The sequence below is a fragment of the Bombina bombina genome, chromosome 3 (assembly GCF_027579735.1).
Source record: "Bombina bombina isolate aBomBom1 chromosome 3, aBomBom1.pri, whole genome shotgun sequence".
Classification (NCBI taxonomy): Eukaryota; Metazoa; Chordata; class Amphibia; order Anura; family Bombinatoridae; genus Bombina; species Bombina bombina.
The window spans coordinates 79558785-79630873 of NC_069501.1; positions in this window are offsets into that span (position 1 = coordinate 79558785).

Below are 72089 nucleotides of genomic sequence, written 5' to 3' on the forward strand. Positions count from 1 at the left end.
AGATCCTACATAAATGATAGGATATCTTCCTTCCTCTACTTTTTGAAGTGCTTATTTTTATACCTTTTGGATTACTGTAATGTCTCCTGTTTTTTATCTCACTAGTCATTGGTATAATTTATTTCTACTAATTATTCTTATCGATATATATTGGGTGATTAGTTGGTTGATACTAAGGGGTTTCAATATGGGTACTTATTGTATCCTACCCTTAAAGAACCTTGCACACTGCTAAATTAGACTTGATTCCAGGTTACACAAATGCAGAAGCATTTGCTCATTTCATACAACATAACATATTCACTTCCAATGTTTAGATATTTAAAACAGTATTTCTTTCACTATAAACTAAATATTACTATTTTTTATACCAATCTAAATTTACTATCAGGGAAGTGAGAGACTAGTATTTAGTTCATCTTCATCTATATCTATTTTTATTTTGAGACTAGTAAGTGGTTGCTATATAAATAAGCTATTGTATTAGGAAGGTTTCATGGTAATGAATCCCTTAGTATAGTTTATTAAGTTCAATTTAATTTAAATTCAGGACAAGAGAGCATTATATATATATCTTGATTTATTAGTCTACTATCTCATAATCATTCTAACATTGACATGCATCTCTCATATTTTATTCGATTTTCATCTCACTTTGTTTGTTTTTTGTGTCTTACAATATGTTTGTAACTTGTATATACTGACTAGGTACTATCCCTTTAAAAATTTCTTGACAAGTAATTTTCACACCTGAGGACTCAGGTGTATATAAAGAGCTTTTGACACCTTTATCGTTAGTCAATGAATAAGGCAGGGGGCTGCCGAAACGTGTAGGACCTTTCTTTCACTTGTCAATAAGGGATTAAGCTTTTATGCTTTTTATTGTGTGTTTCCAATAAAGAACTTTACTTTACGCCTTGAGGCTTGCTGGTCATCTTTGCTGCTGCAGAATAAACTAGTGGCCACTAGAATGGAAAACACACGCTAATAGTGGATGCTGGAAAAAAAACATGATCATAGCTGGAAAAAAAAGTCACTCAAAAATCCTTGATAACCACTGGTAAACCAGGATGAGAGAGGTAAAAAGCTTGATAATAGTTCACTTTCTTAATGAAACATAGATTCATGTTAATCCTTTGGGGCTGATTTAACAATCTCCGTATCGGCCCCAATGCCTCTGTTTCCGTGCGAGCCTTCAGGATCACCAGAAACAGGAGTTACGAAGCAGCTGTCTTAAGACCGCTGCTCCTTAACTCGTCTGCTGCCTCTGAGGCTGCGGATATCAATCCGACCAATCGGGTTGATTGACACCCCTATTAGCCGCTGATTGGCCGCGAATCTGCAGGGGGCGGCATTGCACAAGCAGTTCACAACAACTGCTTGTGCATCAGCATTTAGTGATGCAGGGCGGACATGATTCGCTATATATTATAATTATAGTATATTATTATAATTATATAAAGGTATAGCTATATACTGATATATATATATATATATATACTGTATATATATATATATATATATACTGTATATATAGGAATATCTATTTATAAATACTTTGAACATATTCTGCTATGTGCAGAACATTGGAATGTAAAATATTTACAGTAAATACTTACAGCTAGATTATGAGTTTTGCGGTATGAGTGAAAAAGCAGCGTTAAGGCTCTTTTTGACTACCGCTGGTATTACGAGTTTTGCAGGTTTAGGTTTACCGCACACTTTTTGGGCCGTAACGCAACGTAACTACCGCAGCTTTTAAAAGTCCTTTTTCAATGAGACATCCTTTGCACCGATATTACGAGTTTGCCTGTCCGGCCATAAAGTGAGTGGTACAGCCTAAAACTACAAGATTCATACCGTAAACTGAAAGTCAGTAGTTATGAGTTTTACGCTACAAAGCCGTACCCTAAAACTCATAACTAAAGTGCTAAAAAGTACATTAACACCCATAAACTACCTATTAACCCCTAAACCAAGGCCCTCCCGCATCTCAAACACTAAAATAAAATTATTAACCAGTCTAATCTGCCGCTCCGGACATCGCCGGCACTATAATAAACATATTAACCCCTAAACCGCCACACTCCCGCATCGCAAACACTAGTTAAATTTATTAACCCATAATCTGCTGCCCCCGACCTCGCCGCTACCTACAGTATACTTATTAACCCCTAACCTGCCGCCCCCAATGTTGCCACCACCTACAGTATAGTTATTAACCCCTAATCTGCCGCCCCGCCACCGCCACCGCCACCACCTACATTATACATATTAACCCCTAATCTCCCGCCCCCAACATCGCCGCCACCTACCTAAATTTATTAACCCCTAATCTTCCTCCCAACGTCGTCGCCACTATACTTAAGTTATTAACCCCTAAGTCTAACCCTAACCCCCACTAACTTTGATGTAATCTTCCACCCCCACCGTCGCCGCCACTATACTTAAGTTATTAACCCCTAACCCTATGTCTAACCCCAACCCTAACCCCCACTAACTTTAATGTAATTAAAATAAATCTAAATAAAACCTACTATTAATAACTAAATAATTCCTATTTAAAACTAAATACTTACCTGTAAAATAAACCCTAAGCTAGCTACAATATAACTAATAGTTACATTGTATCTAGCTTAGGTTCTATTTTTATTTCACAGGCAAGTTTGTATTTATTTTAACTAGGTAGATTAGTTATTAAATAGTTATTAACTATTTACCAACTACCTAGCTAAAATAAATACAAATTTACCTGTAAAATAAAACCTAACCTCAGTTACACTAACACCTAACCTTACACTACAATTTAAAAAATGACATTTATTAAATACAATTAACTAAATTACAAACAAAAAAAAACGCGCGGAGCATCCTCTTCAATCAACGGCTAACGAAGAATGAAGGTTCCTTTAAGGGATGTCATCCAAGATGGCGTCCCTTGAATTCCGATTGGCTGATAGAATTCTATCAGTCAATCGGAATTAAAGGTGAAAAAATCCTATTGGCTGATGCAATTAGCCAATAGGATTGAGCTCACATTCTATTGGCTAGGTAGTTAGTAGCTTAGGGTTTATTTTACAGGTAAGTATTTAGTTTTAGGAATTATTTAGTTATTAATAGTAAGTTTTATTTAGATTTATTTTAATTACATTAAAGTTAGTGTGTGTTAGGGTTAGAATTAGGGTTAGGGTTTAATAAGTTTAGTATAGTGGCTGCGACGTTGGGGGCAGAAGATTAGGGGTTAATAAATGTAGGTAGGTGGTGGCGATGTTAGGGGCGGAAGATTAGGGGTTAATAAATGTAAGTAGGTGGCGGCGATGTTAGGGGCGGAAGATTAGGGGGTAGGTGTTGGCGACATTGGGGGCGGAAGATTAGGGGTTAATAAATATAGGTAGGTGGCGGCGATGTTAGGGGCGGAAGATTAGGGGTTAATAAATGTAGGTAGGTGGCGGCGATGTTAGGGGCGGCAGATTAGGGGTTAATAAGTGTAGGTAGGTGTCGGTGACATTGGGGGCAGCAGATTAGGGGTTAATAAGTGTAGGTAGGTGGCGGGGACGGCAGATTAGGGGTTAATAAGTGTAATGTAGGTGGCGGTGATGTCGGCGGCGGCAGATTAGGAGTGTTTAGACTTGAGGTCCATGTTAGGTGTAAACATAAATTTAGTTTCCCCATAGGAATCAATGGGGCTGCGTTACGGAGCTTTACGCTCCTTTATTGCAGGTGTTAGGCTTTTCTTCAGCCGGCTCTCCCCATTGATGTCTATGGGGAAATCGTGCACAAGCACGTAAAACCAGCTCACAGCAATGCTGGTATTGGAGTGCGGTAAGGAGATCAATTTGGCTTTATGCTGCAATATTGCCTGCTAACGCCGGCTTTTTGTAAACCTGTAATACCAGCGCTGTAGGGAGGTGAGCGGTGAAAATAACTTGCAAGTTAGTACCGAGCAGCTCTTACCACAAAACTCGTAATCTAGCCGATAGTTAATACATTTATTAAATATGAATATTGCATAAATATATTTTTACATGTTTCATCTATTTGACTGCAAAGGGCTCCAACACATCAATATATATGTCTATATGTGTGTACATACAGTATGTATTTATGTGTTTATATGTGTGTAAATATATATATATTTATATATATATATATATATATACACACATATAAATACATAAATACATACTGTATATACACACATATAAATACATAAATACATACTGTATGTACACACATATAAATACATAAATACATACTGTATGTACACACATATAAATACATAAATACATACTGTATATACACACATATAAATATATAAATACATACTGTATGTACACACATATAAATACATAAATACATACTGTATATACACACATATAAATATATAAATACATACTGTATGTACACACATATAAATACATAAATACATACTGTATATACACACATATAAATACATAAATACATATTGTATGTACACACATATAAATACATATATACATACATATAGATATTTAGACATTAATTTGTATGTCTCTCAATGTTAAAGCCCTTTACCTGCCTTTTTTGTTTGCAACACCTGAGACTTCATATCTTTGAGCCCTTATAACTTTTTTGTGCAATATTTTTTTTAAATAATTTTCATCAAATAGTGTTATTATGAGTGCAAATATACTTTGTAATGTATTTCTATGTGTTTTGTGACACTTTTTTGTTAACCAGAACTCTGAGGAAGCGCTAACCCAACGAGCGTTAACTTCAATTGCGCTCAAGCGATCACGTTTACTTTGAACTTTTAATACAAGCAAAAACCTCAATGTGCGCAAACAGCCACAATAAACCCCTTTTTGCTTGTGAGTAACTGTTAGTGATCGACTCATAATCTGGTCCTAAATCTTTCTCAAAGAAACATCTGTCATTTCTACTCCCAATTAGAGGGTCTTGCACAACTCAATTTTACAGTGGGAATTTCAAACCACTTTAATTTTGTTTGTTTGTTTTTGAGGTATTGGACGCTATTGTTGATGGTCTATCCCCCATAGTATCTGAAATAACTATATTTTATATGACTGGAGCAGAATAACTTGTTTGTGACAATTGCAACACCATTTCTTTTTAAAAAACAAATGTCTAGATTACGAGTTTTGCGCTATAGAAGGTGCGAAACGAACGCAACAAAAGTTGCGTTATTTCACCCTCCATAGCGCTGCCATTACAAGTTTCTGAAAAGCCACCTTGTATGTGCGATATGGTGGCGATAAGCTCCATACTGCACAAAATCCAAGGGCTGAGAATACGTGCTTGTGCACGCTTTCCCCATAGACATCAATGGAGTGAGAGTGTTAAAAAAAAAACTAACACCTGAAGTGCGGAATGAAAAACTCTGTAACGCAACCCCATTGATGTCTATGGGGGAAAAAAAAGTTACGTTTAAACCTAACACCCTGACATAAACCCCACGTCTAAACACCCCTCATCCCCCGCCGCCGACATCGTCAACACCGAAACAAAGTTATTAACCCCTATTCTGCCGCTGCCAACTTCGCCTAGACTAATAAAAGTAATTAACCCCTATTCCCCCGCACCCCAACATCGCCAACACTATAATAAAGCTATTAACCCCTATTCCACCGCTCCCTGACATCGCCTCCACTAAATAAACCTATTAACCCCTAAACTGCCAGCCCCCCACATTGCAAAAATCTAAATCAAACTATTAACCCCTAAACCTAACAACCCCCTAACGTTATATTAAAATTACAATATCCCTATCATAAAATAAATAAAAACTTACCTGTAAATTAAAAAACCTAAGTTTAAACTAACAATTAACCTAACATAACTATTATACTAAAATTAAAATAACTACCAATTAAAAAAACTAAATTACACCTTAAAAAAACCTACTACTTTTGTTTTTAAATTAGGGTCTGGGCTTTATGTAAAAGAGCTGAATGCCCTTTTAAGGGCAATGCCCATACAAATGCCCTTTTCGTGGCAATGGGTATCTTAAGTTTTTTTTAGAGTTATGTTTTTTATTTTGGGGTGTTGGTTGGATGGTGGATTTTACTGTTGGGGGGTCTTTGTATTTTCTAACAGGTAAAAGAGCTGATTTCTTTAGGGCAATGCCTACAAAGGGCCCTTTTACGGACTATTGGTAATTTATTGAAGGCTGGGGGGGTGGTTTTTTGTTTTTGTTTTTTATAGGACTATTAGATTAGGTGTAATTGTTTTTATTTTGGATAATTTTGTTTGCTATTTATCGTAATTTAGTGTTTGTTATTTTTTGTAATTTAGTATTTTTTATTTTTTGTCATTTTAGACTTACTTTTTTTAGTAGTGTTAGGTTTTTTTAATGTGTAATTTAGTTTTTTTAATTGGTAGTTATTTTAATTTTAGTATAATAGTTATGTTAGGTTAATTGTTAGTTTAAACTTAGGTTTTTTTAGCTTCACAGGTAAGTTTTTATTTATTTTAAGATAGAGGTATTGTAATTTTAATTTAAAGTAAGGGGGTAATTAATTTATTAGTGGCGATGTAGGGGGGGCTAGTGGTTTGGGGGTTAATCGGTTTATTTAGTAGTGGTGATGTGTGGGGCTGGCAGTTTAGGGGTTAATAGGTTTACTAGGTAATCTAGGTCTAATTGAAGCGCAATCATACACTCCCCACTGCAGACTGTAATTAATGTGATCATTGTTTTTGAGGTCCTCACGTGCCTTTTAGAGGGGCATGAGACCCCTAACGGTTGCATTAGGCCAAAGTGGAAGAACCATAGGGCAGCATGTTGGCAAATTCCACTCATGGGGGCCAATTTATCAAGCTCTGTATGGAGCTTGAAGGGCCGTGTTTCTGGCGAGCCTTCAGACTCGCCAGGAACACCGGGTATGAAGCAGCGGTCTAAAGACCGCTGCTCCATAACCTGTCTGCCTGCTCTGAGGAGGCGGACAGAGATCGCGTGAAATCAACCCAATCGAATATGATCGGGTTGATTGACACCCCCTGCTAGCAGCCGATTGGCCGCGAATCTGCAGGGGGCAGCATTGCACCAGCAGTTCACATGCGGAGAGCATATTGCTTTTCGCATTCAGCGAAGTCTGTCGGACATGATCCGCTGAGCGGATCATGTCGGACAGACATTTTATAAATAGGCCCCTTGATGTATACAAGTAATAATTAATCAAAAGCTGCACCTAACTGACTCTTAGCCAGCTAGTGAAAGGGTTTTGTGAACAACATCCTTTGCATCGGATCTGATTGAAGAACATCAGATCCTTTCTGTTCAAAAGTTTGTTAATAAAAAAAAAGTTAGATGATTCATTTTATATTTACAAATAACGCATAATTTGTTTAAAGGGACAGTCTAGCCCAAAAATAAACGTTCATGATTCAGATAGAGGGGCCTATCTATCAAGGTCCAAATGGAGCCCCGTGTTTCTGGCGAACCTGCAGGCACGCCAGAAACAGCAGTTATGAAGCAGCAGTCACAAGACCGCTGCTCCATAAACTGTCCGCCTGCTCTAAGCAGGCGGACAGACATCACCGGAAATCAACCCGATCTAGTACGATCGGGCTGATTGACACCCCCCTGCTGGTGGCCGATTGGCCACGAGTTAGCAGGGGCAGCGTTGCACCAGCAGCTCTTGTGAGCTGCTGGTGCAATGCTAAATACGGCGAGCATATTGACAGATATGCCCCAGAGAATGTAATTTTAAACAATTTTCCAATTTACTTTTATCACCAATTTTGCTTTGTTCTCTTGGTATTCTTAGTTGAAAACTAAACCTAGGAGGTTCATAGGCTAATTTCTAAGCCTTGGAAGGCCACCTCTTCTCTTTTGACAGTTTTTCACCACTAGAGGCTGTTAGTTCATGTGTGTCATATAGATAATACTGCTCACGCACGTGGAATTCCAGTGAGCCAGCTATCATTGGCTAAAATGGATGTCTGTCAAAAGAACTGTAATCACTGGTAATCACAGAGGTAAAAAGAGTATTTATATAACTGTGTTGGTTATACAAAACTAGGGAATGGGTAATAAAGGGATTATCTATCTTTTTAAACAATAACAATTCTGGTGTAGACTGCCCCTTTAAATATCACTGTTTTCCAGAGTATAAAGATATTGAATATATATATATATATATATATATATATATATATATATATACAGGGTGCCAGCAAAAACTATAATAATTATAAATGCAAAGGGCTCGCACTCTCTGGACTTTTAAATCACAAGTGTATTTTATTCAGTGACGTTTCAGGGACAACCAATTCCCCTTTCTGACACCAAATAAAATACACTTGTGATTTAAAAGTACAGATAGTGTGAGCCCTTTGCATTTACCTATATATATATATATATATATATATATATATATATATATATATATATATATATATATATGGGTAAAAAAAAACATTAGCAAAGCAAGAGGAATTCTTAATAGATGAATTCAATAACAAAATGTGAACACTAATATAAACTTGGCAACGTGGGAAGAGCCCATTCTTCATCCAAACACACTGTGGTTCTCTGGATAAAATGTTATGACAGAAAGACTCCCAGCAATGCAACACCGGGCTGACAATGGTCTGGAGCTGTATGAGGTTGGCATGTTAACATCTGGAATGCCAACAGCAGCTAAATGCAATGCTAGTGGTCTCATATGTCTGTGTGTTAATAAAAGAACACACATTTTTTATATAATTGATAGACAGACAGACCGACAGACAGATAGACATAATGAAAAATAAAAAACAGATGATAGATAGATAAATAGATAGATAGAAAGATAGATGGTAGATAGACAGAAACAAAGAAAAAGACAAACAGATATAGACAGATAGATAGATAGATAGATAGATAGATGATAGAAATATAGATAGACAGAAACAAAGAAAAAGACTAACAGATATAGATAGAAATATAGATAGATAGATAGATAGATAGATGATAGATAGATAGATAGATAGATAGATAGATAGATGATAGATAGATAGATAGATATATTTTACAGGATGACTAGTATAAATAAAAGGTTCTGTTTCACACAATCCATTAAATAAAATATAATTTACAAAACATATTAAAAATAAATAAATCACGTTTTCTATAGATATAATTTTTGCCCCTGTTTTACAGCTGCACTTTAGTAAGCAGTATCTAATGCTTGGCTGTGAGAGTGCTCATTGTCACACAGATAGCTGATAGCAGAGCCGTTTTCTTCAGCTTGATGCATTGGGACAGCAGATAAAGTCTGGTCTGGCAGCTCTTCCTATAATGGCCGGAGGCCAGCTGGTCTCTATTTTTAACATAAAAAATTAAGAAGGCATGGCGATCAGTGTTGTCATGTGAAAATGACCAGAAGGGCAGGGATTAGCGCCATACAAGAACCTTTCCTGACCTGAAACAAATGAATCATTTCTTACTGAAAATGTTCATCACTGTGCATTGCATATTTATAAACCAAATTTAAATTTATTTACATTTTATTATGAATGCATTATGGCCTAGATCAGTGCACCTTAAACTTGGCGTTGTGACCCTCTGGGGTCCCTTAAAATGTTTGGGGGTCCCCACATGATTTCATAAAGTAATGTTTTGTATGTATGAATGTGTGTGTATGTATGATTAACTGTAGTAGTGTGTGTGTATGTAATTACGAGTGTGTGTGTGTATGTATGAATTTGTGTGTGTATGAGTGTGTGTATGTATGAGTGTGTGTATGTATGAGCGTGTGTATGTATGAGTGTGTGTATGCATGTATAGGTGTGTGTCAATATGAGTGTATGTGAGTGTGTGTATGTATGAGTGTGTGTATGAATGATTAAGTGTAGTAGTGAGTATGTGTATGTATGAGTGTGTGTATGTATGAGTGTGTATGAGTGCGTATATGTATGAGTGTGTGTATGTATGAGTTTGTGTATATATGATTAAGTGTACTAGTGAGTGTGTGTGTATGTTTGAGTGTGTGTATGTATGATTAAGTATAGTAGTGAGTGTGTGCATGTATGTACGTATGTATGAGTGTATGTGTGTGTATGTATAATTTAGTGTAGTAGTGAGTGTGTGTATGTATGAGTGTGTATATGTATGAGTGTGTAAATGTATGAGTGTGTATATGTATGAGTGTGTGTATGTATGAGTTTGTGTATGTATGATTAAGTGTAGTAGTGTGTGTGTGTATTTATGAGTGTGTGTGAGTATGAGTATGTGTGTATGTATTATAAAGTGTAGTAGTGAGTGTATGTATGTATGAGTGTGTGTATGTATGAGTGTGTGTGTGTGTATATGTATGAGTGTGTGTATGTATGATTAAGTGTAGTAGTGAGTGTGTGTGTATGTATCATTAAATGTAGTAGTGAGTGTGTGTATGTATGAGTGTGTGTATGTATGATTAAAGTGATGGTAAATCCTAGCGTTTGGGAAACGCTAGGATTTACAATCATAACAAATAAAGGGGACTTTCATTCATGAAGTATAAAATACTTCATTCTGAAAGCCCCTTTATTTGTTAGCAGCGTTTGCTGCGCTGAGCTGCTAAAGGCAGCCCACGGCAGAACGCAATTTGGCTGAGAGGTGACGTTTCCACCTCTTAGCCAATAGCAGTGCGGGAAATACAGCTTGGCGCCAGGTTTTGTGGCGCCAAGCTGTATTTCCCGCACTGCTATTGGCTAAGAGGTGGAAACGTCACCTCTCAGCCAAACTGCGTTCTGCCGTGGGCTGCCTTTAGCAGCTCAGTGCAGCAAACGCTGCTAACAAATAAAGGGGCTTTCAGAATGAAGTATTTTATACTTCATGAATGAAAGTCCCCTTTATTTGTTACGATTGTAAATCCTAGCGTTTCCCAAACGCTAGGATTTACCATCACTTTAAGTGTATTAGTGAGAGTGTGTGTATGTATGATTAAGTCTAGTAGTGAGTGTGTGTGTATGTATGAGTGTGTGTATGTATTATTAAGTGTAGTAGTGAGTGTATGTTTATGTATGAGTGTGTGTATGTATGATTAAGTGTAGTAGTGAGTGTGTATGTATGAGTTTGTATATGTGTGAGTGTGTGTGTATGTTTGAGTGTGTGTATGTATGAGTGTGTGTGTATGTATGAGTGTGTGTATGTATAAGTGTGTGTATGTATGATTAAGTGTAGTAGTGAGTGTGTGTGTATGTATGAGTGTGTGTGTATGATTAAGTGTAGCAGTAAGTGTGTGTATGTATGAGTGTGTGTGTGTATGATTAAATGTAGTAGTGAGTGTGTGTGTATCTATGAGTGTGTATATGTATAAGTGTGTGTATATATGAGTGTGTGTGTATGTATGAGTGTGTGTATGTATGAGTGTGTGTGTATGTATGAGTGTGTGTATGTATGAGTGTGTGTATGTATGAGTGTGTGTGTATGTATGAGTGTGTGTATGTATGAGTGTGTGTATGTATGAGTGTGTGTATGTATGAGTGTGTGTGTGTATGATTAAATGTAGTAATGAGTGTGTGTGTGTATGTATGAGTGAGTGTGTGTATGTATGAGTGTGTGTTTGTGTATGATTAAATGTAGTAGTGAGTGTGTGTGTGTGTGTATGTATGAGTGTGTGCTTGTATGATTAAATGTAGTAGTGAGTGTGTGTGTGTGTGTATTATTAAATGTAGTAGTGAGTGTGTGTGTGTATGTATGTATGAGTGTGTGTATGTATAAGTTTGTGTATATATATGTGTGTGTGTATGATTAAATATAGTAGTGAGTGTGTGTGTGTATGTATGAGTGTGTGTATGTATAAGTTTGTGTATATATATGTGTGTGTGTAGGATTAAATGTAGTAGTGAGTGTGTGTGTATGTATGATTAAATGTAGTAGTGAGTGTGTGTGTATGTATGTATGAGTGTGTGTATATATGAGTGTGTGTGTGCATGATTAAGTGTAGTGGCAAGTGTATATATATGAGTGTGTGTATGTATGATTGAATGTAGTAGTGAGTGAGTGTATTTTGCTTAATGCGAGGTAGGCACATAATCAATAGTGTACCCAGGGGTGGAACTACCATTGGTGCAGCAGGTGCAGAGGCACGAGTGCCCAAGTGCTGTGAAAAAGAACAGAGGGCACTCTAATAGTGAAATATGTTCCCACAAACAAGCAATCCAGAGAACCAACAATGGTAATATACTCACAAACAAAAAGCACTCAATCGTGCAGTAGAGGCGGGCTCAAACACCAGCTAGCTCACATTCAGGCCTCCAGCAATCTCTAAAAGCCGCAATGTTGATGCAAGACAAACAGTAGGTTCCACACCTCTTGTGACAAGCTGTGTACAAGTCTGAGATCAGGGGTCTCTAAACAAAGCTAAGCTAGATTCCCAACAAAGCTGATAGAGAAAGGAAATACTTCCACCCCTAGAAAGAACAAATATACAAATAAAAGTGATAGTGTTTATTAAAAAACTTTAAAAACAAAACTTCACAATGCATTTCTCAGTCATAAAACTGTTTCTTAAGGTGATACAAAACAAATGCATAAGACTTACTTAAATACACACAAAGTCAGCGTGCACTTCATTCAACTGCGCATGTCTGTAATCATGCTTAGCCGTGATTGGTTAGATGTATCTTGCAATCGTAGCAACACTCACTAGGATTTACACCAAATGTATCCAATAGGTAAGTGTTATGCTACTGTCGCATAACACAATACTACTTAGCCATTATTGGTTTAATGTATCTTGCAATCGTAGCATTACTTACTAAGATTGACACTAATCGCTAAATGCAGAGAGCAATACGCTCTCTGCATTCAGCATTGCACCAGCATCTCTTGTGAACTGCTGGTGCAATGCCGCCCCCTGCAGATTCACTGCTAATCGACTGCTAGCAGGGGGATGTCAATCAACCCGATCGTGTTCGATCAGGTTGAATTGCGGCGATGTCTGTCCGCCTCCTCAGAGCCTGAAGGCTCGGCAGAAACACGGGTCCTCAAGCACCATACAGAGCTTGATAAATGAGCCCCCAAATGTATGCAATGGGTATGTGTTATATTACTATATTAATATACTATATTAATATATATAATGATGTGTCATAGTTATTCAAATTAGCCATGCAACATCTCATCCGTGATGCTCAATATAACTTATGTACAAACGGATGATCGCGATTACCAATTATATCTCCAACCATCACGGCTTAGAAAAAATCCAGACTCATGTAGGTACAAAAGTAGAAAAAATAATAATACCGCAGATTATACATAATATGATATTAAAAACTGATTAAAAGTGCAAACCATATTTATATATAGCGCAGTGCATTAAATCCCACACATAACCGACTACTATGGCGCAAACAGTAAAACTCATGTTGGGTAGTGAGTCTAGTGTACACTAACATCAGCATGACGTATAGCGCGGTGCATTAAATCCTGCACATAACTGACTACTATGGCGCAAACAGTAAAACTCATGTTGGGTAGTGAGTCTAGTGTACACTAACATCTGCATGACATATAGCGCGGTGCATTAAATCCCACACATAACCGACTACTATGGCGCAAACAGTAAAACTCATGTTGGGTAGTGAATCTAGTGTACACTAACATCTGCATGACGTATAGCGCAGTGCATTAAATCCCACACATAACCGACTACTATGGCGCAAACAGTAAAACTCATGTTGGGTAGTGAGTCTATTGTACACTAACATCTGCATGACGTATAGCGCTGTGAATTAAATCCTGCACATAACTGACTACTATGGCGCAAACAGTAAAACTCATGTTGGGTAGTGAGTCTATTGTACACTAACATCTGCATGACGTATAGCGCAGTGCATTAAATCCCACACATAACCGACTACTATGGCGCAAACAGTAAAACTCATGTTGGGTAGTGAGTCTAGTGTACACTAACATCTGCATGACGTATAGCGCGGTGCATTAAATCCCACACATAACCGACTACTATGGCGCAAACAGTAAAACTCATGTTGGGTAGTGAATCTAGTGTACCCTAACATCTGCATGACGTATAGCGCAGTGCATTAAATCCCACACATAACCGACTACTATGGCGCAAACAGTAAAACTCATGTTGGGTAGTGAATCTAGTGTACACTAACATCAGCATGACGTATAGCGCAGTGCATTAAATCCCACACATAACCGACTACTATGGCGCAAACAGTAAAACTCATGTTGGGTAGTGAATCTAGTGTACACTAACATCTGCATGACGTATAGCGCAGTGCATTAAATCCCACACATAACCGACTACTATGGCACAAACAGTAAAACTCATGTTGGGTAGTGAATCTAGTGTACACTAACATCAGCATGACGTATAGCGCAGTGCATTAAATCCCACACATAACCGACTACTATGGCGCAAACAGTAAAACTCATGTTGGGTAGTGAATCTAGTGTACACTAACATCTGCATGACGTATAGCGCAGTGCATTAAATCCCACACATAACCGACTACTATGGCGCAAACAGTAAAACTCATGTTGGGTAGTGAATCTAGTGTACACTAACATCTGCATGACGTATAGCGCGGTGCATTAAATCCCACACATAACCGACTACTATGGCGCAAACAGTAAAACTCATGTTGGGTAGTGAATCTAGTGTACACTAACATCTGCATGACGTATAGCGCGGTTCATTAAATCCTGCACATAACCGACTTCTATAGAACAAACAGTAAAAGTTATGTTGGGTAGTGAGTCTATTGTACACTAACATCTGAATGACGTACAGCGCAGTGCATTAAATCCTGCACATAACCGACTACTATGGCACAAACAGTAAAACTCATGTTGGGTAGTGAGTCTAGTGTACACTAACATCAGCATGACGTGTAGCGCGGTGCATTAAATCCTGCACATAACATACTTCTATAGGGCAAACAGTAAAACTCATGTTGGGTAGTGAGTCTAGTGTACACTAACATCTGCATGACGTATAGCGCGGTGCATTAAATCCTGCACATAACAGACTTCTATAGGGCAAACAGTAAAAGTTATGTTGGGTAGTGAGTCTAGTGTACACTAACAGCTGCATGACGTATATTGTGGTGCATTAAATCCATAACAGACTTCTATGGGGCTAACAGTAAAAGTCATGTTGGGTTTTGCTTGCTCGCTAACCTTTTACTTTCAACTTGTAATATGCTCGCTAACTCTTCCACGTTAAAATTTTACTTTAAGTGCATTTAGTGCTCAAGCAAAAAAATCAATTTCCACACCACTTGTATTCTGGCCCTTTATTTTTAAAAACCCCTTCTTCCTGCTTTACTCTTCTCTTTGCTCTGTTTAGAGCACTGAATATATTTAAGGTTTGGGAGTGCTATGATAATGAATGGAGTGGGCACAACAACACCCCAAACAAAGTCCTAGAACTACTACAGAGCAATGGTCTTCATCTAAGGAAATGGGGTCTGACCACAATACTACTTAGCCATTATTGGTTTAATGTATCTTGCAATCGTAGCATTACTTACTAAGATTGACACCAAATGTATCCAATGGGTATGTGTTATATTACTGTTGTGTAATGATGCATCATAGTTATTCAAATTAGCCATGCGGTTTTAAGGCAAAACAACATCTCAGCCGTGATGCTCAATATAACTTATGTACAAATGGATGATCGCGATTACTAATTATATCTCCAACCATCACGGCGTAGAAAAAATCCAGACTCATGTAGGTACAAAAGTAGAAAAAATAATAATACTGCAGATTATACATAATATGATATTAAAAACTAATTAAAAGTGCAAACCATATTTATATATAGCGCAGTGCATTAAATCCCACACATAACCGACTACTATGGCGCAAACAGTAAAACTTATGTTGGGTAGTGAATCTAGTGTACACTAACATCAGCATGACGTATAGCGCGGTGCATTAAATCCTGCACATAACTGACTACTATGGCGCAAACAGTAAAACTCATGTTGGGTAGTGAATCTAGTGTACACTAACATCAGCATGACGTATAGCGCGGTGCATTAAATCCCACACATAACCGACTACTATAGAGCAAACAGTAAAACTCATGTTGGGTAGTGAATCTAGTGTACACTAACATCAGCATGACGTATAGCGCAGTGCATTAAATCCCACACATAACCGACTACTATGGCGCAAACAGTAAAACTCATGTTGGGTAGTGAGTCTATTGTACACTAACATCTGCATGACGTATAGCGCTGTGAATTAAATCCTGCACATAACTGACTACTATGGCGCAAACAGTAAAACTCATGTTGGGTAGTGAGTCTATTGTACACTAACATCTGCATGACGTATAGCGCAGTGCATTAAATCCCACACATAACCGACTACTATGGCGCAAACAGTAAAACTCATGTTGGGTAGTGAGTCTAGTGTACACTAACATCTGCATGACGTATAGCGCGGTGCATTAAATCCCACACATAACCGACTACTATGGCGCAAACAGAAAAACTCATGTTGGGTAGTGAATCTAGTGTACACTAACATCTGCATGACGTATAGCGCAGTGCATTAAATCCCACACATAACCGACTACTATGGCGCAAACAGTAAAACTCATGTTGGGTAGTGAGTCTATTGTACAGTAACATCTGCATGACGTATAGCGCGGTGCATTAAATCCTGCACATAACTGACTACTATGGCGCAAACAGTAAAACTCATGTTGGGTAGTGAGTCTATTGTACACTAACATCTGCATGACGTATAGCGCAGTGCATTAAATCCCACACATAACCGACTACTATGGCGCAAACAGTAAAACTCATGTTGGGTAGTGAGTCTAGTGTACACTAACATCTGCATGACGTATAGCGCGGTGCATTAAATCCCACACATAACCGACTACTATGGCGCAAACAGTAAAACTCATGTTGGGTAGTGAATCTAGTGTACACTAACATCTGCATGACGTATAGCGCAGTGCATTAAATCCCACACATAACCGACTACTATGGCACAAACAGTAAAACTCATGTTGGGTAGTGAATCTAGTGTACACTAACATCTGCATGACGTATAGCGCGGTGCATTAAATCCCACACATAACCGACTACTATGGCGCAAACAGTAAAACTCATGTTGGGTAGTGAATCTAGTGTACACTAACATCTGCATGACGTATAGCGCAGTGCATTAAATCCCACACATAACCGACTACTATGGCGCAAACAGTAAAACTCATGTTGGGTAGTGAATCTAGTGTACACTAACATCAGCATGACGTATAGCGCGGTGCATTAAATCCTGCACATAACTGACTACTATGGCGCAAACAGTAAAACTCATGTTGGGTAGTGAATCTAGTGTACACTAACATCAGCATGACGTATAGCGCGGTGCATTAAATCCCACACATAACCGACTACTATGGCGCAAACAGTAAAACTCATGTTGGGTAGTGAATCTAGTGTACACTAACATCTGCATGACGTATAGCGCAGTGCATTAAATCCCACACATAACCGACTACTATGGCGCAAACAGTAAAACTCATGTTGGGTAGTGAATCTAGTGTACACTAACATCTGCATGACGTATAGCGCAGTGCATTAAATCCCACACATAACCGACTACTATGGCGCAAACAGTAAAACTCATGTTGGGTAGTGAATCTAGTGTACACTAACATCTGCATGACGTATAGCGCAGTGCATTAAATCCCACACATAACCGACTACTATGGCGCAAACAGTAAAACTCATGTTGGGTAGTGAATCTAGTGTACACTAACATCTGCATGACGTATAGCGCGGTGCATTAAATCCCACACATAACCGACTACTATGGCGCAAACAGTAAAACTCATGTTGGGTAGTGAATCTAGTGTACACTAACATCTGCATGACGTATAGCGCGGTTCATTAAATCCTGCACATAACCGACTTCTATAGAACAAACAGTAAAAGTTATGTTGGGTAGTGAGTCTATTGTACACTAACATCTGAATGACGTACAGCGCAGTGCATTAAATCCTGCACATAACCGACTACTATGGCACAAACAGTAAAACTCATGTTGGGTAGTGAGTCTAGTGTACACTAACATCAGCATGACGTATAGCGCGGTGCATTAAATCCTGCACATAACAGACTTCTATAGGGCAAACAGTAAAACTCATGTTGGGTAGTGAGTCTAGTGTACACTAACATCTGCATGACGTATAGCGCGGTGCATTAAATCCTGCACATAACAGACTTCTATAGGGCAAACAGTAAAAGTTATGTTGGGTAGTGAGTCTAGTGTACACTAACATCTGCATGACGTATATTGTGGTGCATTAAATCCATAACAGACTTCTATGGGGCTAACAGTAAAAGTCATGTTGGGTTTTGCTTGCTCGCTAACCTTTTACTTTCAACTTGTAATATGCTCGCTAACTCTTCCACGTTAAAATTTTACTTTAAGTGCATTTAGTGCTCAAGCAAAAAAATCAATTTCCACACCACTTGTATTCTGGCCCTTTATTTTTAAAAACCCCTTCTTCCTGCTTTACTCTTCTCTTTGCTCTGTTTAGAGCACTGAATATATTTAAGGTTTGGGAGTGCTATGATAATGAATGGAGTGGGCACAACAACACCCCAAACAAAGTCCTAGAACTACTACAGAGCAATGGTCTTCATCTAAGGAAATGGGGTCTGACCACAATACTACTTAGCCATTATTGGTTTAATGTATCTTGCAATCGTAGCATTACTTACTAAGATTGACACCAAATGTATCCAATGGGTATGTGTTATATTACTGTGTAATGATGCATCATAGTTATTCAAATTAGCCATGCGGTTTTAAGGCAAAACAACATCTCAGCCGTGATGCTCAATATAACTTATGTACAAATGGATGATCGCGATTACTAATTATATCTCCAACCATCACGGCGTAGAAAAAATCCAGACTCATGTAGGTACAAAAGTAGAAAAAATAATAATACTGCAGATTATACATAATATGATATTAAAAACTAATTAAAAGTGCAAACCATATTTATATATAGCGCAGTGCATTAAATCCCACACATAACCGACTACTATGGCGCAAACAGTAAAACTTATGTTGGGTAGTGAATCTAGTGTACACTAACATCAGCATGACGTATAGCGCGGTGCATTAAATCCCACACATAACCGACTACTATAGAGCAAACAGTAAAACTCATGTTGGGTAGTGAATCTAGTGTACACTAACATCAGCATGACGTATAGCGCAGTGCATTAAATCCCACACATAACCGACTACTATGGCGCAAACAGTAAAACTCATGTTGGGTAGTGAGTCTATTGTACACTAACATCTGCATGACGTATAGCGCTGTGAATTAAATCATGCACATAACTGACTACTATGGCGCAAACAGTAAAACTCATGTTGGGTAGTGAGTCTATTGTACACTAACATCTGCATGACGTATAGCGCAGTGCATTAAATCCCACACATAACCGACTACTATGGCGCAAACAGTAAAACTCATGTTGGGTAGTGAGTCTAGTGAACACTAACATCTGCATGACGTATAGCGCGGTGCATTAAATCCCACACATAACCGACTACTATGGCGCAAACAGTAAAACTCATGTTGGGTAGTGAATCTAGTGTACACTAACATCTGCATGACGTATAGCGCAGTGCATTAAATCCCACACATAACCGACTACTATGGCACAAACAGTAAAACTCATGTTGGGTAGTGAATCTAGTGTACACTAACATCTGCATGACGTATAGCGCGGTGCATTAAATCCCACACATAACCGACTACTATGGCGCAAACAGTAAAACTCATGTTGGGTAGTGAATCTAGTGTACACTAACATCTGCATGACGTATAGCGCAGTGCATTAAATCCCACACATAACCGACTACTATGGCGCAAACAGTAAAACTCATGTTGGGTAGTGAATCTAGTGTACACTAACATCAGCATGACGTATAGCGCGGTGCATTAAATCCTGCACATAACTGACTACTATGGCGCAAACAGTAAAACTCATGTTGGGTAGTGAATCTAGTGTACACTAACATCAGCATGACGTATAGCGCGGTGCATTAAATCCCACACATAACCGACTACTATGGCGCAAACAGTAAAACTCATGTTGGGTAGTGAATCTAGTGTACACTAACATCTGCATGACGTATAGCGCAGTGCATTAAATCCCACACATAACCGACTACTATGGCGCAAACAGTAAAACTCATGTTGGGTAGTGAATCTAGTGTACACTAACATCAGAATGACGTATAGCGCAGTGCATTAAATCCCACACATAACCGACTACTATGTCGCAAACAGTAAAACTCATGTTGGGTAGTGAATCTAGTGTACACTAACATCTGCATGACGTATAGCGCAGTGCATTAAATCCCACACATAACCGACTACTATGGCACAAACAGTAAAACTCATGTTGGGTAGTGAATCTAGTGTACACTAACATCAGCATGACGTATAGCGCAGTGCATTAAATCCCACACATAACCGACTACTATGGCGCAAACAGTAAAACTCATGTTGGGTAGTGAATCTAGTGTACACTAACATCTGCATGACGTATAGCGCAGTGCATTAAATCCCACACATAACCGACTACTATGGCGCAAACAGTAAAACTCATGTTGGGTAGTGAATCTAGTGTACACTAACATCTGCATGACGTATAGCGCGGTGCATTAAATCCCACACATAACCGACTACTATGGCGCAAACAGTAAAACTCATGTTGGGTAGTGAATCTAGTGTACACTAACATCTGCATGACGTATAGCGCGGTTCATTAAATCCTGCACATAACCGACTTCTATAGAACAAACAGTAAAAGTTATGTTGGGTAGTGAGTCTATTGTACACTAACATCTGAATGACGTACAGCGCAGTGCATTAAATCCTGCACATAACCGACTACTATGGCACAAACAGTAAAACTCATGTTGGGTAGTGAGTCTAGTGTACACTAACATCAGCATGACGTATAGCGCGGTGCATTAAATCCTGCACATAACAGACTTCTATAGGGCAAACAGTAAAACTCATGTTGGGTAGTGAGTCTAGTGTACACTAACATCTGCATGACGTATAGCGCGGTGCATTAAATCCTGCACATAACAGACTTCTATAGGGCAAACAGTAAAAGTTATGTTGGGTAGTGAGTCTAGTGTACACTAACATCTGCATGACGTATATTGTGGTGCATTAAATCCATAACAGACTTCTATGGGGCTAACAGTAAAAGTCATGTTGGGTTTTGCTTGCTCGCTAACCTTTTACTTTCAACTTGTAATATGCTCGCTAACTCTTCCACGTTAAAATTTTACTTTAAGTGCATTTAGTGCTCAAGCAAAAAAATCAATTTCCACACCACTTGTATTCTGGCCCTTTATTTTTAAAAACCCCTTCTTCCTGCTTTACTCTTCTCTTTGCTCTGTTTAGAGCACTGAATATATTTAAGGTTTGGGAGTGCTATGATAATGAATGGAGTGGGCACAACAACACCCCAAACAAAGTCCTAGAACTACTACAGAGCAATGGTCTTCATCTAAGGAAATGGGGTCTGACCACAATACTACTTAGCCATTATTGGTTTAATGTATCTTGCAATCGTAGCATTACTTACTAAGATTGACACCAAATGTATCCAATGGGTATGTGTTATATTACTGTGTAATGATGCATCATAGTTATTCAAATTAGCCATGCGGTTTTAAGGCAAAACAACATCTCAGCCGTGATGCTCAATATAACTTATGTACAAATGGATGATCGCGATTACTAATTATATCTCCAACCATCACGGCGTAGAAAAAATCCAGACTCATGTAGGTACAAAAGTAGAAAAAATAATAATACTGCAGATTATACATAATATGATATTAAAAACTAATTAAAAGTGCAAACCATATTTATATATAGCGCAGTGCATTAAATCCCACACATAACCGACTACTATGGCGCAAACAGTAAAACTTATGTTGGGTAGTGAATCTAGTGTACACTAACATCAGCATGACGTATAGCGCGGTGCATTAAATCCCACACATAACCGACTACTATAGAGCAAACAGTAAAACTCATGTTGGGTAGTGAATCTAGTGTACACTAACATCAGCATGACGTATAGCGCAGTGCATTAAATCCCACACATAACCGACTACTATGGCGCAAACAGTAAAACTCATGTTGGGTAGTGAGTCTATTGTACACTAACATCTGCATGACGTATAGCGCTGTGAATTAAATCCTGCACATAACTGACTACTATGGCGCAAACAGTAAAACTCATGTTGGGTAGTGAGTCTATTGTACACTAACATCTGCATGACGTATAGCGCAGTGCATTAAATCCCACACATAACCGACTACTATGGCGCAAACAGTAAAACTCATGTTGGGTAGTGAGTCTAGTGAACACTAACATCTGCATGACGTATAGCGCGGTGCATTAAATCCCACACATAACCGACTACTATGGCGCAAACAGTAAAACTCATGTTGGGTAGTGAATCTAGTGTACACTAACATCTGCATGACGTATAGCGCAGTGCATTAAATCCCACACATAACCGACTACTATGGCACAAACAGTAAAACTCATGTTGGGTAGTGAATCTAGTCTACACTAACATCTGCATGACGTATAGCGCGGTGCATTAAATCCCACACATAACCGACTACTATGGCGCAAACAGTAAAACTCATGTTGGGTAGTGAATCTAGTGTACACTAACATCTGCATGACGTATAGCGCAGTGCATTAAATCCCACACATAACCGACTACTATGGCGCAAACAGTAAAACTCATGTTGGGTAGTGAATCTAGTGTACACTAACATCAGCATGACGTATAGCGCGGTGCATTAAATCCTGCACATAACTGACTACTATGGCGCAAACAGTAAAACTCATGTTGGGTAGTGAATCTAGTGTACACTAACATCAGCATGACGTATAGCGCGGTGCATTAAATCCCACACATAACCGACTACTATGGCGCAAACAGTAAAACTCATGTTGGGTAGTGAATCTAGTGTACACTAACATCTGCATGACGTATAGCGCAGTGCATTAAATCCCACACATAACCGACTACTATGGCGCAAACAGTAAAACTCATGTTGGGTAGTGAATCTAGTGTACACTAACATCAGCATGACGTATAGCGCAGTGCATTAGTTCCCACACATAACCGACTACTATGGCGCAAACAGTAAAACTCATGTTGGGTAGTGAATCTAGTGTACCCTAACATCTGCATGACGTATAGCGCGGTGCATTAAATCCCACACATAACCGACTACTATGGCGCAAACAGTAAAACTCATGTTGGGTAGTGAATCTAGTGTACACTAACATCTGCATGACGTATAGCGCGGTTCATTAAATCCTGCACATAACAGACTTCTATAGAACAAACAGTAAAAGTTATGTTGGGTAGTGAGTCTATTGTACACTAACATCTGAATGACGTACAGCGCAGTGCATTAAATCCTGCACATAACCGACTACTATGGCGCAAACAGTAAAACTCATGTTGGGTAGTGAGTCTAGTGTACAATAACATCTGAATGACGTATAGCGCGGTTCATTAAATCCTGCACATAACAGACTTCTATAGGGCAAACAGTAAAACTCATGTTGGGTAGTGAGTCTAGTGTACACTAACATCTGCATGACGTATAGTGCGGTGCATTAAATCCTGCACATAACAGACTTCTATAGGGCAAACAGTAAAAGTTATGTTGGGTAGTGAGTCTAGTGTACACTAACAGCTGCATGACGTATATTGTGGTGCATTAAATCCATAACAGACTTCTATGGGGCTAACAGTAAAAGTCATGTTGGGTTTTGCTTGCTCGCTAACCTTTTACTTTCAACTTGTAATATGCGCGCTAACTCTTCCACGATAAATTTTACTTTAAGTGCATTTAGTGCTCAAGCAAAAAAAAACAATTTCCACACCACTTGTATTCTGGCCCTTTATTTTTAAATACCCCTTCTTCCTGCTTTACTCTTCTCTTTGCTCTGTTTAGAGCACTGAATATATTTAAGGTTTGGGAGTGCTATGATAATGAATGGAGTGGGCACAACAACACCCCAAACAAAGTCCTAGAACTACTACAGAGCAATGGTCTTCATCTAAGGAAATGGGGTCTGACCACAATACTACTTAGCCAATATTGGTTTAATGTATCTTGCAATCGTAGCATTACTTACTAAGATTGACACCAAATGTATCCAATGGGTATGTGTTATATTACTGTTGTGTAATGATGCGTCATAGTTATTCAAATTAGCCATGCGGTTTTAAGGCAAAACAACATCTCAGCCGTGATGCTCAATATAACTTATGTACAAATGGATGATCGCGATTACTAATTATATCTCCAACCATCACGGAGTAGAAAAAATCCAGACTCATGTAGGTACAAAAGTAGAAAAAATAATAATACTGCAGATTATACATAATATGATATTAAAAACTGATTAAAAGTGCAAACCATATTTATATATAGCGCAGTGCATTAAATCCCACACATAACCGACTACTATGGCGCAAACAGTAAAACTCATGTTGGGTAGTGAGTCTAGTGTACACTAACATCAGCATGACGTATAGCGCGGTGCATTAAATCCTGCACATAACTGACTACTATGGCGCAAACAGTAAAACTCATGTTGGGTAGTGAGTCTAGTGTACACTAACATCTGCATGACGTATAGCGCGGTGCATTAAATCCCACACATAACCGACTACTATGGCGCAAACAGTAAAACTCATGTTGGGTAGTGAATCTAGTGTACACTAACATCTGCATGACGTATAGCGCAGTGCATTAAATCCCACACATAACCGACTACTATGGCGCAAACAGTAAAACTCATGTTGGGTAGTGAGTCTATTGTACACTAACATCTGCATGACGTATAGCGCTGTGAATTAAATCCTGCACATAACTGACTACTATGGCACAAACAGTAAAACTCATGTTGGGTAGTGAGTCTATTGTACACTAACATCTGCATGACGTATAGCGCAGTGCATTAAATCCCACACATAACCGACAACTATGGCGCAAACAGTAAAACTCATGTTGGGTAGTGAGTCTAGTGTACACTAACATCTGCATGACGTATAGCGCGGTGCATTAAATCCCACACATAACCGACTACTATGGCGCAAACAGTAAAACTCATGTTGGGTAGTGAATCTAGTGTACACTAACATCTGCATGACGTATAGCGCAGTGCATTAAATCCCACACATAACCGACTACTATGGCGCAAACAGTAAAACTCATGTTGGGTAGTGAATCTAGTGTACACTAACATCAGCATGACGTATAGCGCGGTGCATTAAATCCCACACATAACCGACTACTATAGAGCAAACAGTAAAACTCATGTTGGGTAGTGAATCTAGTGTACACTAACATCAGCATGACATATAGCGCGGTGCATTAAATCCTGCACATAACTGACTACTATGGCGCAAACAGTAAAACTCATGTTGGGTAGTGAATCTAGTGTACACTAACATCAGCATGACGTATAGCGCGGTGCATTAAATCCTGCACATAACTGACTACTATGGCGCAAACAGTAAAACTCATGTTGGGTAGTGAATCTAGTGTACACTAACATCAGCATGACGTATAGCGCGGTGCATTAAATCCTGCACATAACTGACTACTATGGCGCAAACAGAAAAACTCATGTTGGGTAGTGAATCTAGTGTACACTAACATCAGCATGACGTATAGCGCGGTGCATTAAATCCTGCACATAACTGACTACTATGGCGCAAACAGAAAAACTCATGTTGGGTAGTGAATCTAGTGTACACTAACATCAGCATGACGTATAGCGCGGTGCATTAAATCCCACACATAACCGACTACTATGGCGCAAACAGTAAAACTCATGTTGGGTAGTGAATCTAGTGTACACTAACATCAGCATGACGTATAGCGCGGTGCATTAAATCCCGCACATAACTGACTACTATGGCGCAAACAGTAAAACTCATGTTGGGTAGTGAATCTAGTGTACACTAACATCTGCATGACGTATAGCGCAGTGCATTAAATCCCACACATAACCGACTACTATGGCGCAAACAGTAAAACTCATGTTGGGTAGTGAGTCTAGTGTACACTAACATCTGCATGACGTATAGCGCGGTGCATTAAATCCCACACATAACCGACTACTATGGCGCAAACAGAAAAACTCATGTTGGGTAGTGAATCTAGTGTACACTAACATCTGCATGACGTATAGCGCAGTGCATTAAATCCCACACATAACCGACTACTATGGCGCAAACAGTAAAACTCATGTTGGGTAGTGAGTCTATTGTACAGTAACATCTGCATGACGTATAGCGCGGTGCATTAAATCCTGCACATAACTGACTACTATGGCGCAAACAGTAAAACTCATGTTGGGTAGTGAGTCTATTGTACACTAACATCTGCATGACGTATAGCGCAGTGCATTAAATCCCACACATAACCGACTACTATGGCGCAAACAGTAAAACTCATGTTGGGTAGTGAGTCTAGTGTACACTAACATCTGCATGACGTATAGCGCGGTGCATTAAATCCCACACATAACCGACTACTATGGCACAAACAGTAAAACTCATGTTGGGTAGTGAATCTAGTGTACACTAACATCAGCATGACGTATAGCGCAGTGCATTAAATCCCACACATAACCGACTACTATGGCGCAAACAGTAAAACTCATGTTGGGTAGTGAATCTAGTGTACACTAACATCTGCATGACGTATAGCGCAGTGCATTAAATCCCACACATAACCGACTACTATGGCGCAAACAGTAAAACTCATGTTGGGTAGTGAATCTAGTGTACACTAAAATCTGCATGACGTATAGCGCGGTGCATTAAATCCCACACATAACCGACTACTATGGCGCAAACAGTAAAACTCATGTTGGGTAGTGAATCTAGTGTACACTAACATCTGCATGACGTATAGCGCGGTTCATTAAATCCTGCACATAACAGACTTCTATAGAACAAACAGTAAAAGTTATGTTGGGTAGTGAGTCTATTGTACACTAACATCTGAATGACGTACAGCGCAGTGCATTAAATCCTGCACATAACCGACTACTATGGCGCAAACAGTAAAACTCATGTTGGGTAGTGAGTCTAGTGTACAATAACATCTGAATGACGTATAGCGCGGTTCATTAAATCCTGCACATAACAGACTTCTATAGGGCAAACAGTAAAACTCATGTTGGGTAGTGAGTCTAGTGTACACTAACATCTGCATGACGTATAGTGCGGTGCATTAAATCCTGCACATAACAGACTTCTATAGGGCAAACAGTAAAAGTTATGTTGGGTAGTGAGTCTAGTGTACACTAACAGCTGCATGACGTATATTGTGGTGCATTAAATCCATAACAGACTTCTATGGGGCTAACAGTAAAAGTCATGTTGGGTTTTGCTTGCTCGCTAACCTTTTACTTTCAACTTGTAATATGCGCGCTAACTCTTCCACGATAAATTTTACTTTAAGTGCATTTAGTGCTCAAGCAAAAAAAAAAACAATTTCCACACCACTTGTATTCTGGCCCTTTATTTTTAAATACCCCTTCTTCCTGCTTTACTCTTCTCTTTGCTCTGTTCAGAGCACTGAATATATTTAAGGTTTGGGAGTGCTATGATAATGAATGGAGTGGGCACAACAACACCCCAAACAAAGTCCTAGAACTACTACAGAGCAATGGTCTTCATCTAAGGAAATGGGGTCTGACCACAATACTACTTAGCCAATATTGGTTTAATGTATCTTGCAATCGTAGCATTACTTACTAAGATTGACACCAAATGTATCCAATGGGTATGTGTTATATTACTGTTGTGTAATGATGCGTCATAGTTATTCAAATTAGCCATGCGGTTTTAAGGCAAAACAACATCTCAGCCGTGATGCTCAATATAACTTATGTACAAATGGATGATCGCGATTACTAATTATATCTCCAACCATCACGGAGTAGAAAAAATCCAGACTCATGTAGGTACAAAAGTAGAAAAAATAATAATACTGCAGATTATACATAATATGATATTAAAAACTGATTAAAAGTGCAAACCATATTTATATATAGCGCAGTGCATTAAATCCCACACATAACCGACTACTATGGCGCAAACAGTAAAACTTATGTTGGGTAGTGAATCTAGTGTACACTAACATCTGCATGACGTATAGCGCGGTGCATTAAATCCCACACATAACCGACTACTATAGAGCAAACAGTAAAACTCATGTTGGGTAGTGAATCTAGTGTACACTAACATCAGCATGACGTATAGCGCGGTGCATTAAATCCTGCACATAGCTGACTACTATGGCGCAAACAGTAAAACTCATGTTGGGTAGTGAATCTAGTGTACACTAACATCAGCATGACGTATAGCGCGGTGCATTAAATCCTGCACATAACTGACTACTATGGCGCAAACAGTAAAACTCATGTTGGGTAGTGAATCTAGTGTGCACTAACATCAGCATGACGTATAGCGCGGTGCATTAAATCCTGCACATAACTGACTACTATGGCGCAAACAGTAAAACTCATGTTGGGTAGTGAATCTAGTGTACACTAACATCAGCATGACGTATAGCGCGGTGCATTAAATCCTGCACATAACTGACTACTATGGCGCAAACAGTAAAACTCATGTTGGGTAGTGAATCTAGTGTACACTAACATCAGCATGACGTATAGCGCGGTGCATTAAATCCTGCACATAACCGACTACTATAGAGCAAACAGTAAAACTCATGTTGGGTAGTGAGTCTAGTGTACACTAACATCTGCATGACGTATAGCGCGGTGCATTAAATCCTGCACATAACAGACTACTATGGCGCAAACAGTAAAAGTCATGTTGTGTAGTGAGTCTAGTGTACACTAACAGCTGCATGACGTTTATTGTCGTGCATTAAATCCTGCACATAACAAACTTCTATGGCGCAAACAGTAAAAGTCATGTTGGGTTTTGCTTGCTCGCTAACTTTTTACTTTCAACTTGTAATATGCGCGCTAACTCTTCCACGTTAAAATTTTAATTTATACGTATTTAGTGCTGGCCCTTTATTTTTAAATACCCCTTCTTCCTGCTTTACTCTACTCTTTGCTCTGTTTAGAGCACTGAATAAAATTAAGGTTTGGGAGTGCTATGATAATGAGTGGGCACAACAAAACCCCAAACAAAATCCTAGGACTACTACAAAGCAATGGTCCTCATCTAAGAAAATGGGGTCTGACCTTACCATGAGGGAATATGGTTGTCAGGAGCTGCAGGGCCATGTGATCTAATCTATAGAGCTCCTGCATCTTGAAGAATTGTCATAGGTTGGGTGCTCTGCCCTATTATCCCCCTGCAGCTCTCTCAACCTTATAAAACTTCCGGTTCTTGAAAATGAAACCAGGTACTACATAGTCCCACCACGTCTTGCACTAGTCCCACCAACTAAAAACGTGTAGCTCCACCCATACATCTCTCTAAATCACCCAGTTTGGGATATGGATATAAATCTGATCAAAGCCCTACCTATCCATTTCCCAAAAGTGACCACTTGTTGCCAGTATGTTGTAGAGGTCAACTGGCAGCCATGTATTAAAATCTAGGATTTTTTTTAATAGATTGTGGAAAGTCCTATAATAGGATTGTAGCACCCTAAGGGTTAAGGCTGGAAGGGAGTGGGATAAGAGAAGGGGAGTAGCTGGTGAGTAGCAACAATGTTGCACATGGAAGGGAGTGTCCTACCTTTAATATTCTGCTGCAACTGTTCCTGATTTATCTCTCCTCCTGGAAACAAAGCTGAGAAGTTTATTCCACTGCTCCTGCATTCACTATAAATCATAGCAGACACTCTTCTGTTCATCCATCTACTAGTTTGCCACAACCTGCAATTTCTACAGAAATGCAGGAAATATTGTGGCCATGTAGGAGCTTTCTCTTCCCTATTATCCTCATTGGCGGCTGCGATTGGTGCAGGCATTGAAAAGCCTACTACTGTGCCACCGGTACATAACGATCCTTCCCTGGGTGCATCTGCTAATCTTGCGGTTGATCTACCACTTTAAAATTCCTGTGGCACCTATCTTAGTCGTCATCCGATCTCTTTCTTACCCCCCAGGCACCAGTAGGCCCGGCTCCTGAGCCTCCAGTCCTCCCCATGCCTTCGCCCCCTATTCAACCACCTTCTACGCTTGGCGTGGATCAGCCCCTTCTACCATCCTCTTCATTGGCACGGCCTGCTCCGGCACTGGTAGTATCCCCTCAGGTAGTACACCCAATCATTTCTGTGGTCCCTTCACCTTCTTGCACGCTGCTCCATCTCCTGCAGTAGGCCTTCTGGACTTGCAGTCCTCAACTTCCCCTGATGTCATTGGCGCTCATCTTAGTTCCAAGCAAGGCAGGTCTGTGGTGCGTCTTGGTACTCCTGCATCGCCAGGTGAGCACCACATGCACCCAGCAGGTCCCTAGGGCAGCATTACAACTAATAATATGATTCAGAATTTAGGAGAAAGATTGCCAGGAATCTTATTCTAAATTTTGGATCTCAAGATATGTAATTATGGTCCAGTCTTGGCCCCAAGCGATCTCCTTCCCCTACCCCTTTGGAGACTAGAGCAGCGGTTCAAATTTTAGATTCCCTGCAAGGAATAAAAGAAAGGTAGAGAATACTGGGCTTTACAGGAGAATAGGTGTAAAAAGGGTAAGTGGTTGCTTATTTTGCCATGTCTGTAAATTCTGTGGAGGTTTTCACTCAATGTATCAAAAAAAAGAATTAAATCAATAAAAGCACCTGCTACAGCTAAGGGTTCCCACCCCAGTGAGCGTGGATGCACTTGAACTATGGTTAAGGGCGTACCTTGACGGATTTCAGGATGGGTTTGTGATCCCAGTGGAGAAAGTGATTACTGGATCACACACTCACTGAAATCTTATATATGTGTATCAGCATCTTGAAGCAGTTAGGGAAAAGCTGGACAAAGAGTTGAGCTTGGGTAGGATGGTGGGCGCCTTTCATGAGTCACCTCTTACTAATCTGAGAGTATCTGCTTTGTGAGTAATGCCAAAAAAGGAAGTTGGTAAATTTTGCCTAATACCGCACTTCTCTTACCCCAAAGGGCATTTGGGCAATGATGCTTTTGACCCAGAGTTGGCCTCTGAGTATTATAAGTAATTTGATAAGGCTCTTGACTTTGTTCTAGGGTGCGGAAATGTGCTTTATTGACGAAGCTGAATATAGAATCTGATTTTCGCTTGCTGCTCTTAAATCTTACTTACTTTCTCTTGATGGGTTGTAAGTTTGAAGGTAGTTTCTATGTGGCAGGGATTGCATAGCTCACTATTTAGATGTCAGATAGGTGTGCTCAGCTGATGGTAGAGATGTGTCGACTAATGACTCACTTTGGGGTCCTTTTGGCATACACAAAGCCCAGGGACTGTGTACAAGTTTAACTTTCCTTGGTATAGAAATTAACACTTTAGCGGTTTGCTGGATTCAGCCCAAGTGGCTGTTTCTAAAAAATACTTATCTTTGAAGGAGTTCTTTCTCTACTGGGATTGGTAAATTTCACTTGCCAGTTAATTTCCATGGGTAGGGTATTCAACAGAAGCATGGAAAGGCAACTGTGTGGCAAGTTTTGAGGGTCTGACCGAATATCTGTTTCCTGGGACATGACAGAGGACTTGAAGGTGTGGGAAACATTACCGCTTAATTTCAATGGGGTTCGCTTTTGGCGCTCTATCTCGGTATCCAGTCAGCTCCTGTGTTTGTTTACTGACGCTGCAGGTTCTCCGGGTTTTGGTGCTTATTTTCAGGGTGAGTGGTGTGCAGGTCCTTGGCAGGAGGAGTGGGGGCAAAATGTCTCAATAGGGATCTCACCTTACTTTAATTATTCCAAATTGTGATGGCAGTGGGACTTTGGGGTCAAAGGTTTCAGAATCAGTTTGTAGTTTTTTGGACTGACAACCTTAGTGTTGTCCATGGCATTCACAGGTTATTTGCTACTTCTGTCACTGTTATTCAACTCCATCTGGTGTTGCAGTGTTTCCAGCTTAATATTCAATTTCAGGTTCAACATAGTCTATTTTATAGAATCTGTCAGTTTAAGAGATAAACCATGCTGCCTTGTTGACCTAGCTCAAAATTCACTCCTGATTGTACATATTTAGTTTTCAAAAAATCACTATGTCCCCTGTCATGGAAAAGCCTTTGTTTTTGTTAACTTTAACACGGGGGGGGGGGGGTCAAATATGTTGCTCCTTATCTTCCCATCATCCTTAAACTGACTTGTGCACAGTTATTAATAGCTGTTAGGTTTCTGTTAGTGGATAAACAAATTATATTTAGAAATATCTGATATAATAAACAATGACATTTGATTAGTGGCTTCTTTTTTGGTCTTGTTCAGAAATAAATAATGATAATGAAAGTTAAATAAAAGAAACTCACACATTATTATTATCAGGTATTTGTAGAGCGCCAACAGGTTCCGCAGCGTAATATATCTCCTGGGAAGTATTTGCTTGGTGAAAATCATTGCAAAGGGACATTACAATTGTATTCTAATATAAAATGTTTAATTGTGTATAGTAAGAAAACTCTGCAATATCCTTTCATTATTAAGCAGAGAACTAAAACATAGGCGCACCCACTGGTTTATGGAGACTAATGGTTCCATTTATCAATTGTTGAGTGGACAATAGCTAATAGCTGTAGCTGTCTGCATTTAACATTGCACAAGCATTTCACAAGAAATGCTTGTGCAATGCCGCCTCCTGCTCACTGGCTGCTGCTTCTTAACCTAAAACAACGAGCAACCGCTGCTTGGTAAAAAGAGCCCTAAAACTGTACACTTATTCTATCACTATTTAAACAACTAAAATAAACACTGCATATTATTCTCATGCTAATTATTGCAGTAAATACATAATTCTAACTAGCATTTATTTACGGCTAGATTTAGAGTTTTGTCGGTAAGGACCCGAAAAGCTAACGCCGGCCGCACCATAAAAATAACTCTGGTATTGAGAGTCCACATAAAGGCTGCGTTAGGCTCCAAAAAAGGAGCGTAGAGCATATTTAATGCAGCTTCAACTCTCGATACCAGAGTTGCTTACGCAAGCGGCCAGCCTCAAAAACGTGCTCGTGCACGATTCCCCCATAGAAAACAATGGGGCTGTTTGAGCTGAAAAAAAACCTAACACCTGCAAAAAAGCCGCGTTCAGCTCCTAACGCAGCCCCATTGTTTGCTATGGGGAAACACTTCCTACGTCTGCACCTAACACTTTAACATGTACCCCGAGTCTAAACACCCCTAACCTTACACTTATTAACCCCTAATCTGCCGCCCCCTCTATCACTGACCCCTGCATATTATTATTAACCCCTAATCTGCCGCTCCGTAAACCGCCGCTACTTACATTATCCCTATGTACCCCTAATCTGCTGCCCTAACATCGCCGACCCCTATATTATATTTATTAACCCCTAATCTGCCCCCCACAACGTCGCCTCCACCTGCCTACACTTATTGACCCCTAATCTGCTGAGCGGACCGCACCGCTATTATTATAAAGTTATTAACCCCTAATCCGCCTCACTAACCCTATAATAAATAGTATTAACCCCTAATCTGCCCTCCCTAACATCGCCGACACCTAACTTCAAGTATTAACCCCTAATCTGCCGACTGGAGCTCACCGCTATTCTAATAAATGTATTAACCCCTAAAGCTAAGTCTAACCCTAACACTAACACCCCCCTAAATTAAATATAATTTTAATCTAACAAAATTAATTAACTTTGTATTTATTTTAACCAGGTACAATAGCTATTAAATAGTTAAGAACTATTTCATAGCTAAAATAGTTAAAATAATTACAAATTTACCTGTAAAATAAATCCTAACCTAAGTTACAATTAAACCTAACACTACACTATCAATAAATTAATTAAATAAAATACCTACAATTACCTACAATTAAACCTAACACTACACTATCAATAAATTAATTAAATATAATACCTACAAATAACTACAATGAAATAAACTAACTAAAGTACAAAAAATAAAAAAGAACTAAGTTACAAAAAATAAAAAAATATTTACAAACATAAGAAAAATATTACAACAATTTTAAACTAATTACAACTACTCTAAGCCCCCTAATAAAATAACAAAGCCCCCCAAAATAAAAAAAATGCCCTACCCTATTCTAGATTACTAAAGTTCAAAGCTCTTTTACCTTACCAGCCCTGAACAGGGCCCTTTGCGGGGCATGCCCCAAGAAGTTCAGCTCTTTTGCCTGTAAAAAAAAACATACAATACCCCCCACAACATTACAACCCACCACCCACATACCCCTAATCTAACCCAAACCCCTCTTAAATAAACCTAACACTAAGCCCCTGAAGATCTCCCTACCTTGTCTTCACCTCACCGGGTTCAGCGATCGGTCCAGAAGAGGGTCCGAAGTCTTGATCCAAGCGGAGCAAGAAGAGGTCCTCCATCTGGTAGAAGTCTTCATCCAAGCGGGGCAGAAGAGGTCTTCCATCCGATTGAAGTCTTCATCCAAGCGGGATCTTCTATAGTCATCCATCCGGAGCGGAGCGGCAGCATCCTGAAGACCTCCGATGCGGAACATCCATCCTGGCCGACGACTGAACGACGAATGACGGTTCCTTTAAATGACGTCATCCAAGATGGCGTCCCTCGAATTCCGATTGGCTGATAGGATTCTATCAGCCAATCGGAATTAAGGTAGGAATATTCTGATTGGCTGATGGAATCAGCCAATCAGAATCAAGTTCAATCCGATTGGCCGCTCCGCTCCGGATGGATGACTATAGAAGATCCCGCTTGGATGAAGACTTCAATCGGATGGAAGACCTCTTCTGCCCTGCTTGGATGAAGACTTCTACCGGATGGAGGACCTCTTCTTGCTCCGCTTGGATCAAGACTTCGGACCCTCTTCTGGACCGATCGCTGAACCCGGTGAGGTGAAGACAAGGTAGGGAGATCTTCAGGGGCTTAGTGTTAGGTTTATTTAAGGGGGGTTTGGGTTAGATTAGGGGTATGTGGGTGGTGGGTTGTAATGTTGGGGGGGGGTATTGTATGTTTTTTTTTACAGGCAAAAGAGCTGAACTTCTTGGGGCATGCCCCACAAAGGGCCCTGTTCAGGGCTGGTAATGTAAAAGAGCTTTGAACTTTAGTAATCTAGAATAGGGTAGGGCATTTTTTTTATTTTGGGGGGCTTTGTTATTTTATTAGGGGGCTTAGAGTAGGTGTAATTAGTTTAAAATTGTTGTAATATTTTTCTTATGTTTGTAAATATTTTTTTATTTTTTGTAACTTAGTTCTTTTTTATTTTTTGTACTTTAGTTAGTTTATTTCATTGTAGTTATTTGTAGGTATTGTATTTAATTTATTTATTGATAGTGTAGTGTTAGGTTTAATTGTAGGTAATTGTAGGTATTTTATTTAATTAATTTATTGATAGTGTAGTGTTAGGTTTAATTGTAACTTAGGTTAGGATTTATTTTACAGGTAAATTTGTAATTATTTTAACTATTTTAGCTATTAAATAGTTCTTAACTATTTAATAGCTATTGTACCTGGTTAAAATAAATACAAAGTTACCTGTAAAATAAATATTAATCCTAAAATAGCTATAATATAATTATAATTTATGTTGTAGCTATATTAGGATTTATTTTACAGGTAAGTATTTAGCTTTAAATAGGAATAATTTATTTAATAAGAGTTAATTAATTTCGTTAGATGTAAATTATATTTAACTTAGGGGGGTGTTAGTGTTAGGGTTAGACTTAGCTTTAGGGGTTAATACATTTATTAGAATAGCGGCGAGATTCGGTCGGCAGATTAGGGGTTAATAATTGAAGTTAGGTGTCGGCGATGTTAGGGGGGGCAGGTTAGGGGTTAATAAATATAATATAGGGGTCGGCGATGTTAGGGCAGCAGATTAGGGGTACATAGGGATAATGTAGCTGGCGGCGGCGTGCGGACAGCAGATTAGGGGTTAATAAGTGTAGGTAGCTGGCGGCGACGTTGTGGGGGGCAGATTAGGGGTTAATAAATATAATATAGGGGTCGGCGGTGTTAGGGGCAGCAGATTAGGGGTACATAAGGATAACGTAGGTGGCGGTCGGCAGATTAGGGGTTAAAAAAATTTAATCGAGTTGCAGCGATGTGGGGGGACCTCGGTTTAGGGGTACATAGGTAGTTTATGGGTGTTAGTGTACTTTAGAGTACAGTAGTTAAGAGCTTTATGAACCGGCGTTAGCCCAGAAAGCTCTTAACTACTGACTTTGTTCTGCGGCTGGAGTTTTGTCTTTAGAATTCTAACGCTCACTTCAGACACAACTCTAAGTACCGGAGTTAGAAAAATCCCATTGAAAAGATAGGATACGCAATTTACGTAAGGGGATCTGCGGTATGGAAAAGTCGCGGCTGAAAAGTGAGCGTTAGACCCTTTTTTGAGTGACTCCAAATACCGGAGGTAGCCTAAAACCAGCGTTAGGAACCTCTAACGCTGGTTTTCACGGCTACCGCCAAACTCCAAATCTAGGCCTTAGTGTTTAATGTACCTTTAAAATACCCACCACCTTAAATGGCAATTACAGCTAAAAAAGAATATTTAAAAATTCATCTTTAAATAATATAATACCTATCTAGTCCACCAATGGAGATATGGGAGGTGGCATTGTCACTAGAGTTAAAGGGATATGAATGTTTATAGTGCATTTAAGATCGATGCAATTTATAAAAATCAGCAAATACTATTAGCAATTCTGAATAGTTTTAGTACAATTTCTATTAGTAAAAATTATCCATTTCCAAATCCACCATGGGACTCATTTTTCGAGTCCTATCACAGTGGGCTACCTAGGTAGGGACTGGGTGCACATACCCATCAATCTGTATGTGCAATTGTATCCTGTGGTGCAGTAGGCAATGTTACACAGACCTACAGAGGAACAAAATAGCATTATCAGCACAAGGGACTTGAATCAGAGCTCCAGGAACCTAGGTAAATATCTCGCATACATAACAGCGATCCCATCTGCAGTAACGAGCAAACTAATACATAATGCAAATATTTTATGTCTATTTTTCTTAAAATAAAGCATAATTTGAGTTTCCATCTTCCTTAAGATAACTATCTGTAACTTCAGATACTATGGGGCCTATTTATCAACCCTCTCTCGAACATGATCCAATCAGCGGATCATGTCCGACAGACATCGCTGGATGTGGAGAGCAATACGCTCTCTGCATTCAGCATTGCACCAGCAGCTCTTGTGCAACACCACCCACTGCAGATTTGTGGCCAATCGGCCGCTAGCAGGGGGTGTCAATCAACCCGATCGTATTCGATCGGGTTGATTTCCCTCGATGTCTGTCCGCCTCCTCAGAGCAGGCGGACAGGTTATGGAGCAGCGGTCTTTAGATAACTGGTGTTTCTGGTGATCCTGAAGGCTCGCCAGAAACACGGCCTTCAAACTCCATACAGAGCTTGATAGATAGGCCCCTATGAGTATTACCCACAGAATTTTACAAAGGTTTAACAAATATTTAATAATTATATAGATCTAGTGATGTTTGAAATGTTTTTTTCATTGATCTCAACATTATTAATAATGTAAAGTGTATCATTAGCAAACAAGGCCGGCATATTGAAGGAGGGCAGCACTTTTTGAGTCTCTTTTGGGAGCAGCAGGTGACTTAACTAACGCTAGCCGTCTGGTATGGATTGAACATAGGGGAAAACTGTGGATCATTTAAAATTCATGGTGCTGACTTAAGAAACTGTATGACTAGTCTGCTGAGCACTCCCTCCCTCAGGTAGGACCTGCAGCTGCAGTTCCTACCTGGGTTGGCACCAGCGGAACACTTGTTTTGAGTCAACTATCACTTTAGAGTCTGAACTCATAGCGCTGGATGTGGAGGAACTGCCTCCCTTCTTTAAGGTAGGACCTAGAGACTGCAGCTGCAATTCCTACCAGCTCCAACAGAACACTTGTCTTGACTTACACTGTAAGCATGGGTGATGGGCCTTTTTTTGCCTACTCACTGGTAATGTGTATCCCTTCACAACCATGAGACGCCACACTACCCACCACCTAGTCCTCCCTCGCAGGACAAACTGAAGTAGCTTAGCCGTACCTGTCTAATATTTTTTATTATACCTGCCTGCACTCTGTCTGGCTCTGTATGCAAGATTGCTAGTGGTTATATCTGTAAGAAGCTTACAGTTACTTTAGAGGTATATAATGGGAGATTTTACCCAAGGAGCTTACATTCTAGGAGGTATAATAAGAGACTCCCCATGGAGTCATTTATTTAGCTATTGCCTTTAGTTTTGTTACACCCTGACCAAAAAAATATTAAGGCCAAAAAAAAGACCTAAAACTTGTGTGTTTTAGCAGAAGTTTGAGCTTCTAGGGCAGAACAAAACCTAAATACGCCATTGGATCCTGCATATATATATATCATCCTATTCTAATGAGCTATACAAAATAACATTGTCTGATGAGAACATACATGTATAATATAATTGACAGCCACAATCATCAGAAGTGGGGCATCACTGCGCGAAATTACACTCTCTGCCGGCGCTTATCCAGCACTACCTTCTGGACTTGTTGTCTTTAACATGTTTGGCGCACATGCGATTACATATTTACCCCAATGCGCATGCAAACTGCAAAGAGCACAAGGATCATTAGCATGCAGATTAGCATGGTGTTCAAACAGGATTGGCCGCTGTGATTTTGGCTGGAACAGCCTACTTTGGAGGGCTGTCGTTTGTCATGATTTCTCTACAAACACAATATTTACTTTTATATGTTGAAAAGCTTTGTTTATGAAAAACAGTAAGTGCATTATAATTGTAATAACATGACACAAGAAATAAAGTTGTGGTTGTTTAAAATGATTCTTTATTGTACTGTTTTATAATCCTTTAAGATGTGCGCAGACATGCATATCCTGTTAGGTTCATAATCAGTTACAACTCATTTAACTATGAACTTTTTCTTTTTTTTCATGCAATAAATATTTTATATGTGTATACTTATACATATATACACACAGCGACTTAATATAAATCTCTTAAAGACACAGTCACAGGCTTTTTTAAAGGTGCCACACAATTTTATAGATGTTTCAGGGAAACAATATTCACCTTCCTCAGAACCACACATATACACACATATAGACACAAACACATACACACACATACACACATATAGACACAAACACATACACAGACATACACACATATAGACACAAACACATACACACACATATAGACACAAACACATACACACACATACACACATATAGACACAAACACATACACAGACATACACACATATAGACACAAACACATACACACACATACACACATATAGACACAAACACATACACAGACATACACACATATAGACACAAACACCTACACACACATATAGACACAAACACATACACACACATACACACATATAGACACAAACACATACACAGACATACACACATATAGACACAAACACATACACACACATACACACATATAGACACAAACACATACACAGACATACACACATATAGACACAAACACATACACACACATATAGACACAAACACATACACACACATATAGACACAAACACATACACACATATAGACACAAACACATACACACATATAGACACAAACACATACACAAGCACATACATATGTTTGGATGAAACTGTTGGCTCTCTACAAACAAATGATAATTATAATAATAATACACACACAAACACACATACATACAAACACACACATATATACATACGGGTTGCGGAATCTGTTGGCGCTCTACAAATAACTGATGATAATAATAATAATACAAACACACACATATATATATATATACACACACACATATATATATAGAGACATTCTGTGGAATCTGTTGGCACTTTACAAATAACTGATAATAATACTCTCATGTTCTACAGCTATATGCGGGACATTAGGGTACTGGTGAGGAGTCCTAGGAGCTCCTGTGTTTTAGCTTGCTTTAGGCTATATGGCTATTATGTAGTATAACTTCAATTTCATTGAAGTGTTTGACCGCCAATATATCTGCACTGTAACTATTTTGAGTATTCGCTGGAATACAGTTAAACCCCCAATGCCGTAGGCACTGACATTTATCGCCTAACTTATCAGTGTTGGGGTAATGGGGTACTTTTGCTAGTCCATTGATAATAAGACCAGAGTTAACATAATTCAACAGTTGAATATGGGATTAGTAAATTGAGATGAATGTTTCTGAAAGCCGCTTTAATGTATTAAGAATAAACTGTATCTTTGCAAACAACGCTCATATTGAAGTCACAAACCATGTGATAGCTTCCTCTTACTACAGCTATCGCATTTAACAGAGCTTACTAACAGTCGATCATTGTGGTATACGTGCACATACATATGAGCTGAGAGATATATATTTTTTTGTAGCCCAGCTATGCCTTTAAAGAAATATTCTCTTATTGCACAGCTACAATAAAAACTAGTTGTAGCTCAGTGAATACTTGTAGTGCTAATTTTACTAAAATTAAGTAATTCCCTCTACCTATTATGCTCAATATAACCACTTCAGAAACCTAAGTGTGATTTTAATTTACACTTTCCTATTTTAATTGTGTGTGTATTTTGATTTAATAAAAGTTATGTTTTGAACTTAGTAGAATCCCTCTAAACATCAATTGCTATCAATTCTTCCCTATTTTGGGTTCACCTTTACAAGTTACATGTGGTTTTCTTAACCAGTTTCAGAACTGCCATATTCAAATTAACCCTTTGGGGCCGATTTATCAAAGTGTCAATCGCAGTGCATTCGCTGGAGTCAATAGGCTCGCCAGACATCGCTCCCACAAATCCACAGATGATGCCCTTATTTATTAAAAAGTCTGTCAAAAAACACGCCCGTCAAGTAAGGAGCGATGAGCATCAGACTGTTGATAAATAAGAGTCATCAATGTCGCGGATATTTTTATTTATATAATTTCATTACTGTCCATGAACAATCACATTTCTCTAAAGCTAATCTTTTATTTTGCATCTGTTAATGCTCAAGAAATAGCTTGATTTATACCCGAACAAACAATAATATCTCATTGTTTTATTTATTTGTTTTACAAAAAATATGATATATGATATTTTCACATAAACTAATGTGTATTTGTATTTCTAGAAATCATGATATGACTATCTCATGTTTTTTTTTCTTTTTTTAAAATGATTATTAATGCTAGAATTTGTATATATATCTTTGTGTTATGTCAGAAATCTTTTCCAGAAAATATAAAAGAGTTATTTAGGAGCTCCCTTTAGTGTGCTTGTTTGCCTACCGTGCCCCTTAAGTAATAATGTATGTATTAGGTAGAATAAATTAGGGGTACTTGCCCTAGGGACACACAACTCTGGTGGAGGGGATGCAAATGTGCTCACTTACACTGAAAAAGACTGACCGGCATTATAACAAAACAGTCTTAATCCTGGTCCTCAAGATAAGATTACACAAATGGTGCACAATGTATAGCCCACTGTTATGCCTTAGTCAGATTTCAGTAAGATATAGCATGCGTAAAAGGAATGCATAATACAGAATAAAACACAGTTCATTCAATGTGTACAACTCTCACAGCTCCACTGCCCTTATTCGGTAGAAGGTAAAAAATACAATCAGCTGTAATACTTCTTTTTCCGAAAGTACATAGGTAAGTAATAAGCGGTACTCACAAGAGTTAATCCTTAATGGGGCCAGGCTGGTTTATTTGTAGATCCGTTTTCGGAGGGGAGGCATATACGGCGGTCCTGGGCAAACCCTTACTTCTCAAGTATCCAAGGGGTATCCGTGTGCCTGTTCGTCCGTTTGCCTTTACTCCCTGCGGCTTGCTGCTGTCTGCTTCCATGTTCCCGATCACATGACACGCACACCTGCACTCACTCCTCCACCTCCTATTGGCAGTTGGGTCCCTATGGGTAAATGCTCCAGCACTGAACGAATACCAAAAAATAGAGAACCGGCAAAATGTAGAAAAAAGATTACAGGAATCCAGTGCTAAAGTTTAAAAGCGAAAAACTTTAATAATCCAAAAATTTTAAAAAGCGCCAAAAGGCAACAATATTACTGTATGTTTTTGGTCTAACTATCTTCCATGTTATCCCCATTGTTGCCTTTTGGCGCTTTTTAAATTTTTTGGATTATTAAAGTTTTTCGCTTTTAAACTTTAGCACTGGATTCCTGTAATCTTTTTTCAGAAATCTTTTCCAAACATATTTACATGTCCCTAAATTTTATTTTGCTCTAAACAATGTTGTCTTTCATATATCTGTGTTTATTTATACCACTATATGAATATAGTGTAAATATACAGTATTATTATTCTGAGCAAGAATAATATGCGAATATAACATGTAATCAGGGTATCATAGGTATTTATTTGCAATCAATGGATATTTTAAGAGCTGGGCCAATTTTCTCTCTGCACCTGTGTAACCCTTCCTGATTGCAGTCTAGTTTTAAACACCACCCTTACACAGGTGTTATAAAATGGGCTGGTATATAAGATGACATTTCTTAATGAAAACAAAATTCAATAGAAGGAAGAAAAACACTGAAAATATCATGACAGTAAAGAGGTGATTTTAATTTCTGCTGTATCTTATTTATCACAGTTTAATGTTAGGTGGACTATCCCTTTGAGCTATCATTTTAAGATTATGTTGAATCAAACATTGATCGATTTTTAAAATCATTGTCAAAAATATTACACTGTGTGTCCTAATGTCATCATCAATGTTTAACTTTAATACTAATTTCACATTACATACTTTCAAAGTATAATACACAATGTAACAAATGGCACTTACAAGTTCTTATGAGTGATCAATGACACAAATATCAAGCAATTTGATTAGTTAGTGATAGTATAAAATGTATATTTAAATCAGATTGGCTAATGTCATAAATCATGTAATTATGCATTTCCCAATCAAAAGTGGTGGAAAATTTCACTAGTTTGTGAGTTGTTTAGGAGTTTGAGTATTGCGTCCAATTTGGTGCAAGGTATTACGTCAAATTTGGTGCAAAATGCAGTGGGACTTGTATTACATGCGTTAAACATGGTGAAATTAGATTAATCAAAAAAAGGAAGTTAGCTATAGTATGTAATGTATTAATTTCATTGTTATCCCTATATCTACTAGTCCTGCTGTCAATCGGCATTCAGTCAGAAGGCTGAAACGATCGTCAGGGGTTGTTGTTTCTCTTGTTCAGAGAGGAACTGCCTGGTATTTCGGTGCTGGACTGTCTTTGGGCAGGGTCAGACTGATATGCTGCAGGATATTTTTTCTCTGTGAAGGGGCATAGTGTGCTAAAAGAGTATGCACCCTGAGTGGCACCCAAAAATGAACAGGCTCAGAAGTTTTTCTAGCTCTTGTTCTGTCTCAGCTGAGTGCATTTCTCTCTCTTTTTATATTAATGCAAATTGCTCTTGGGTCTCCCTAAGAGTAAAAGGGGAAACCAGACGTGGACTCCTTGCACACATGTCCTTAGAGAGATGCAACTGCACCTCACTGACGAGGCCCACAGAAGGCCGAAACTATCGTCTGGGGTTGTTGTTGTTTCTCTTGTTCAGAGAGGAATTGCCTGGTAATTCGGTGCTGGACTGTCATTGGGCAGGGTCAGACTGATATGCTACAGAATATTTTTTCTCTGTGAAGGGGCATAGTGTGCTAAAAGAGTATGCACCCTGAGTGGCACCCAAAAATGAACAGGCACAGAAGTTTTTCTAGCTTTTGTTCTGTCTCAGCTGAGTGCATCTCTCTCTTTTTATATTTATGCAAATTGCTCTTGGGTCTCCCTAAGAGTAAAAGGGGAAACCAGACGTGGACTCCTTGCACACATGCCCTTAGAGAGATGCGACTGCATCTCATTGACGAGGCCCACAGAAGGCCGAAACGATCGTCTGGGGTTGTTGTTCCTCTTGTTCAGAGAGGAATTGCCTGGTATTTTGGTGCTGGACTGTCATTGGGCAGGGTCAGACTGATATGCTACAGGATATTTTTTCTCTGTGAAGGGGCATAGTGGGCTAAAAGAGTATGCACCCTGAGTGGCAGCCAAAAATGAACAGGCACAGAAGTTTTTCTAGCTTTTGTTCTGTCTCAGCTGAGTGCATCTCTCTCTCTTTTTATATTTATGCAAATTGCTCTTGGGTCTCCCTAAGAGTAAAAGGGGAAACCAGACGTGGACTCCTTGCACACATGCCCTTAGAGAGATACGACTGCACCTCACTGACAAGGCCCACAGAAGGCCAAAACGATCTTCTGGGGTTGTTGTTTCTCTTCTTCAGAGAAGAATTGCCTGGTATTTCGGTGCTGGACTGTCATTGGGCAGGTCAGACTGATATGCTACAGGATATTTTTCTCTGTGAAGGGGCATAGTGGGCTAAAAGAGTATGCACCCTGAGTGGCACTGAAAATGAACAGGCACAGAAGTTTTTCTAGCTTTTGTTCTGTCTCAGCTGAGTGCATCTCTCTCTCTTTTTATATTTATGCAAATTGCTCTTGGGTCTCCCTAAGAGTAAAAGGGGAAACCAGACGTGGACTCCTTGCATACATGCCCTTAGAGAGATGCGACTGCACCTTACTGACGAGGCCCACAGAAGGCTGAAACAATTGTCTGGGGTTGTTGTTTCTCTTGTTCAGAGAAGAATTGCCTGGTATTTTGGTGCTGGACTGTCATTGGGCAGATCAGACTGATATGCTACAGGATATTTTTTCTCTGTGAAGGGGCATAGTGTGCTAAAAGAGTATGCACCCTGAGTGGCACCCAAAAATGAACAGGCACAGACGTTTTTCTAGCTTTTGGTTCTGTCTCAGCTGAGTGCATCTCTCTCTCTTTTTATATGTATGCAAATTGCTCTTGGGTTTCCCTAAGAGTAAAAGGGGAAACCAGACATGGACTCCTTGCACACATGCCCTTAGAGAGATGCGACTGCACCTTACTGACGAGGCCCACAGAAGGCTGAAACAATTGTCTGGGGTTGTTGTTTCTCTTGTTCAGAGAAGAATTGCCTGGTATTTTGGTGCTGGACTGTCATTGGGCAGATCAGACTGATATGCTACAGGATATTTTTTCTCTGTGATGGGGCATAGTGTGCTAAAAGAGTATGCACCCTGAGTGGCACCCAAAAATGAACAGGCACAGACGTTTTTCTAGCTTTTGGTTCTGTCTCAGCTGAGTGCATCTCTCTCTTTTTTTATATGTATGCAAATTGCTCATGGGTTTCCCTAAGAGTAAAAGGGGAAACCAGACATGGACTCCTTGCACACATGCCCTTAGAGAGATGCGACTGCACCTCACTGACGAGGCCCACAGAAGGCCAAAACGATCGTCTGGGGTTGTTGTTTCTCTTGTTCAGAGAGGAATTGCCTGGTATTTCGGTGCTGGACTATCATTGGGCAGGGTCAGACTGATATGCTACAGGATATTTTTTCTCTGTGAAGAGGCATAGGGGCCTAGTTAAGGTAGGAAAATCTGATTGGCTGATGGAATCAGCCAATCAGATTCAAGTTCAATCCGATTGGCTGATCCAATCAGCCAATCAGATTGAGCTCGCATTCTATTGGCTGATCGGAACAGCCAATAGAATGCGAGCTCAATCTGATTGGCTGATTCCATCAGCCAATCAGATTTTTCCTACCTTAATTCCGATTGGCTGATAGAATCCTATCAGCCAATCGGAATTGAGGGGACGCCATCTTGGATGACGTCCCTTAAAGGAGCCGTCATTCGTCGTAGTCCGTCGGTGAAGAAGGTGGTTCCGCGTCGGCGGAAGGAAGATTCAAGACCCGGCTTGGAAGATGACTTCACCCGGATAGAAGACCTCTTCAGCGCCTCTTGGAAGATGACATCGGCCGGATCAAAGACTTCTTCAGCGCCGCCTGGATGATGACTTCATCGGATGGAAGATTTCTTCAGCGCCGCTTGGAGGATTAACTTCTTCCGCTCCGGATGTCCTCTTCAGTTCCATCGGTGGCTCGGCTGAGTGAAGACGACTCAAGGTAGGATGATCTTCAGGGGATTAGTGTTAGGTTTTTGTAAGGGGGGTTTGGGTTAGATTAGGGGTATGTGGGTGGTGGGTTTTAATGTTGGGGGGGGTTGTATTTTTCTTTTACAGGCAAAAGAGCTGAACTTTTTGGGGCATGCCCCCACAAATGGCCCTTTTAAGGGCTGGTAAGGTAAAAGAGCTTTGAAATTTATTTAATTTAGAATAGGGTAGGGATTTTTCTTATTTTGGGGGGTTTGTTATTTTATTAGGGGGCTTAGATTAGGTGTAAGTAGCTTAAAATTGTTGTAATATTTTTAACATGTTTGTAACTTAATTTTTTATTTTTTGTAACTTAGCTTTTTTTATTTTTTGTACTTTAGTTAGTTTATGTAATTGTATTTAATTGTAGTTATTTGTAGGTAGTTTATTTAGTTAATTTAATGATAGTGTAGTATTAGGTTTAATTGTAACTTAGGTTAGGATTTATTTTACAGGTAATTTTGTATTTCTTTTAGCTAGGTAGTTATTAAATAGTTAATAACTATTTAATAACTATTCTAACTAGCTAAAATAAATACAAAGTTACCTGTAAAATAAATATAAATCCTAAGATAGCTATAATATAATTATTAATTACATTGTAGCTATCTTAGGGTTTATTTTACAGGTAAGTATTTAGTTTTAAATAGGAATAATTTATTAAAGTATAGTGTAGTGTTAGGTGTAATTGTAACTTAGGTTAGGATTTATTTTACAGGTAATTTTGTATTTCTTTTAGCTAGGTAGTTATTAAAAAGTTAATAACTATTTAATAACTATTCTAACTAGCTAAAATAAATACAAAGTTACCTGTAAAATAAATATAAATCCTAAGATAGCTATAATATAATTATTAATTATATTGTAGCTATCTTAGGGTTTATTTTACAGGTAAGTATTTAGTTTTAAATAGTAATAATTTATTAAAGTATAGTGTAGTGTTAGGTGTAATTGTAACTTAGGTTAGGATTTATTTCACAGGTACATTTCTCTTTATTTTAGCTAGGTAAGCTATTAAATAGTTAATAACTATTTAGTAGTTATTGTACATGGTTAAAATAAATTGAAAGTTACCTGTCAAATAAATATAAATCCTAAGATAGCTAGAATATAATTCTTATTTATATTGTAGCTATATTAGGGTTTATTTTAAAGGTAAGTATTTAGTTTTAAATAGGATTCATTTAGTTAATAAGAGTTAATTTATTTAGATTTATTTAATTAATATTTAAGTTAGGGGGGCGTTAGGGTTAGACTTAGGTTTAGGGGTTAATAATTTTATTACAGTGGCGGCGGCGTAGTGGGGGGCAGGATAGGGGTTAATAGGTTTAATATAGGTTGCGGCGGGTTCATGGAGCGGCGGTTTAGGGGTTAAACTATTTATTTAGTTGCGGAGAGGTGCGGGATCAGCAGGATAGGGGTTAATAATTTTATAATAGAGGGCGACGGTGTAGGGGGGGCAGGATAGGGGTTACTAGGTATACTGTAGGTGGCAGCGGTGTCCGGGAGCGGCGGTTTAGGGGTTAATACATTTATAAGAGTTGCGGCGGGGTCTAGGAGCGGCGGTTTAGGGGTTAGTAATTTTATTTAGTTGCGGGGGGCTCCGGGGGCTCCGGGGGCGCCGGTATAGGGGGTAGAACAGTGCAGTTTAGTGTGAGTGCTTAGTGACAGGCTAGCAATAAAGCTGGGAAAAAGCCGAAGGGCAGCGAGATCGGATGAGTGATAACTGTCACAGTCCGCTGCTCATCGCCCCGCGGCTTTTTGACAGCTTTATTTGATAACTTAGGCGAACGTATTCAAGGTCCGCGGCGGCGAAGGTAGGCGAGCTTAGGCGGGCGTATTGGGCCGGCGAAGCCAGAAAAGTAGACGGCTTGATAACTACCCCCCATAGTGTGCTAAAAGAGTATGCACCCTAAGTGGCACCCAAAAATGAACAGGCACAGAAGTTTTTCTAGCTTTTGTTCTGTTTCAGCTGAGTGCATCTCTCTCTCTTTTTATATTTAGACAGACATTATCTGTCATTAAAACTACTTTTGAAATGAATCTGTCCCTTGAAATTACATGTGATTATAATATTATTATTTAACATATTATTTATATACGGAAAATGCGTCTTTGCTGTCTGTGTGATTTAGAAAGAGAATACAATTGTAATCAACTTTTTAATTTACATAAATATGTAATAAGCTTCATTCTCTTGCAGTATCTAACATAACCTTTCTGGGTTTTCAGACTCCAATTGATTTCTATGGCATTTGCGGCCTTTAAGGGTGGCGGTTTGAACGATAGGTATGCTGCAGAGGAAAAGACGCGAGCGTACCTGTTGAATATTTGATAAATTGGGAAGAGGTTCAAATAGAGTTGAATGTGAATTCAAAACATCTGGAATGACGCAAGCATCGATCTGCGTTGGATTGAGATTGCGGGAGCATACATTACGGCACACATTTCAACATTTGACGTTGTTGATGCTTTGATAATTACGGCGGATTCAATTTGCATTGAATATGACGCAAGATTCAAACTGATTCCATCTTATTATCAGTTGAAACTTTGATAAATCGACCCCTTTGAGTGCTATAGTTGTACTCTTCTTTAAGAGTAGGTTTCTCCACCTCTTTTTAAATTTTTCTATAGGTTTGCAAAACTACATAGCACCTACATCCTCACTACAGACTACCCACTATTTGCTGTATAAAAAGGATAGAATGAGTTATTCACAGAACACAAGTAGTGCCATTGGTCTCTCTATATTTTATACACATACATACAAGCACACACATATATACAAGCGGGTTGCGGAATCTGTTGGCGCTCTACAAATAACTGATAATAATAATACAAACAAACACACACACACACACACATATATATATATATATATATATATATATATATATGTATATATATATATATATATAGAGAGAGAGAGAGAGAGAGAGAGAGAGAGAGAGACGTTCTGTGGAATCTGTTGGCCCTACAAATAACTGATAATAAGAATTATAATATAAATAATTCACAGACACAGACATACAAACAGACACACACACACACACACATACATACACTCACATCCATCCATACATACACACACATACACACACACACATACACACACACACACAAACACATATACATACACACACATACATACATACATACACACATATACATACACACACACACACATACATACACACACACACACACAAACACATATACATACACACACACATCCATACATACACACACACATACACATACACACACACACACATATACATATACATACATACACACACACATACATACACACATATACACACATATACATACACACACACACATCCATACATACACACACACACATACACACACACACATACACATACACACACACACACATACACACAGATACATGCGCACACACACACACACACACACACACAGAGACACGCACACACATTATTTAGTGTATTTTAAATATCATATTTTGCAATATAATAACTAAGTAGTATTATGTCTACAGCTGTAAAAAGCGCTGTCTTCTCCTGGGCTCTTGCCACAGGATCCTTGCCAGGTCTCCCAGCATGCCATGCTTGTAGACTCTCATGTTCTACAGCACTATGCGGGATGCAAAGAGGGGAGATTACACAAAAGGAAGGTATTTTATCTCAGCCACTATGAAGCGAGAGAAGATGAGATATGGAAGTGTTAAAAGTCAAGGAGGTGCCTTTGACAAGTAGACTAGTTGTACTCACAGCAGAGGATTGTGTTCGGATGGGGACAGTCATCATGTCAGTGACATCTGCTTCAGCACTAAAGGTAAAATCAATCCCTATATTCCTATGTTTTATCATTCAATTATTTAACTCTGCACATGTCTAGGGAACAAAATATTTAACATGATTTTACACGTTATATTCAGTTGTCAGCAAACAGGACAAACATTCTAAAATCCTGAGAAGAGCATAATAGGTTGTAAGAGAAATATAAAAAAGAGTCTTACCATGATTCTCATTGGCTTGTGCAGAGTGCTTATACAGCAGATGCAGCAAGGTATAAAGGAGAAATGGAATTTTATAGAGACTCTTAATGTTGCAGTAAAAATAATTGTACATATTTATGGCTATATTAAAAGTGGAGCGCTAATTTATCGTGCAACAGTAAACGGGCATAATCGCCGGTTTGCTGGTGCACAAAAAATAACCAGCAATTACAAGTGGACCTCTGGTCAATTTTCAAAATAACTTCCAATTGCCCCCAAAATAAAGTATATATATTTTTTTATTAAAAAAAATAGTTGTTTTTTTTTAAATAAAAAAAACAGCAAAAAGCAGTTTTTAGTGGTTAAAGTTGGCGGGTCTGGGGTGTTAGTAAAAAAAAAACGCACTGAAAAGTGCCTTAACATTGCGGTCTATGGGAACTGTGTGTTCCCAGTAAATATATATGCTTATATACATATATATTTATGTGTTTATATGTGTATATACACATATTAACATATAAATATATACATATATATTCATATACATACTGTATATATTTAAAAATTGCTGCACGACTTAACCCCTGCGCTAGTTCTCATGCCGTGTCTCTGGTCGCGTTCGCATTGTGGGCCACTTAAAATACCAGCTCACAATTGTGTGCACTGGTATTACGAGTGGAGTGCAAATATCGCACTCGCTAAAGCATAATTTTTGGCTTCTCTTGTAATCTGGCCCTTTGAATTCTGTATTAACCAGGTAAAAAATATTTGCACGCAAACAATATCAGATTTTTTAGATTTTTGCGCGTCCAAAATAGCGTTAATATTACAAGTTGAAAGTAAGTGTGTCGTGATTTGTGCTTGTCGGGTTAGCGAGACTGAAGAACTTGAGTAAAGTATAGTGAGTTTAAAAAAAGTTGCATAAAGCACAACATAAATACATTTTTAAAAAACTATCAGCTAAATTACGAGTTTGGCGCTATGAGTAAAAAAGCATTGTTATGCTTTTTCCCTAACGCTGCTATTACAAGTCTTGCAGGTATAGCTGTACCGCACACCTTTTTGGCCATCACGCAATGTCAGTACCGCACTTTTAAAAAAGTCATTTTTCAATGGGACTTTCATAGTGCCGGTATTACGAGTTTGTCTGGGAGGCCAAAAAGTGAGCGTACACTCTATACTGACAAGATCCGTACCGCCATCTAAAGTCAGTAGTTATGAGTTTTACACTAAAGTGTTAAAAAGTACACTAACACCCATAAACTACCTATTAACCCCTAAACCGAGGCCTAACTTAACCCCTAACCCTAAGCCTAACCCTATTGTAACCCTAACCCTAACACCCCCTAACTTAAATATAATTAAAATAAATCTAAATAAAACTTACAATTATTACCTAAATAACCTATTTAAAACTAAATACATACTTACCTGTAAAATAGAACCTAAGCTAGCTACAATATAACTAATAGTTACATTGTAGCTAGCTTAGGTTTTATTTTTATTTTCACAGGTAAGTTTGTATTTATTTTAACTAGGTAGACTAGTTAGTAAATATTTATTAACTATTTACTAACTATATACTATCTAACTAGTTAAAATAAATACAAACTTACCTGTGAAATTAAACCTAACCTGCCTTACACTAAAACCTACCATTACAATAAAATAAAATAAATTAAATTAATAAAATACAATTATCTAAATTACAAAAAAAATAAACACTAAATTACACAAAATAAAAAACAAAATTATCAAAAATAAAAACGAATTACTCCTAATCTAATAGCCCTATCAAAATAAAAAAGCACCCGCAAAATAAAATAAAAAACCTAGCCTACACTAAACTGCCAATAGCCCTTAAAAGGGCCTTTTGCGGGGCATTGCCTCAAAGAAATCAGCTCTTTTACCTGTAAAAAAAATACAAACACCCCCCAACAGTAAAACCCACCCAATCAAACCCCCCAAATAAAAAAATAAATCTAAGCTAACCATTGCCCTGAAAAGGGCATTTGGATGGGCATTGCCTTTAAAAGGTCATTTAGCTCTTTTGCCATGCCCTGAAAAGGGCAATCAGCTATTTTACGAAGTGCCCAAACCCTAAGCTAAAAATAAAAAACCCTTAAAAAAAAACTAACACTAACCCCCGAAGATCCACTTACAGTTTTTGAAGTCCGGACATCCATCCTCATCCAGCCGGCGAAGTCCTCATCGAAGCGGGGAGAAGTCTTCATCCAAGCGGGCAGAATTCCTCATCAAAGTGGGCAGAAGTCTTCATCCAGACAGCATCTTCTATCTTCATCCTTCTGGCGCGGAGCGGGTCCATCTTTAAGACATCCGGCGCGGAGCATCCTCTTCTTCTGATAGTCGCTGAAGAATGAAGTTTCCCTTTAAGTGAAGTCATCCAAGATGGGGTCCCTTACATTCCGATTGGCTGATAGAATTCTATCAGTTAATAGGAATTAAAGGTGAAAAAATCCTATTGGCTGTTGCAATCAGCCAATAAGATTGAGCTTGCATTCTATTGGCTATTCCAATCAGCCAATAGAATGCGAGCTCAATCCTATTGACTGATTGGATCAGCCAATAGGATAAAAGCTCAATCCTATTGGCTGATTGCAACACCCAATAGTATTTTTTCCCCTTTAATTCCTATTGACTGATAGAATTCTATCAGCCAATCGGAATGTAAGGGATGCCATCTTGGATGACGTCACTTAAAGGGAGACTTCATTCTTCAGCGACCATTGGAAGAAGAGGATGCTCATCGCCGGATGTCTTGAAGATGGAACGCTCCTCGCCGGATGGATGAAGATAGAAGATGCCGTCTGGATGGAGACTTCAGCACCGCTTCGATGAGGACTTCGCCAGCTGGATGAGGATGGATGTCCGGACTTTGAAAACTGTAAGTGTTAGGTTTTTATAAGGGGTTTTTGGGTGCGTTTTATTTTTAGCTTAGGATTTGGGCACTTCGTTAAAGAGCTGATTGCCCTTTTCAGGGCATGGCAAAAGAGCTAAATGCCCTTTTAAGGGCAATGCCCATCCAAATGCCCTTTTCAGGGCAATGGTTAGTTTAGGTTTATTTAGATAGGTTTTTATTTGGGGGTTTGGTTGGGTGGGTGGTGGGTTTTACTGTTGGGGGTGTTTGTATTTTTTTTTTCAGGTAAAAGAGCTGATTTCTTTGGGGCAATGCCCCGCAAAAGGCCCTTTTAAGGGTCATTAGCAGTTTAGTGCTAGGTTTTTTTGTTTTTTTTTTGGGGGGGGGTCTTTTTTATTTTGATAGGGCTATTAGATTAGGAGTAATTCGTTTTTATTTTTGATAATTTCATTTTTTATTTTGTGTAATTTAGTGTTTATTTTTTTATATAGATAATTGTATTTTATTAATTTATTTTATTTTATTGCAATGTTAGGTTTTAGTGTAAGGCAGGTTAGGTTTTATTTTACAGGTAAGTTTGTATTTATTTTAACTAGGTAGTTAGTAAATAGTTAATAACTATTTACTAACTAGTCTACCTAGTTAAAATAAATACAAACTTACCTGTGAAATAAAAATAAAACCAAAGCTAGCTACAATATAACTAGTTATATTGTAGCTAGCTTAGGTTTTAATTAATAAATAAGTATTTAGTTTTAAATAGGAATTATTTAGGTAATAATTGTAAGTTTTATTTAGATTTATTTTAATTATATTTAAGTTAGGGGGGGTTAGGGTTAGACTTAGGTTTAGGGTTACGTTAGGGTTAGGGTTATGCTTAGGATTACGTTAGGGTTAGGTTTAGGGGTTAATATATTTATTTAGTGTTAGTGATGTGGGAGGCCAAAGGTTTAGGGGTTAATAACTTTAGTATAGTGGCGGCGACATTGGGGGCGGCAGATTAGGGGTTAGTAACTGTAATGTAGGTGGCGGTGATATCGGGAGCGGCAGATTAGGGGTTAATAGTTTTATTTAGGTGGCGGCGATGTTAAGGGCGGCAGATTAGGGGTTAATAACATTATGTAGGTTGCGGCGATGTTAGGGGCGGCAGATTAGGAGTGTTTAGACTTGGTCTTTATGTTAGGGTGTTAGGTTTAAACATAACTTTTTCTTTCCCCATAGACATCAATGTGGTTGCGTTAGGAAGCTTTTGTTTCCACGATTGCAGGTGTTAGGCTTTTTTTTTTAGCCGACTCTCCCCATTGATGTCTATGGGGAAATCGTGCTCAAGCACATCAAAACACTGCTTGTATTTGGGTGAGGTATGGAGCTCAACGCAACCATATCGCCCGCACAAGCCTGGTTTTTCAAAACCTGCAATAGCAGCACTATAGGGAGGTTAAATACCGCCGCTTTTATGGCGGTCGATAATTTCCCTATAGCGAATGCGATCAAAACTCATAATCTATCTGAATAATAGTTATAAGGGTTCAAGATATATGGTATAAGGGGTTTGACAAAAAAAGGACTCTAACATATATACATAAATTTACATGTCTAAATATGTTTCGCCTAAAAAAAAGTGCCTGTTCCAACTTACATACAATTTCAACTTAAAAACAAACCTACTGAACCAATCTTGTTCGTAACCTGTGTGTATATATATATATATATATATATATATATATATATGTGTGTGTGTATGTACATATGTATTTACATGCAGATATATATATACACACATATAAACATAAATTCATATGTTTACATATATATACATTTACACATTTGAGTTTTTTGCAGTCAAATACCTCAAAACATGTTTAACTGTTTATTTACTGTAAATAATTTATATTCCAATGTTCTTCACATATTAGAAAATGAAACTGTATATAGCTAAACCTATTTATAATAACATATGTATATGGGTATAGATATATATTTTATTAAAAAACTTAAAAAAAATTAACTTAAATATATATATATATATATATATATATATATATATATATATATATATATATATATATATATATATATATATATATATATATATATATATATATATAAATGTAACAATATGTAGAACATTTTCTTCTATGTGAAGAACGTTGCAATGTGAAATATGCATAATTTATGTTGGATTTAGCGCTTTTAGTTTAAACAAGATCGGGTTAGCGTGTGAGTATAGGTGTTAGTTTTTTTTTTATTTTATTTGTGCGCATTGAAGTCTATGGGGCCTATTTAACAAAGGTCTGTCGGACCTGATCTGAAGGTGCAGATCAGGTCTGACAGACCTCGCTGAATGCGGAGAGCAATACGCTCTCCGTATTCCGCATTGCACCAGCAGCTCTTGTGAGCTGCTGGTGCAACGCCGCCCCCTGCAGATTTGTGGCCAATCGGCCGCCAGCAGGGGGGTGTCAGTCAACCCGATCATACTTGATCGCTGCAATTCAACCCGATCGAGTACAATCGAGTCAACCCAATCGTACTCGATCGGGGAAACACGAGCCCTCAAGCTCCATCTGTAGCTTGATAAATGGGCCCTTATAAGAAGAATACGTTGATGCAGTTGCGATATCTGAAGTCCAACTCTTTGCGTGCGCATGAGCAAACTTTTTACTTTTAGCCTGTAATACGTTAACTACCCGACACACACAAAAAGTTAACTAGCGAAATTAACGATCAAGCAGGGCTGCTAAATACAGTGCTACTTGTAATCTAGCCCTAGATGTTTTTTCAAGATATGCAATAACCTCAGCTAAAAGAAATACAAAAACAGCAAATTCCCAGCGCAGTAATGACATGAACAGTTAAGGGAATAAAACTTTACCTTAAGCTCACAAGGATACATCGCCAAAATCCTTAGAAACAATAAAATAGCAGCAACAAAAAAAGCAGCCCCAATAAGTAGTGTAGTTTTATTGTGGTTTGACATTTATCATAAAGGTTACGGGGCCGAATAATCAAGCTCCGAATGGAGCTTGATGCCCATGTTTCTGCACAAGCCTTCAGGCTCGCCGGAAACAGTAGTTATGAAGCAGCGGTCTAAAGACCGCTGCTCCATAACTTGTCCGCTGCCTCTGAGGCTGCGGTCTTCAATACGCCCGATCCTATATGATCAGGCTGATTGACACCCCCTGCTAGTGGCCGATTGGCGTATGCTGTCGGCATTTATCGAAGTGCGGCGGACATAATACGCTTCATCATATCATGTCCGCTCGCACTTTGGTAAATTGGTCACTATGAGTTCAAGTGTCACCTGAACACTTTCTAATGTAGGAAAGTGTTAATCTGTGCAATTACATTCTAGCAGAGGTGGTAGGCATGAATATGAAACCGCAAAGAACTGTAAAGCATTACAGTTTATAAGAAAAGGGTGTGAGTTTAAGTAGTACAGAATACATTCTAATGAAGAAAAGTGTGAAATAGATTTCCAGCAAAGGTGGTTGTAAGATATTTCAAGAATGACTGGAATATTCAAAAAGAAAACTTGTGAATAAAATGAGCCTAATTTTTATTTGATTCATCTGTTTTATTTTCTTAACAAATTAGTAAAATGGTAGAACCTGTGACTAAGGGTGCATTCTATTCCAGGATGGTCCAGTAAAATGCTTTGGTAATTCATGGCTCTGTATTGTGTGCTCTGTGTTTCACTGAGCCCCTAGTGCAAACAATCAGAAATTGTAGTTGGGAAATGTGCTTATGGTCTGGCAATGATGTATTTTAGGGGTTTCGTTACCAGTGACCAGGCAGAAGAGTACTCCGAAATGAGTAACATAGTAACATAGTAACATACTAGATCAGGTTAAAAAAAAACAGAAGTGCATTGAGTTCAACCTATACAAATAATAATATACTTACAAAAAAAGCTTCAGTTAAAGGGACAGTTTACTCAAAAATTTTCTCCCCTTTAATTTGTTCCCAATGATCCACTTTACCTGCTGGAGTGTATTAAATTGTTTACAAGTAGCTCCTTTACCCTTATATTGGCATTTGAAATTGTTAATTTAGCATGTGGTATCCCCACCTATTCTGAAAGTTTGTGGCCGCGCGTACCAGCTATAGATAAGCTTTGTAAACACAGCCAGCAGAAGAAATTACACTCCCAGTGTGATAAAGCAGAGATAAGGTAATAAAATGTTGATTTTCCATTGTTCTCTCAAAGTATTGGTGATTGTTTTAAGGACAGATATAAGATAAAGAAGCAGGTATATGTGCACAATGTGATACAGTAATGAGATCTGATTATATCTACAAGCTCAACCTATTTTATTAGGCTGTGGCTTCAAAACACAAAATCAGAGCTTTAATATACACAAATAAGCCTTAAAAAGCTAATTTTCATACATTTTTTACTCTGCAGTTGGTATAAAAAGCAATTGTAAACACATTAAGGGAAAAACTATTTTACAGTATACTGTCCCTTTAAGCTTAAATTAATCCAATTAAAAAGGTGACCCATTTAACACAAGCAATAATATCCCTGCATTCTGTTTCTAGCCAGAAATGTATCCAAACCATTTTAACCCCTTAGTGACCACAGCACTTTTCAATTTTCTTACCGTTATGGACCAGGGCTATTTTTACATTCCTGTGTTGTTTGTGTTTAACTGTAATTTTCATCTTATTTCCTATACCCACACATATTATATAATGTTTTCTAGCCATTAAACTGACTTTTTTAAAGATACAATTATTTAGATCATATCTTCTAATTTACTATAAAAAAAAATATAAAATATGATGAAAAAATTGAAAACCCCCCACACTTTTTCTAACTTTGACCCCCAAAATCTGTTACACATCTACAACCACCAAATAACACCAATGCTAAATAGTTTCTATATTTTGTCCTGAGTTTAGAAATACCCAATTTTTACATGTTCTTTGCTTTTTTTGCAAGTTATAGGGCAATAAGTACAAGTAGCACTTCATTTATATTTATTTTTTAAAAGAAGACACCCTAAGGTATTAAACTTGGGGTATTTTGATTCTTTTCATACCAGGATTTTACCACCAATCTATGCCAAAGTTTGGTGATTTTTTTACAAAATAGCAATTTAAAAAATTCATGTACTGAGAACGTTAAGGGTTACTGCCAAAGAACACCCCAATCTCCTAAATACAGCAAAATCTCCTGAGTACAGTGATACCACCCATGTATAAGTGTGTCGGGTTCTCTGGGGACTAAAAGGCCTTATTGTTGGGGGTGTATTCCAGTTTTCCAACTTGGAATCTGTCATCATGCACCCATGTCCTATTTGGGACATTTTTGAAGCCGGCCAATGCAATTTACCCCCATCAAACCATATATTTTTTGAAAAGAAGAAACCCTAGGCTATTTGAAATGCTGGTATTTTAACACTTTCCATGCACTAATTCAACTACCAGTCTTTGTCAAACTTTTGGGTAGTCATTTTTTTTGTGTTATTTTTCACACACATTGTACTTTAGGCATAGATTCTTAGTTCCTGTTATGTGTTACTGCCAAAGAACACCCCAATATGTGTTCAGCAACATCTCTCGAGTACAGTGATAACAACCATGTATAGGTGTGTCAGGTTCTTAGGGGGCTAAAAGGACTTATTTTTAGGCGGCACATTCCAGTTTTCCAACTTGGAATTTTCACATCTCTCATCATGCATCTATGTCCTATTTGGGACATTTTTTAAGCCGGCCAGTGTAATTTTCCCCCATCAAATCATATATTTTTGAAAAGTAGACACCCTGGGCTATTTGAAAAACTGGTATTTTAACATTTTACATACAATAATTTAACCACCAGTCTTTGTCACCCCAAGGTATTGTATATGGAGTGCTATGATGCCTTTGATGCAACCGTTTTAGCCAAAAAAAAATGGAGAAAGTGTATGGTGGTAATTTTTAAATTTTAATTTTTACACATACATATCTTTTTGACTATGATTTAGGAGAGCCTGTTGTAAGTTATTGCAAGAAAACTCTCCAGGTTGTTTTCTGCAAGACCCCCTGAGTACACCCATGCCCCCCATGCATAGGTTTGACAGGATTTTGGGAAGGTTCAGTTACAATTGTATGATTTGTAATTGAAGTTGAAAGTGAGAGTATTTCTTCTGATAAGCCTATCTTTAGTTTGGGACCTATTGCATACCCCCAGTTTTATGTATTGCCATGAAAGTGTATATATTTAAAACGTTGACAACCCAAGGTATTGTATATGGAGTGCTTTGATGCCTTTGATGCAACCGTTTTTGCCAAAAAAATTAGAGAAAGTGTATGGTGGTAATTTTTCAATTTTAATTTTTACACATACATATCTTTTTGACTATGATTTAGGAGAGCCTGTTGTAAGTTATTGCAAGAAAACACTCCAGGTTGTTTTCTGCAAGACTCACTGAGTACACCCATGCACCCCTATGCATAGGTTTGACAGGGGTTTTGGTAAAATACAATTTTAGAACTTATAAAAAATAGAACAGTGAAATTTTAAAATCTGACACAGTAAAAGTAAAAAACAAAAACAAACTCAGTAACAGTAAATGTAACCAAACCCCCCCACCCCAAAAAAAAAACCCAATGGCAAATGTAATTTTTTTTTTTTAAATTTACCAGTGTGTGATACTGCTTGAAGCAGTCCCCAATGCAGAGTCCAGGCTGTCCAGGGCAATCAGGACAGTAAAAGGTGGTGTCATTTCTCTGACTCCTCTTGTTACAGACTCTTAATGTTTTCTGAGGATTCTGCTTCGCCTCAGGAGGGGGGATTTTGAAAATAAAATGGGTAGCCCCAACTCTGCTCTCTCCCATCACCGCCCGGGTAGCAGGTGCATCTTGGTACAAAATTCCCAAAATGATCTGGAGCTGAAACTGCAAAAAAGTCAGTTTCATTTCGGGGTTTGCTTTTTTGAGAAAAAAGCGTTGTGGGTTGCAATCTGCATTAAATAAATCGCAACCTTTTTGTACCAGGCCGATGTCTTCCGCATAATTAGGTTTCTTTCTAATTGTACCGCAAGCTACTTTATCAAAACAATACAGTAGCTTGAACAAAAGGACACTTGTATAGAAATGATCTAAACACAAGTGGTACCCTTTGTTCATCAGGGGTAATATCAGGTTCCAGACAATCTTGCCAGTGGTTCCCATATGTTCTGGGCAGCCTGGAGGGTCAAGGTGGATATCCTTTCCCTTGTACACCCGGAAGGCCTGAGTATACCTAGCCTCGCTTATACACCTTTACCCCATACATGGAGCGCTTGGAAGGAATATACTGCTTGATTCCCAGCCTTCCCTTATACTTCATCAGGGATTCATCCACGCATATATTCCTTCCAGGTGTATAAGCCTTTGCAAACCTGGCAGCAAAGTGGGTAATCAAGGAGCGGATTTTATACAACCTGTCAAATTGGGGATGCTGAAGTGCATGAAATGTAGAATAATTTCATACCTCTTCTTCAACATACACTGGGAGAAAATGGGGGTAGAACAAATAGGGTTTCTTTCTGATGCCCATCAGCATAGTCAATGCCCATCTGGCAGATCGATGGGGGCCCATTGCTGCTTTGCCACAAAAGTGTCAGGCTTTTCAGCACGGAACTGATGGGCATATTAATTAGTTTGGGCGACAATGTTCCCCAAAACATCATAGCCCAGAAACACCTCCATAAACTGTTGGGGGCTAAATCCTGCCACATCCACATTGATGTCAGGATTTGCAGTGAAAGGTGGGATATCTGAGCCTCTGGTGATGAGGCATTACCCACTCTTGAGCAGCAATACCAGCTGGAGCAACACGTCTCCTTCTGGAAGGGGGGCTAGAAGCCACAGATACACTATCAGTTGAGACTATATCTAATTATGTATCTGAGCATATGGCAGGGTCAAAATTGGGGTCTGAGTCAGACATAGAGGCGTCTGACTCTGACGCAAGGATATACATACATGAAATCCACCAGCACTATCAGGATAAAACATTCATCTTTTATTGAAGATCTTGTTAAAATAAGCAACGTTTCGTGACCATATGTCACTTAATCATGCTCTCTCATGAGAGAGCATGATTAAGTGACATATGGTCACGAAACGTTGCTTATTTTAACAAGATCTTCAATAAAAAATAAATGTTTTATCCTGATAGTGCTGGTGGATTTCATGTATGTATATGTTACTCAGAGGAGTTGCAGTTTTTCCTCACCACCATGCACATTTAGTGGTGCTGTGTTCACAAAAGGTACTGGATTATCTGACGCAAGGATGGCATACGCCTCCTCAGCACTATATGTTCTCTGTGACATAATTTATTTTTATCTGTCACAGAAAAAAAATACTAAAAAAAATCAACACAAATTTTAAATTTAAATTAACTAAATGGGTCTAAAAAGATCCTTTGGGTCTCACAAAAAAAAATTACTAAAAAAAAATTAACCCCTAAAAAAATGCACAGAGCAAAAAAGTGCTGTTTTGCAAGAGCCAGTGATTTATAGTGATCACTGGCAAGCTAGTGGTTAATGGCTCTGGCTCACAATTTTTTACAAAAAATAATTAAAACTAGCTAAATGGCTCTGAAAAGAGCCTTTGGGTCTCACAAAAAATTACTAAAAAAATGCACAGAGAGCAAAAAAGTACTGCTGTGCTAGTGCCAGTGATTTATAGTGATCACAGGCAAGATAGGGGTTTGTGGCTCTGAAAAGAACCTTTGGGTCTCACAATTTGTAACAAATATATTAGCTAAATCTCTCTCTCCTAAACACAGATCTCTCTCTCTCTCCCACAAAAACGCAAGTGAGGAGAGTGAGGGAGAGTGGGATATTTTATTACTAAAAATGTAGTTATAGGGGCAAGCCCAGATTGAATGACCCTAGCCTGTCCCTATGATGAGGCAAGCTAGGGACACCCCCAGAAGCCCCATGATGCACTGGGCTTTGCCATCTTTGAAGTCACATTATATTTTACTGAGTGCCTTGACCCACCAAGGCACTCAGCACACTGTCAGAGCATCAGAAGCCTGCCCGATGGCTTCCGATGTTCTGCCTGACTGCTGGGCTCCACGTGGAGCAAAACCGGAAGTGATCGCTCCGTGGGAGAGATCAAAACGGAGCCCGGCAGTCAGTAACAGTATTGCAGGATGCCTCAACATTGATGCATCACTGCAATACTGTTTAGGCGGCTGGAAACGATCTCTATCGCTTCCACCGCTCAGATTACCCAAGGACGTGTCAGGCACGTCCTTGGTCCTTAACAGACACTTTTTGTAGGACATGCCTGACACGTCCTCGGTCACTAAGGGGTTAAATGTATCCAAGGTTACTCACTCGCTAGCAGTCAACACTATCACACACTGGAACAACGATCGACTTCCTGTGGGTGGAGCGCTGAGGAAGGTGTGCTCGCGCTGTGCTCCCTCGAGTGTGGAGCGAATGTAATAGCTGACACCCTGCCACGAGCCCTATTGCTGGGGCAAAAGATTTACCCAGCCCGGGGGAGAGAAAGTGTGGTGTAAGGAAGTCAATACACCTGTAAAGGACGGTTGTAACATACCCGTAAAGGAAGGGGGGTTAATGATACAGATAACCTGTGGCGTTCCAGAGAATCCATTGCCGGGCGCAGAGACTGGCTGAAATTTACACAGTCTGTGGTGAGAGCCTGGCCCTACCTGAGTGTTGAAAGGAGGGTACCAGAGGACCAACCCAGGGACCGGCACAGGAGAGTGCAGTGGGCGCAGTTCTACAGCATACAATCTACAGCGACGGTGATACCCCCCCATAATGGTAAGACGGCCGGGCAAGATGACGTCATAACGGCTAGACCGCGACGGCGTGAGGAGTGAGGAGCTGCTGTGTCAGGGCTGAGGTGAAAGTTGTATCGCCCGCAGAAACACAAGGCAGACAAGAGAAGGAACAAGTGAAGGTCCCCCTGGTGGGACAAACAAATGGAGAAAGACCGCAAGTTGTCGTGAAGAAATGGGGGGGTAAGTACGCTGGTATATGGGACTGTTGATAGAGGCACAGAGACCAGGAGTTTGCGTAATATAAGCTTGTGGAGTTAAGTGTTGTAAAAGCCGAAAAATAGCAAGACCCTTAAGTTTAAAGGCAATCAGGGCGAAGTGGGGTACACTGACCTGTGCAGACACGTTCAAACACACTGAGGTTGCTCCTGAAACCTGAAAAGAAGTGACTGTACCTAATCCTTAAATTTACGCAAAACACTGCTCCTTATTGATACTAACTTTTGGAAATTATAGTGAGCACAAAATCAAAAGGCCCCTTTACAGAATTTTCTGGAGCTGGACTGGTTCAGCAAAACGTTTTTAACATCAGGATATATGAGACCTGATAGTTAAGCTGGTTGATTTTTTTTTTTTTTTTATGAAATGTTACATGCAGGTTTCTCTGTTTGGGAACAATCTATTGGCAGTACTGTGCTTTAAGAGACTAATACCTTTAAGCTGCACAAGGGAATCGCCAGGGAACAGAGGCGGTTTGGTACAAGGTGGTGAAAGTGAAGGCACCCATTATTGTTCCTTTTTGATATAAAAACACCTTGAATAAGGTCCGGTTATAATTCAAGGCTGATATACAGTTTATACTTGGGGGCTATTAAAAAAAAAAAAAAAAAAAAAAAACTTGCTGGAGTAGATATAGAAGATCTTCCACTGGCACTACTTGAGACACTAATGGACAGTTTTCCGTAATATTGTGTTCATTTCAGTAGAATGGTTATGTTTAGCTACTGCCTGCAGCAGAGTATCTGTAGGTTGGACATGATTAATTTCTGATCACAGCAGAGTATATTATCATTGTGTATATTCATATATGATTGAGTATCATTTCCCCTTTAAAAAAAAAACATAATAATATATAGAGATACACATTTGAGTATTGCAAAAAAAGTAAGCACCTGAAAGTTGTTATCATCATATATGTAATGTAACTATATGTGTTCTGCAATTACGGTTTCAGTCACAAGAAGGCAGCTTTAGCAATATTGTCGCTATATTTGTAAGATAAGTATGTTCTACTTTTGATTTCAGCAGAGGGTATTACCATTAGTCCTGAATACAAAGGGTTTGAAGTGTTTCAAAAGAAGCAGGCAAACGCAGGTTAAACCTAAGACACCAATTGATAGTTTCTGCAATTCTGTGTTCATTTCATCAGAGTGTCTGGGTATAACTATTGGTTACAGCAGAAGATTTGATCGTTATAAATGCAATATAATTATATGTGTCTTGTAACAGTGGATTAAGTCACTAGAAAACAGCTTCTGCAATATGGTTTCTATATGTGCTGGATAAGTATGTTTAATTTTTGACTATAGCAGAGGGTATTATCTTTATTCCTGTCCACAAAGAGATTTAAGTATTGCAGAAGAAGCAAGCAAGCGAAAATCATAATTATTATACACTTAATTGAATTGTATGTGTCTGGCAAGAGTAAGCCTAGTAAGGCACAGTATCTATAGACGGAGGCTTGAAATACACAGCATCAGAATAGGCTAAGAGAAAATTGCATTAATAAAAAATAAATAAAAAAAAAGGCCTAGGTGACAATAGATTACAGGAGAAAAGGCACGCACAAATGGAAAAATACGTGACAAGCGGGAAAAGTAAATCACCAGCAATGCCAATAAAAAGGGACAAAAGACAGAAAGCACATAGTGAAATTAGCATAGAATCTAATATACAGAGTCCGGATAGAAACCTTGAAACACAGCTCACAACAAATCAATTGGCTGATTTGATTTTACCACAATTCGAAATTATCAAAAAAGAGATTGCAGACCTTTCCTCTGAGATCAGGCAGTTTTCAATTAGGCTAGATGAGGTAGAAAATAGGGTGTCAGATGTAGAAGACAAAGCGAACACACAGGAGTTAACATTAGTCAGACATACAGATAAAATTAATGCATTACAATCCAAGATAGAAGACTTAGAAGACAGGTCACGACGGAGTAATATCCGAGTAGTAGGTCTGCCCGAAACAAGTGGGCAAGAAGATTTACTGACCTTCGGTGCTGTCACACTACCTAATTTATTAGGGATGCAACCTGTAAACGGGGCTTTGCAGGTGGAGAGGGCACATAGGATTGGTCCGGCAAGACAACCTAGAGAGAATAATGCAAGGCCAAGAGTGCTTATCATAAAATATCTGAATTTTCAGGACAAGGCAAACATAATGTATTATTACAGAAAAAAGAGGACACTCTCGATAGGAGATAAACCAATTTTAATTTTCCAAGATTTTTCGATGGAAACATCGGTGAAAAGACGCGCTATGGCACCGTACTGCACAGGGCTGATTAAAGCTGGGTTGAGAGCCACGATGAGATACCCAGCAAAAATAACGGTATTGGGCATGGACGGTGTCATTGCACTTAATACGGTAGAAGAAGCGAAAGCTTTTTGCACTGAGAATAACATAGAACTATAAGATACTTAAATGGGTTCAGGAGGGCAGACAGCAACGTAGGGACAAGATGAGAGGGTATGGAGTAATAGATTCAAGGGGGGGGCGTGGGGGAGAGGGGAGTGAGGAGGGTTTCTTTTTTTTTTCTTCTCACGGGATGGTAAAGAAATCGATGGCTATTATTAGTAATGGATGAGTGTGTCACTTAATTGGGTATCATGGAATGTGGGAGGGATAACCTCCCCCATTAAACGTAAGAATATTTTAAAATTATTAAAAAAGCAGAAATCAGACATCATATTTCTCCAAGAATTGCATCTGAAAGCTTCTGAAATTGAGAAGCTGAGAACGAATTGGCTTGCAGAAGTTATTGCAACCCCATGTGAGTCTCGAAAATGCGGGGTAGCTATACTATTCAATCGGAGTTTGGATTATGAGATATTAAAAGCAAAATTGGATCAACAGGGGAGATTTATTATTATGCAAATAAAAATAGATGACAGAATATGGACCCTCTGTAACATATATGCACCTAACACATTTGAAGCTAAGTTTTGGCAACAGATAAAAAATGAGTTGGCACCATATTTAGGTCAGAATTTGGTTGTAGCAGGCGATATGAACACAACACTACATCCAGGCAGTGATAGACTTAAAGCTGGGCATAGGCAGGCATATCATCGGGAGGCAAAAAAATTTCGGAATTTTTTCAAATCAATTAAAGTCAATGATATATGGCGTTTGCAACACCCAGACGAACGGTCTTATACGTGTGAATCTAAAACACATCGATGTTTCTCAAGAATAGATATGTTCTTAATAGATGAACAGCTTTTAAAATATGAGATCAAGACTAATATAGAAGAAATAATATTATCAGATCATGCAATAATCAGTTGTAGGATACTACCACCAGATAGGCCAAACTTTAAGACGAACACATTCAGTTTTCCCGGATTTATGCTTAATAATCAAAAATTTGGCAACTGGGTTACGAACAAATGGAAGGAATATATGGTGCTTAATAAGGATTATATAGATAATCCAGAGATTTTGTGGGAGGCAGGTAAAGCTGTTATACGTGGTGAGATAAAAGCGTATATGGTCAATCTGAATCGGAGAAACAAAGCGAAAGAAATCCAGCTGGCTAACCAGGTTAGAAATGCATATGTGAGGTATTTAAATAACCCGAATAGTGGCCTGTGGGAAAAATATTCCCGTGTAAAAGAAGAAAGGGAACAGTTCATGAAAGAGAAATGGGCAAATGAAGAGGCGAAGTGTAGGGCTAGATTTCAAGGACTTCAAGGCATATCGGCTAAACATTTAGCCAAGATAACTAAGTTCCGCAAGAAACTAAATATAATTTCGGCTATTAAAGAAGGAGAGAAGTTATATACTACTCCTACAGAAATTAAAGAGGTATTCTTTCAATATTATCAAAAGCTATATTTAAAGGAGAGTATAAATAGGGAGTGCAAAGAACAATTTTGGGACCAGATAAAAACCCCTAGAGTTACCTCTGAAGCGCTACAACAGGTAAATGCTCCGATCTTGGAAGAGGAGGTGTTGAGAGCCATCCAAAAAGCCAAAACAGGAAAAGCACCAGGGCCAGATGGTCTCTCTGCTGATTTTTACAAAATGACTTCGGAGGTAATAGTAGGGACTCTCACTAAACTGTACAACAGGTATTATATCAAGAAAGACATGAAATCCCCATATTTCTCAGACGCAATTATCTCATTAATTTTAAAAAAAGGGAAAGACGCTTCGAGCTTGTCTTCATACCGCCCAATCTCATTGTTGAACCATGACTACAAGATGTTAATGTCCATAATAGCTGATAGACTAAAGAAAATAATACCAGATTTGATACATCCAGATCAGGCCGGTTTTATACCAGGTAGGAATTCTACGCGTAACATGAGAAGAGTGTTGACAATGGTGGATCATTTTTATAGGGTCGGGCAGGGCGTCACAGGGAAGAGAGAGAACTGGAAGGATCATGATATTGCACTTGTGACAATAGACGCCGAAAAGGCATTTGATTCAATAGTATGGGATCATCTTTTTGTAGCCTTGGAGAAGTTTGGGCTCTCTGGCGCCCTGCTCGATCTGATTAAGTTGATTTACAAGAAACCTAAGTCACAGCTGCTAATTAATGGAGAATTATCGAAACCGATAACACTGGAAAGAGGCACACGCCAAGGGTGTCCGCTTTCTCCTTTGTTGTTCGACATAGCACTAGAACCTCTCGCAATATATATTAGAGACAAATTATCTCCAGTGAAGATAGGGGCGGAAAAAATGGTAATCTCTCTTTACGCGGATGATATCTTATTTTTTCTACATGATACAGCCACCTGCATCCCACAACTTCTCCTGATGGTTAAGAAATTCAGCTCATTTACAGGCTATAAAATAAATCCGGCGAAATCTGAAATCCTATGGATAAATAAAACAGAGGAAAGCCAGAATACAATTTTTCAAGAGGTCCAATACATTAACTATTTGGGGATCAAAATTGGGAGGAACCCGGGTGACTGGTATCAGCTGAATTATAAAGATCTATTTGATAAAATGTCATTGGAACTAGGAAAGTGGAACTTGTATTATTTGTCACTATCTGCCCGGATTATATTGATTAAAACCATTTTTTTCCCCAAAGTGTTATTTCGCCTTCAAAATCTACCCTTAATAATTAGAAAGAAAGATATAGACAGATATAACAGAGCATGTTCTCTTTTCATCTGGGGTAAACGGAAGGCACGTATCTCAGCAGAAAAGCTAAGTCACGTAAAACAATATGCTGGATTTGCTCTTCCAAATATTAGGTACTATAACTATGTTACGTTGATCAAATACGGAATAGACTGGTTGACCGAGTCAGAGTATGTAACTTATAATAAACTGGAAAATGAGATAGTTAAACCCTTCAATCTGAAAGCCTTATTGCACTGCCCACACAAGAGCTTACCAAGTAATGTGGCAAATTTAGTAACAGTTACAAGCATAGTGTGGGCATGGCAAAAATATTGTTACATGTTGGGACAAGTATATCAGGTATCGGCATGGCTGCCGATTGTTGGGTGTGTAGACTTCTCACCAGGGCTACATAATAGGGTTTTTCGAGAGTGGCAAGAAAAGGGCTTGAGATATTTTGCACAGACAAGAATGGGGCAGGAAGGATCAACACGGACTTTTGAGAGTCTGGCGACAGAGTATAATCTTCCCACTAAACACTTCTATACATATCTGCAAGCTAGACATTACGTAGAGACGCACACCGCGAAATATGGCTTGGATTGGACCCAACCTGCGGTTGATCCGTGTTTAAAATTATATAGGGCCGACGTGCGTTCTATAGCTGTATGGTATCAGAACATAATGCAGAAACTAGGGAAGGGACAAATAAATCAGAGCACTGAAAAATTTCGTAGATACTTTCCTTCTATAGAATGTGAAAACATTGTGAATAGTATTAAAAATGCAGAAGAAGCCACTGAGAGAACTAGCTGGCGTGAGTCACATGCGAAATTGCTTAATAATTTTTACTTGACTCCAGAGAGAATAAGCGGATGGGCCAGAACAGCCCCAATAGGGTGTTTCAAATGCAACCAAGCAAAAGCAAATTTGATGCATTGTCTTTGGAGCTGCCCTAAGGTACAACAATTCTGGTTGAGAATCCAGTTCTGGCTCAATAAATATTTACAAGAAAAAATTAAGTTAGAAGCTATACAGATATTCTTTCTTTATCAGGTTGAAAACGTAGGGGATAAAAATTTTACGAATCTGGCCATCTTGGCAGCTCGCAGCCTCATATTTAAGAAATGGAAACAGAAAGAAGCTCCAAGTATGAACGAGTTCATTAACAATATAAAATTCCAAATGATAGTAGAAAGGCAGGACTTAAAAAATACAGATAGAAATTATAGAAGGTATTTCAGCAAGTGGAAAAAGTATATTGAGTCTTGGCCAAGAACATCACAGCGGCAGTTTCTCAATCCTCTGCAAGGCTCACTCCCTTTTCTGAATCTGATAGTAGCCGGAACTTTGCCGGCACACTGGGTGGAGTAGATAAGGAGACATACTCATCTTGGGTAAAGATATGAATTATTATTTTTTTTTTATTTTTTTTTATTTTTTCCTCCTCCCCGACCCCCATGCCCCATCCCTCTATACTCACCTACAGCAGGTGGGTTGTTCCAGATAAAGATTAGTCAAGTGGTTCTCTAGTTAATAGAGGTGGAGAGAGACTGAGTATAGAAGGCAGTTTAAATCGATAGGAATAATATTCAGAGGTCTCGAAATAGTTAGTTAACACCTCTGTACTAATAAGACCTCCAAGTAATATGGAGAAGGGAATGGTTCCCGAAAAATGTTTAAGTTTGTATGTAAGTTGGGAATGAGTATCCTTCTCTCGGATAAATTGTTTTTTTTTTTTTTATTTCTTTGTTTTATTAGTGTGACATGACGACTGGTTTGTTTTGGTCGAATTATTCTGTTTTTGATGTATAAGTGAATAATGTAACAAGATGTAATGGATTTTTTCTTTCGGGCTATGATTGTTTAAATTTTTTTTTTCAATAAAAGCAATTTTTCACAAAAAAAAAAAAAAAAAAAAAAAAAAAACTATCACACACTGGTATAACTTGCAGTTATTAGTGATATACAGGTTGAAAAATGTTAATCCAAACTGCTAGGGACTAGAAAAAGTTTGGATTTCAAAAAAAAATTTAGATTTTGGAATTTCAGATTTGGGGATTTGTACCTGTATAATTAAAGTTACAAATGGAGCTATTTCCCCCAGTACAACATTTTTCTCATATGGCTCTAATTTAAAAAAAAAAAAGCCTTCTTTTCATATTTTATTTCCAGACTGGTGTAACATTTAGTGACAATCAGCCTGGCGCATATGCGCCTTGTGCATGCTTTGGTGTGCAGATGGTGTAAACTCTGTTTAAAATGTGGTTATGTTAAATAAATATATTTTCAATCACTAAATCAACTGAACAAGTGGTGTCATTGATTTAAATGGCAAACAGGGATAAGATTTGTGATTCAGACTTTAAAATAAAAAAAACTAAGAAAAAAAACACATTGAGAAATGTATAGTATAGGCTCAAAATTAAAATGATCATCTCTGTGATTGCAGGTTCATATTTTATAAATGATACAGTAAACAGAGCGATCTCCTAAGAAAACCTACAAAGGGACAAGTATTCATTATCACTACCTTTAATAAATCACTCCACTCTTTAGGCTAAAGAATGGATGGAAGAGGTGGAGAGGGAATCTCACCTATGGAAGTAGATGCAGTTTTATTTATATATCCTTAAAATCTTAAAAGGGCACAGAAGTTTAACCTACATTTTTCTCCCCTTTAATTTGTTCCCACTGATGCATTTTATCTGCTTGAGTGAATTAAATTGTTTACAAATAGCTCCTTTGCCTATACATTGGCATTTGAAATAACCGATTTTGTCTGTGCTATCCCTACCTATACTGAAAGTTTCTATAGTTAAAGGACCACCTCAATGCAGTAGATTTACATAATTAACAAGTACATAATAAAATGACAATGCAATAGCACTTCCACTGAATTTCAAAGAAGCATAGATTTTTTTTATGACAAATTTATTTTTCCTCCCATTTTACGGCCCCCAGTATCATGTGACAGACATCAGCCAATTACAGACTAGTATACGTATACCCTGTGAGCTTGTGCACATGCTCAGTAGGATCTTGTTCCCCCCGAAAGTGTGAATATAAAAAGACTGTGCAATATTTGATAATGCAAGTAATTTGGAAAGTGTCTTAAAACTGCGTGCTCTATCTGAATAACGAAAGTTTATTTTTACTTGAGTGTCTCTTTAAGTATAGGCTATTGTAAACGCAACCAGCAGAAGACATTACACTCCCAGTTAGTTGTGAGAAAGATACAGTTATAAAATGTTAATTTTCTATTGTACTTGAATGATCAGATAAAGATGCCTGATCTGTCTGCAAGCTTAGCCTATTTTGATGGGTTGTAGTTTCAAAGAGCAAATACACGGCTAGATTACGAGTTTTGTGGTACGGCTATACAGCTGAAAAATTGGCCATTGCACGTGGAATTACCGGGAATGCATTTTACGAGTCGTGGCGGTATAGCAATACTGCAAGCATTTTAGCCTGTAATGCAACGTCCATTCCGCAGTCAAAAAAATTACAGGTATTACAGGTTGTGCATACAGGTTAAAATGCTTGTGTTACAGCTTATACTGACACAATCCATACCGCCATCTGGTCTTACAAAGTGGAGCGCAAATATCACTTTCACAGAAGCGATATTTTGCACTTTACTTATAATCTGGTAATTATTTAGCAAGACAAATACAAAAACACATATTTCTACTATCACAGAAACAATAAGGACAGAAATGAACCAGATAAAGTTTATTGGAGATTGGAGTATCATGTGTGTTGCAAATGGAGACATGCGGAGTATAATTGAGTAAGTGGAAACCAATTAAAAAAATCTGCAGGGTCACTTTGTTCCCCAGTCCTCATTATTTGTAAAAGCAATG